The 69,997-nt window shown below is 44.7% G+C and overlaps 4 protein-coding genes across 10 annotated transcripts; 3 read left to right on the plus strand and 1 right to left on the minus strand.

Annotated features, from left to right (window-relative positions):
* Nucleotides 1-9,449: 9,449 nt before the first annotated feature.
* LOC133749557 (zinc finger protein 426-like) lies at nucleotides 9,450-33,203 on the minus strand. Of its 3 annotated transcripts, XM_062178772.1 has the most exons (7): nucleotides 33,040-33,203; nucleotides 16,208-16,347; nucleotides 15,637-15,725; nucleotides 14,164-14,290; nucleotides 13,147-13,227; nucleotides 11,470-11,552; nucleotides 9,450-11,013 (listed from the first exon to the last, which is right to left on the minus strand). In XM_062178772.1, exons 2-7 carry the CDS (start codon nucleotides 16,230-16,232, stop codon nucleotides 9,757-9,759), a joined length of 1,662 nt encoding a protein of 553 aa, XP_062034756.1. In that variant the 5' UTR covers nucleotides 16,233-16,347; nucleotides 33,040-33,203; the 3' UTR covers nucleotides 9,450-9,756. The 3 variants fall into 3 exon arrangements, with proteins under 3 accessions (XP_062034756.1, XP_062034757.1, XP_062034759.1); XM_062178773.1 differs by lacking the exon at nucleotides 15,637-15,725; XM_062178775.1 differs by lacking the exons at nucleotides 13,147-13,227; nucleotides 14,164-14,290; nucleotides 15,637-15,725; nucleotides 16,208-16,347; nucleotides 33,040-33,203 and adding an exon at nucleotides 11,808-11,919.
* A 3,657-nt stretch (nucleotides 33,204-36,860) lies between these two features.
* Nucleotides 36,861-45,900, plus strand: LOC133749559 (zinc finger protein 426-like). Of its 3 annotated transcripts, none has more exons than XM_062178777.1 (6): nucleotides 36,861-37,003; nucleotides 39,753-39,838; nucleotides 41,045-41,171; nucleotides 42,187-42,267; nucleotides 42,753-42,835; nucleotides 43,828-45,899. In XM_062178777.1, the coding sequence occupies exons 2-6, from the start codon at nucleotides 39,806-39,808 to the stop codon at nucleotides 45,085-45,087; spliced, it is 1,584 nt and encodes a 527-aa protein (XP_062034761.1). In that variant the 5' UTR covers nucleotides 36,861-37,003; nucleotides 39,753-39,805; the 3' UTR covers nucleotides 45,088-45,899. The 3 variants fall into 3 exon arrangements, with proteins under 3 accessions (XP_062034761.1, XP_062034762.1, XP_062034760.1); XM_062178778.1 differs by lacking the exon at nucleotides 36,861-37,003 and adding an exon at nucleotides 37,014-37,102 and having other exon boundaries at nucleotides 39,754-39,838; XM_062178776.1 differs by lacking the exons at nucleotides 36,861-37,003; nucleotides 41,045-41,171 and having other exon boundaries at nucleotides 37,819-39,838; nucleotides 43,828-45,900.
* A 4,003-nt stretch (nucleotides 45,901-49,903) lies between these two features.
* Nucleotides 49,904-57,959, plus strand: LOC133749492 (zinc finger protein 426-like). 3 transcript variants are annotated; one of them, XM_062178665.1, is made up of 5 exons: nucleotides 49,904-50,084; nucleotides 55,161-55,252; nucleotides 55,431-55,553; nucleotides 57,286-57,369; nucleotides 57,877-57,959. In XM_062178665.1, exons 1-4 carry the CDS (start codon nucleotides 50,024-50,026, stop codon nucleotides 57,310-57,312), a joined length of 303 nt encoding a protein of 100 aa, XP_062034649.1. In that variant the 5' UTR covers nucleotides 49,904-50,023; the 3' UTR covers nucleotides 57,313-57,369; nucleotides 57,877-57,959. The 3 variants fall into 3 exon arrangements, with proteins under 3 accessions (XP_062034649.1, XP_062034647.1, XP_062034648.1); XM_062178663.1 differs by lacking the exon at nucleotides 57,877-57,959 and adding an exon at nucleotides 56,606-56,782; XM_062178664.1 differs by lacking the exons at nucleotides 57,286-57,369; nucleotides 57,877-57,959 and adding an exon at nucleotides 56,606-56,780 and having other exon boundaries at nucleotides 55,431-55,557.
* Nucleotides 57,960-58,948: 989 nt separating this feature from the next.
* Nucleotides 58,949-60,490, plus strand: LOC133750041 (zinc finger protein 778-like). The gene is made up of 2 exons (XM_062179428.1): nucleotides 58,949-59,420; nucleotides 59,505-60,490. Exons 1-2 carry the CDS (start codon nucleotides 58,949-58,951, stop codon nucleotides 60,488-60,490), a joined length of 1,458 nt encoding a protein of 485 aa, XP_062035412.1.
* Nucleotides 60,491-69,997: the final 9,507 nt, after the last annotated feature.

Genomic DNA, 69,997 nt, shown 5'->3' on the forward strand with positions numbered 1-69,997 from the left:
TACCCATTTCCCTTTGGGGGAGAGACGTCCTGGCCGAAATGGATGTTGCTTTGGTCACCACTTCCCCTGCAGTACGATCTATGCTACAAAATATGGGTTACGTCCCAGGCAAGGGACTCGGTGTCCAGCTCCAGGGCCACCCTTCCCCCATTGAACCAAAACAAAGACCAAGTAAAGTTGGCCTGGGTTTTTCCTAGGGGTCACTGTTTCGCCTCCTAAACCAGTGGAGCCTTTACCCATCTCGTGGCTAACGGACGTACCCGTCTGGGTTCCACAGTGGCCCCTATCTCAGGAGAAACTGGAGGCAGTCAACACTCTGGTCTTGGAGCAGGTCAACGCTGGTCATTTGATCCCATCCACCTCTCCATGGAATACGCCTATTTTTGCCATCCGCAAAAAATTAGGTCAATGGAGACTCTTACATGATCTTAGGGCAGTCAACGCACAGATGCAGCCTATGGGCCCTGTGCAACGTGGTCTTCCTCTGCTTTCGGCACTTCCCAACCAATGGCCTGTTATTGTAATAGATCTTAAGGATTGTTTCTTTTCCATTCCATTGGACAAAAAGGATACCCCACGTTTTGCTTTTACTGTCCCCACCCAGAACCAGGAACAACCGGACAAGCGTTGGGAGTGGACAGTCTTGCCTCAGGGTATGACTAATAGCCCCACCATGTGTCAAGTCTATGTAGCCCAAGTACTAAAACCTCTTAGAGACCGATATTCCGACTGCAGGTGCCTACATTATATGGACGACCTACTGTGTGCAGCCCCCACAGCAGAGAGGCTCCTGGCCTTATACAGTACACTCCAACAAGTGCTGGAAGGGGCAGGGCTGCATATTGCACCTAATAAGGTGCAATTGTCGTCTGTAGTTTCTTATCTTGGGGCTATAGTCGCCCCTACTCAAATTAGACCTCAAAAAATTCAAATAAAAATCAATGCTATCTCCACTCTAAATGACTTACAAAAACTTTTAGGGGATATCAATTGGATTAGGCACTACCTTAACATTCCTAATGCTGCATTGCAGCCCCTCTTTAATATACTTAAAGGAGACCCGGATCTTGCTTCCCCCCGAACCTTCACCTCTGAGGCCAAACAAGCACTGTCAATTGTCAACGATGCCCTTAGTAAAGCTGCCCTAAAACGTTGGGACCCTGCGGGAGACCTTACTCTTTGGGTCCTCGACACCCTTAAACAGCCCACCGCGGTCCTATGGCAGGATGGGCCTCTCCTCTGGATCCATCCCTCAATGTCATCTACTAGATCTATTAGTTACTATCCCGTGGCAGTGGCGGAGATAACTCTCCTAGCCATTCAGAGGGCTATCCAACATTTTGGACGCGAACCATCCACCATTGTTGTCCCCTATTCCATGGAACAGGTACGTGTGCTAATCGCTTGTACTGATGCTTGGGCGGTTTTAGTCTGCTCCACTTCCGCAACTATTACAAACAGAACACCCTCTGATCCTTTGCTAACCTTTGTTCAGTCTCACCCAGTTATTTTTCCAAAGTCCACATCCCAAAAGCCCTTACAGGGAGCCCCAGTAGTGTATACCGACGGTTCTAAAACAAGAGTCGGTGCATATGTTGTTTCAGGATCTGTGCCAAAAACATTCCAATTCGCTACTAACTCCCCCCAGGTAACTGAACTTCTTATAGTTAACCAAGTCTTCTCTGATTTCCCCGGACCTGTCAATATTGTGTCTGATTCACGCTATGTGGTTAATTCTGTGTCTATCCTTGAGGCCGCAGGACTAGTCAATTCTTCATCCTCCGTAGCGACAGTTTTCCTCACCCTGCAAAAATCTATTTGGAATCGGTCTGCTCCTTTCTTTATTACTCATATTAGAGCTCATTCTTCCTTACCTGGACCCATGACCACAGGCAATGCTATAGCTGATCAAGCCACACGCCCCATTTGGATACTCCAATTTTCTTCCCCAGAAGAGCAGGCTATCCAGTTTCATTCAGAGTTCCATGTAAACGCAAAAACCCTTGCCGCCAAATTCGGTCTTTCTCGTGCTGCCGCTCGCGATATTGTTCGCCATTGTGCCGCATGCCCTACTTTAACCCCTGTGCCTTCGGTGGGGGTTAATCCCCGAGGATTACTACCAGGACATATCTGGCAGATGGATGTCACCCACATATCCGAGTTTGGGACCTTAAAGTATGTTCATGTGTCAGTTGACACCTGTTCCCAAGTAATTTTTGCTTCTCTGGAGACGGGTGAGCGTACCACCCATGTCATTAATCACTGCCTTGCTGCATGGGCAGCCTGGGGCAAACCAAAAACTTTAAAAACAGATAATGGTCCTGCATACACAAGTAAATCATTCCAAGATTTCTGCACCCGTATGCAGGTACAACATAAAACTGGAATCCCTTATAACCCTCAGGGACAGGCCATAATTGAAAGGGCTCATCGAACCCTCAAGGCTTTTCTCTTAAAACAAAAGGAGGGAATTGCCACGGGCAAAACCCCTCGAATGCGCCTCTCCCTTGCACTGTTTACTATAAACTTTTTGAATTTGACAGATCATTCTATGTCCCCCGCTGAGAGACACATGTTAAAGGAGCCATCTTCACGAGGCTATGTCCGTTGGAAAGATGTCCTCACGGGAAAGTGGTACGGCCCGGATCCGGTATTATGCTGGAACCGAGGCGCGGTCTGTGTCTTCCCACAGGAATCTGGAAGAGAACCTCTCTGGATACCGGAAAGATTGGTCAGAAAAACAGCCCCGCCGCCGCAAGATACACCTCTATCACCTACGGACGACATCTCCCCCGAGATAACCGAGATTACCACGCTCTCACAGGACGACAAATTGCAACAAAACAACGAGACGTGAGATGCACCCCTTCCGCTTCTTCATACTGGCAGCGGCTTTGCTCCCTGGCTCTTATGCGGGCTTTAACTCCAACCCCACTGCTTTACTGCAGAACGTAGGCAACCCTTGCGACTGCAAGGGGGGGACCAGCAACACCGTACTGCAGCGTACTCACATCGCCACAGCTGATTGTGGGGACAAAACTGCATATCTGCCCCTCCAGGGGATCCCCGGCCTACCACGCGGCTACATATGTGTGCCCAAACCCCGCGTTTCTGATCCCCATAGCAAAAACCACTCCTGTCCTTGCTTGACCTTTCAAGAATCCATGCACAGCTCTTGCGATTCCTCATACTTCCAATGCACTTCTGGCGGTCAGTCGTACTATGCCACCCAGTTACAAAGTACTCGCAGGTCCTCTAGTCCTGACCATTTGCCACAGGTAGTCCATTCATCCCCCTACCTCTCAGCCCCCTGTGTTGGTACGCCTGGACAGTGGGCGTGCTGGCGCACTACGGCACCCGTGCATATCTCTGATGGCGGAGGCCCACAGGACCAGCTCCGCCACCAACAGCTAACAAAGCGATTAAAACCCTCGTCCCCCCATCCCTACTCACGCCTCACATATGGACAATGCCTCCATCAGGCACACACCTTCCTCGAGTTGTCTTGTTCCCCCTCTCATTCATTGGGCTGTATCACCCATCCCTGACGGGGAGCGAAAACTGGGTATGCGAGACCAAAGGTACTGCAGCAGGAGTCCACCCGGGGGTTCCGGGGGTCCTGGGAGAGCATATGCATATGCATGCAGGTTCAATTCCCAGCCTGCCCCAGCAAAAGGGAATAAAAACTGATCCCTAACGGAGACATCAGGGGTTGTGGCCAGGCCCTTGAAGTTCCGTAACTAACGGATCACAAGCACGCTGGGTATGCACCTCTACTCTCTGCCTAGTAAATATTCTCCCGGCCCTCATGAGCCAGGGCCGTCGGGGATGTGATTTGTGCAAAAACAAAAGGAGGGAGATGTAGGGAACCAGACCGGAGGAACCGTGCCCCTAAGATGGCGCCGACTCCCTGCTTCCGGGTTCTTCCTCATCTCAGGGAGTTCCCGCTCTTGCTCGCTCCTTCCCGCCTTAGATTTCCCGCTCTAGCTCGCTCCTTCCCGCCTTGCCACGAGATTGTCCTATCCCCGCGCTTCTAGCCTATCACCTGATTTGTGACGTGTATTGTGCATATAAACCCTTGCTACGCGGGTGTAAGGGAAGTTCCTGCCCAGAAGAGATCGAAGCTGGATCTCCTGCTTGCCGAGCAATAAAGGAACCCCGTGCAAAGTGTTCGGTCTCTGTCTCTTGCTGGACGAGGACGGCGCCGAGCAATTACATTTTATGCTTTCAGTATAACTACAATCATTATTTTTACTTTGCTTTTTGGACCAGCTTTATTCAGATATAATTCATGTCACACAATTTGCCCTTTGAAACTATACAATTCAGTGTACAAGTATCAAAACACCACATGAGGGAGGGGGAGGGTATTGTGGCAAAGTGGGATAAGCCACCACTTGAGATGCCCACATCCCATATCGGAGTGGCAGTTCAAGTCCTGGCTCCTCCACATCTGATCCAGCTTCCTGCTAATACACCTGTTTTAGAATCCTTTTCTCCAAAGACCAGCTCTCAATCACTTGCTTCCCCATAACTGTGGTATTGCCTATTCTGGTTATTCTGATTAAAGATACCCCTGCCCTTCCTAAGCCATCTTCTCCATCTCCACCAGTAAGGCTTATCCACTGGAAGCATAATCCTTGGTATGGAAGGTGTTGCCTGTTGTAAAGTGAGATTGGCAAAGTGAACTATAAGTAATAGAGGCCAACCAGCAAATGCTCCAGGATCCAATCTCTCACATGACATAAGCACAGAAAGACCTTGACGTCTCACATCAAAGCTAGGGATTACCAGCTAACGTGGTTCTCAACAAACATTTAAACCTTGATTTCCTGCTGGCTGACCATGATAATATTTGTAATTGTAGAGACTTTCTGTGGAAGGTACATGAACAACATGCCAAATGCCCCAATCAGATAGGAATACGTTGCTATGATTAAGGGAGCTTTTCACATAATTATACTCTCCAGTTCTACCTTCACATTACTCCAGGCCCTGAACATTTCCAAATATGTCACTGATGTCATTGCTATCATGGCATCTAACCATCAAACTAGGAGCTTGTATATGTGCTCTGCTTTAAAAGGTTACAATCATTGTTCTAAGAACATACCCATGCTATGCTTTCCTTAAATGCTGTAGACGTATGTTAAATCAGATCTCACGTTTTCCTACAAGTGTATTCTTTTTTAACAGCTTCACTGAGGTATAATTGAAAAACAATGAACTACCTATGTTTCAATTGTAGAATGTGAGGTGGGTTTTGGCCTAGATGTTAAAACACCAGTTAGGCGGCCTACATACCATACTGGAGTGCCTTGGTTCAAGCCCTAGCTCCATTCCTGATTTTAGCTACTTATTGATGACACCCTGGAAGGTAGCAGGTAAGAGACAGCTCAAGGATTTGCTACCCATGCGGAGACACCTAGACTGAGTTACTGACTACTGGCTTCAGCCTGGCACAGCCCCATCTGTTGCAGACATTTGGGTAGTCAACCAACGGATGGAAATTTTCTCCACCTCCCCTCTTCTTCTCCCTCTCAATAAAATAAATAAATAAAATATACAGCATGATATAGGTTTTGGCATTTGTAGACATCTATGACCTATTAGCACACTCAGGATAATAAACTCATCTGTATTCCCCAAAGCGTCCTCTTGTGAGGCAAGTGTGTTTTAGAAATCCCTTAAATTGGCTGGTGCTGTGGCTCACTTGGCTAATCTTCCGCCTATGGCGCCGGCACCCCGGGTTCTAGTCCTGGTTGGGGCACCAGGTACTATTCCCGGTTGCTCCTCTTCCAGGCCAGCTCTCTGCTGTGGCCCGGGAGTGCAGTGGAGGATGGCCCAAGTCCTTGGGCCCTGCACCCACATGGGAGACCAGGAGGAAGTACCTGGCTCCTGGCTTCAGATTGGCGCAGTGCCGGCCATGGCAGCCATTTGGGGGGTGAGCCAACAGAATGAAGACCTTTCTGTCTTTCTCTCACTGTCTAACTCTGCCTGGGAAAAAAAAAGAAAGAAAAAGAAATCCCTTAAATTGTGCCGGTTCCTAAACAACATGATTTTGTGAATAAAGGTGGCTCCAGTAGCCATAGCAGGATTCAGTGAAATTTTTGTGGACTAAATAAATGCAGCTTCACAACCAGATGATGTTTGAAAGCTGTTCACAATCCTGGAAATAAATCTGAGGAATATGTACCTATTTGTAAGATTATGTGTAGATGATAATCTCCAGAAAACATGTAGCACATCTGAAGGCATAGTTTACAAAAGTCCTAGGCAAGAAAACACATTTGCACTAAAGATGGAGAACTTACACATTGGAAAATCCCAGCAGATGTGTCCATCATCCAAGCCCAGGGATCTGGACATCAGCAGTAACATAGCTCATGCCCAGCGGGGCCAGAAGGGTAGATCCAAGGAGACTCCCCATTTCAGAGGTCTGCAAGAATCCAAATGTGGGCCTGGGATAGTTCAAGATTGGAGAAGGACCTATCACTAACCTACAAATGTCTTCTGTAATACAGGCTCTCAATTACTCAAATCTTCTCTATAATCTCAACCCATACTCCAAATACATAGTACAAAGAGTGCTGTTAAAATGTAATAGGGACAACTTAATTAACTATACTTTAAACTTCTATAAACTGACATCTTTTTTAAAAAAATATTTTATTTATTTGAGAGGTAGTTACAGACAGAGAAGGAGAGACAGACAGAAAGGTCTTCCATCTGTTGGTTCACTCCCCAAATGGTTGCAACAGCCAAAGCTGGGCCGATCTGAAGCAAGAAGCCAAGCGCTTCCTCTGGGTCTCCCATGCATATGCAGGGGCCCATTTACTTAAGCCATAGCAGAGAGCTGGATCATAAGAGGAATACCTGGGGCTAGAACCAACACCCATATGGGATGTGGGCACTGCAGGCGGGGGCTTAGCCCACCACACCACAGCGCCAGCCCCAAAGTGATGTCTTAACGTCTACAAAATGGCCACTAACTATATCCAAGTAAAACTCTGGAGATTCAGGTATCCCCAAACCATATGCTCTAAAAGTTACACTGAAGATGACTCTTCTTTCAAACAGCTAGCCAATCCTAGGCCTGCTTGCCCTGCGCTGCCCCTTTCTTCCTGCAGAAAATGCAATTAGATGCTTGTCCATAAGTCCACACTTTCTCTGTGCTTCATGATGGGCCCAGGTACTTCCCTTGAATGGCCCTTCATGGAGGGTTGTATTCTGCACAGGGAATTTTAAGCATAGCAGTAATCTTTATGGTTTCTCTCTTTTTCTGTATGTAGTCACCTCATTCTTCATCCAAGGTGACAAAACTATTCTATTATAGCTTGTAGTAAGTTCTGAAACTGGGAAATACAAGTTACAAGTTTGTTCTGTTCCAAATACTTTTTGCTATACAGGGCCCCTTGCAATCCAATATGAACATGATTGGGTTTGCCATGTCTGCAAAAAAGATTTTAATTTTATAGAGATTAAGTTGAATCTGTAGATATCTTTGGCTAATAATAACATATCAATAATGCTGGGGCCAGTGCTGTGGTGTGGTAGGCCAAGCCTCCGCCTGTGGTGCTGGCATTCCATATGGATGCCAGTTCCAGTCCTGGCTGCCCCACTTCCAATCCAGCTCTCTGCCATGGGCTGGGAAAGCAGTGGAAGATGGCCCAAGTGCCTGGGCCCCTACACCCATGTGGGAGACTCACAGGAAGCTCCAGGCTCCTGGCTTTGGATCAGCGCAGCTCTGGCTATTGCAGCCATTTGGGGAGTGAACTGGCAGATGGAAGACCTCTCTTTCTCTCTGTCTCTGTAACTCTGTGTTCCAAATAAATAATAAAATAAATCATAAAAAAATTCTGTCTTTTTATCCATGAGCTTCCCTCTCCTCCCACCCCATTATTATTTTTTAAGTAAATGTGATTTAGTAAATCTCGATATTCTAGTAAAAGAAACCAAAATGTTTTACAATGACTAAAGATGGTTTGGATGAGAAAATTATTTCTTGACTTAAACAGAAAGCTGATGGAACTTTCTAGTTACATAAGGACACTGTGACTATATCCCTCTCTCAAATTCATCCAGGCATGTTTGACATTTTATTCCCTGACTACAAGTTCAACCCTAGTTTCCAAACTAATCCATCCCTTTATTAAAGGCCTGTTTACAGAAGTTCCTGTTGGGGCCGGCGCCATGGCACAATAGGTTAATTCTCCACCTGAGGCACCGGCATCCCATATAGACACCGATTCTAGTCCCAGTGCTCCTCTTCCTTTTTTTTATTTTTTATTTTTTTATTTTTTTTGACAGGCAGAGTGGACAGTGAGAGAGAGACAGAGAGAAAGGTCTTCCTTTTGCCGTTGGTTCACCCTCCAATGGCCACCACGGTAGGCACACTGCGGCCAGCGCACCGCGCTGATCCGATGGCAGGAGCCAGGTACTTATCCTGGTCTCCCATGGGGTGCAGGGCCCAAGCACTTGGGCCATCCTCCACTGCACTCCCTGGCCACAGCAGAGAGCTGGCCTGGAAGAGGGGCAACCGGGACAGGATCGGTGCCCCGACCGGGACTAGAACCCGGTGTGCCGGCGCCACAAGGCAGAGGATTAGCCTAGTAAGCCGCGGCGCCGGCCTGCTCTTCTTCCAATACAGCTCTCTGCTGTGGCCTGGGAAAGCAGTGGAGGATGGCCCAAGTGCTTGGGCCTCCACACCCACATGGGAGACCAGGAAGAAGCACCTGGCTCCTGGTTTCAGATAGGTGCAGCTTTGGCTGTTGCAGCCATTTGGGGAGTGAACCAATGGATGGAAGACCTTTCTCTCTGTCTCTCCCTCTCACTATCAGTAACTCTACCTCTCAAATAAATAAATAAAATCTTAAAAAAAGTCCCTGTTATCTGGGAAGTTGTGTACAGCTATCAAGGAACAATTACAAGGCATATTAAAAGGCAAAAATCAGTTTGAAGAGACAGAATCAAATGTGACATGAATGTTCAAACTGTCAGGCCAAGAATTTAAAAATATGTTAAGGGTTCTAGTGGGTGGACAAAGTAGACAGTATTAAGCAGCATAAAATACGATAGGCAGGTAAGCCAAGTGTTGAAAATTTTAAGAACCAAAAATACAGATGAAAAAACAGTGTACAGGAATGAAGTATGCCTTTGATAGGCTTATTATAAGACTGAAAACAACTGAATCAAGAGTTTCCAATATTCAGTACATATCAATAAACCTCCATTTGAAGAACTATCTTTCTGGTGTGATCACATGTTTGGAAAGGGCTGCAGACTCAGTAAAGGCTCTCCCATATTTCTCCAATTCATATGATTTCTATCCAGCGTGGCTTTGCATGATTATTAAGGCTTTTTGACAATCTTAGCATTTTTCAATTTTTCTTACCATATTCATTTGCTAGGGCTGCCATAACAGAATACCACAGACTAGGTGGCTTAAGCAACAGAAATTTATTTGCTCACAGTTCTGGAGACTCAAGTCAAAGATCAAGGTTCCAGGAGGGTTACTTTCCTCTGCCTTAATGGCAGGATCTAATCCAGTCCTCTTTGTATACAGGCATCCTTTGTTTCTCTACCATGTCCTTTTTCAATAGGGACACCAGTCATACTGTGTTAAGAGCTCTACCCTGACAGACTCATTTTACTTAAATAATTCTGACAGAATTTCTCTCTATAATTTCATGTTTTCAAAATGATTTGGGATACATGAAGGCTTTCCTGCATTGCATACACCAAAAGAGTTTCTCACTAGTGAGTTCTTTCATGTCTTCGAAGTGAACGGGGATGACTGTAAGCTTTTCCACATTGTTGACATTTATAGGGTTTTTTTTCAGTATGAGTTCTTTGGTGAATTCTGAAAGAGCTGGAACAAATGAAAGATTTGCCACACTCCTTACATTCATAGGGTTTCTCTCCAGTGTGAATTCTTTCATGAATCTGAAATGAACTAGAATGACTGAAGGCTTTCCCACACTGTTTACATTCATAGGGTTTTTCTCCAGTGTGGATTTGCATGTGAATTTTAAGGTGGGTAGAATAGTTAAAAGCCTTCTCACATTCCTTACATGAGTAGGACTTTTGGGCACTGTGTATTCGCATATGATTATTAAGACACGAGGGATACCAAAACACTTTCCCACATATCTTACACTCGCATGCCTTCTCTTCAGTGTGAGTTCTCAAATGTCCACTAAGATTCGAAGAAATGGCAAAGGCTTTCCCACATTTGACACATACGAAAGGCTTCCCTCCAGTGTGAGTTCTTATATGTTGAATAAGGCGTGAGGATGTAAGGAAGGCTTTCCCACACTCCTTACACTCATAGGGTTTGTCTCCACTGTGAGATCGTACATATATACTAAGGCCTGAGTATTGGGTGAAGGCTTTCCCACACTCCTTGCACACACAAGGTTTCTCTCCAGTATGAGTTCTCCCATGTATCTGAAAGGAATTGGAGTAATTAAAGGCTTTCCCACATTCTTTACATTCATAGGGTTTCTCCCCAGTGTGGATCCGCATATGAATATTAAGGTATGCAGGATATCTATAGCCTTTCCCACATTCCATACATCTATAGGGCTTTTTTGCATTGATGGTCTCTATAAGCACAGCAAGGCTTGTGGAATCTATAAAACCTCTTCCATGGTCCTTCCATTCATAGAGTTTCTCTCCATTGTGAATTCTCCTTTGTGCCTGAAGGTATGACTGATTAACAAAGGATCTCCTATAGTCACTGCATTCAAAGGACTTCTCCTGTATGCTAGTTCTCTGGCACGTAGTATTTGGTGTCATGCAGAAGATTTCTCTGCTCTGATTAAAATCAGAAAGTTTTTCATCACTAGAGGCTTTCTTTTGCAGAATATGGAAGTCTTTTCCATACTGATTACAGTCATAAGTGTTCTCTGTACTTTGCATTTTCATGTGAGTCTTCAGAAGTGAGTGTTCATGGAAGATATCTCCAGGTTGCTTCCAGTCATACAGTACCCTTCCATTGTGGCTCCCTGTCTGTTGATGAAAAGACTAATGATTATTAAAGGATTTTTTTGAAAAATATTAATAGAATCCATCTGAAAATGTTAATGTATGATTTTTGTAATTTTTATTTATTACATTACACAGTTCCTGCTCTGTGGACTTCTTTCAAGTGGTATGATTGAACACTTATTTCAGAATGCTATCCCATCTATTCTAATCTTAAAAATATCTCTGTAGTAACAAGAAATTATTTCAAAAACTAAATGCCTAGTTACATACTTGGAAATGGGCACTCCAGCAACAAGTCTTGCTGGAGGTTTGGGGTATCCCCAAATTCATCATATTCAGAGTACCTCTCCAGAGACATCATTCCCTCTTATGTGGATGAGATAACTCTCATATAAGTCTTTTTTTGCTGCTTTTTCTATTATAATTTATTATTTTCTTTGATGGTAAAAAATTAAAAATGTATTTTCTTATTCTTACTATTTGTATCCCATTGGATATGTTCTGCCTCAAAAAATCCTGCTCAAGTGATGACCAGTTGGCTTCACGTTGCATTTCCCATCCTGTAGTAAAAAAGAAGAACAAATATAAGGGTTTGGAGAAAGAAATAGAAGACTGAAGGAGGACAGCACCGTGGCTCAATAGGCTAATCCTCCACCTGCAGCGCCGGCACACCGGGTTCTAGTCCCGGTCGGGGCACCGGATTCTGTCCTGGTTGCCCCTCTTCCAGGCCAGCTCTCTGCTGTGGCCCGAGAGTGCAGTGGAGGATGGCCCAAGTCCTTGGATCCTGCACCCACATGGGAGACAAGGAGAAGCACCTGGCTCCTGACTTCGGATCAGTGCGATGCGCTGGCCGCAGCGTGCCAGCCACAGCGGCCATTGGAGGGTGAACCAATGGCAAAAGGAAGACCTTTCTCTCTGTCTCTCTCTCTCTCTCTCACTGTCCACTCTGCCTGTAAAAAAATAAATAAATAAATAAAATAAAAAATAAAAAAGACTGAAGGAGTTAAAAACTATAAGGCAGTGACCATATAAATAGTATCAAGTGTCTGCTAATAATAATAGATAGAATTAAAAAGCAGAGAATGTTCCAACATGAGGAGCAGACTCAGAGAATGGCAATCACTTTAAGTAACTTTCTGACCTCAGAATCAGCCCTTAAGGCTTCATGAGAGCATGAAGTCTTGGCGTGGAAAGCCAAGACACTGGGGCAAGAAATGTTCTACATGAAGGATCTTTGTGAATGAGATCCCAATGGAAAGAAGTGGACATCAAAGAAGGATGTACTTTTCTCTAAAGGGAGGAGAGAACTTCCACTTTGCTTATGGCCTTGTCCAAATACTGACGGAATTTGTGGACTCAAAAGGCTTCCACAGCCTAGGCAGCTTATGTCAAAGCCTCAGGTGATCACTGACATCATATATAATAGTGTTAATTGTTAAATTAACAACAGGAGTCACTGCACTAACTCCCCATGCAGGATCTCTGTCCTCAATGAGTTGTATTATGAGAGTTAACTGTAAAACTAGTTCTCAAATTGTGTGTGTGTGTGTGTACGCACAAATTGTTGAAATCTTTACTTAGTATAGAGGTGGTCTTCTGTTTATAAAGTTAATTGAAAATGAATCTTAATGGAGAATGGGACTGGAAAGAGGAAAGGGAGGAGGAGGAGGGGTGGGAGCGTGACTGGGAGGGCAGGTATTGTGGGAAGAATAACTATATACCTGAAGTTGTATTTATGAAATTTGTATTCCTTAAAAAATAAATTTAAAAAAACTATAAGGCACAATTGTATATGTTTTCAAATTAAACACAGTAAGGCAAAGATATATGGCCATGTCAAAAATTTGGTAAAGATAAGGACACTGGATCAAAACTTCAGTTCATGACAAACTGATTCTATGAAAATTACAGCAGATGACAAACAGAAAGAGAATATCATGAAAAGAAGAAGTATCCGCAAAAAGAGTACAACTGAAAACAATAAACTTAGAGACAAGTTCAAATATAAGTAACATAAAAGTATTTGAAGTTGAAGATTTCCTAACCTCTGAGAAAAATGGCCTCAATCTTCTGAAGCAAGTACATCTTCAAAAGATTCCTCATAGTTGCAAATATATCAATTTATCATTAGGGTTATTTTTCATGAATACTCACCTTGGAGCATATCTCTTTGCACTGTCTTCAACTCTTCTTGTTCCAACCAAGAGATCAAATCAGGTTTGATGAGCTGACATCCTATACACAGGGAAGTATACATTACTGGAAAAGCATTAAGCAGGAGATGACAAGGCTTCCTATATTCAGGAACTATATTCTAATGAAAGGAGTAAAATTATTTCCAAAGGGCTAAAAATGAAAAAATCAACTGTGTACCAGGAAAGGTTGGTTGTTTATGTCCCCTAAAACGCAAATTCAGTCTTATATACAAACATACAAATCACTAAAACTTTATTTTTATTCATATTGGAAATAAAGTACAAAAAAAGAGACTTCGTTCCCTAGGGAAATGACAACACTGGTGATTTTTAAACATTATTGTACATCAGAGTCATCTAGAAGACTTGTTGACTCACAGAAGACTGGGCTTTGACTCCAGGTTTCTGATTTAGTACATCAAGATAGAGACAAAATGTACATTTCTGGGGCTGATGCTGTGGTGTAGCAGGTAAAGCCACCACCTGCAGTGCCGGCATCCCATATGGGCACTGGTTTGAGTTCCGGCTGTTCTACTTCTGATCTAGCTCTCTGCTATGGTCTGGGAAAGCAGTAGAAGATGGACCAAGTCCTTGGGCCCTTGCACCCACATGGAAGATCTGGAAGAAGCTCCAGGCTCCTGGCTTTGGATCGGCCCAACTCCAGTTATTGCAGCCAATTGGATAGTGAACCAGTGGATGGAAGACCCCTCCTTTCCTCTTATCTGCCTCTCTGTAACTCTACCTTTCAAATAAAATAAATCTTTTTTTAAAATGTGCATTTCTAAGAGACTGACAGTGTTATTGATCTTGGACATTTTGAAAGCCAATACAGTAGACTAACACCTATTTAGGTGAGACTATGTCTTCTGCTATTTCCTGCTGTATTCAGAGTTGACACCACTGATCTTGCAATACAGTTGAGTTCATAACATAGATTAACTGTACAACAGGTTACAAGGAAAGATGGCAGCCTTACCTACTGTGGCCAGGTTCTTGTAGTTCTCTAGCATCACATCACTGTACAGGTTTCTCTGAGTCGGGTCCAGTAAAGTCCATTCTTCCTGAGTGAAGTCTACAGCCACATCATCAAAGCTCACCAACTCCTAAACCATCACACACATGCTAGTGTGAGCCATAGTGATGCCAACTCCACCAGTGTTCAGTAGAGAATGAAGACAGAGAATGCTAACACAGGGTTTCAAGGTCTCCAATTCTTTACACCAGGATTCAACTGCTCTAGCAACTCCTCTGTTTAAACTCATTCATTATCTTGTTGAGCCATATGGCACTTCCTGGATAAGAATTTACCTTAGTGTGACCAGATTAATATTTATTTCCCTTTGAGTTTACTGTTCAGCATGTTTCAGATACTTGACCAATGCTGCTACAAAAATAAATTCTTTGGGGAAAAAAAAAGTCACCTGCCACACCATGTGTCAGAGCAAGCAGCAAAATAAGAAACATGCAGTTGGCATCACGAGGATCAAAATTAATTACTAAGTACTAAAACACTGGGATGATTTCTCAAGTTAACAGTTCACCTATATTTGAGGCTTAATTCTCTGAGGAAATTCAACTAGAGACTCAGTCCTTGAGTGAGGCTTTATTTGCTTTAAGGAGGTCTGGAAATAAGTTTTTCTAGAAGGAAATATGTCTATAAGCCGGCGCCGCGGCTCAGTAGGCTAATCCTCCGCCTTGCGGCGCCGGCACACCGGGTTCTAGTCCCGGTCGGGGCACCGATCCTGTCCCGGTTGCCCCTCTTCCAGGCCAGCTCTCTGCTGTGGCCAGGGAGTGCAGTGGAGAATGGCCCAAGTGCTTGGGCCCTGCACCCCATGGGAGACCAGGATAAGCGCCTGGCTCCTGCCATCGGAACAGCACGGTGCGCCAGCCGCAGCGCGCCTACCACGGCGGCCATTGGAGAGTGAACCAACGGCAAAAAGGAAGACCTTTCTCTCTGTCTCTCTCTCACTGTCCACTCTGCCTGTCAAAAATAAAAAAAAAAAATTAAAAAAAAAGAAAAAAAAAAGGAAATATGTCTACCTAGTGGATTTAAATGTGTCCTTTAGGAAAGAATATACTTTCTTCTGGGGCCGGCTCAGTGGCGCAGTGGGTTAAAGCCCCAGCCTGCAGCGCCGACATTCCATATGGGCACCGGGTTCATGTCCCAGCTGCTCCACTTCCGATCCAGCTCTCTGGTATGGCCTGGGAAAGAAGTGGAAGATGGCCCAAGTCCTTGGGCCCCTACACCCGCGTGGGAGACTTGGAAGAAGCTCCTGGATCCTGCCTTCGGATCAGCTCAGCTCTGGCCATTGTGGTCATCTGGAGAGTGAACCACCAGATGGAAGACTTTCTCTCTCTCTCTCTCTCTCTCTCTCTCTCTCTCTGGCTCTACCTCTCTCTGTAACTCTGTATTTGAAATAATAAAAAAAAGAATATACTTTCTTCATACCTGATAGAAATCTGTCAGGCAGCCAGCCCCCATCCTTTCTGCCACTGTCTTTTCTTCCTCAAGAGAGACTGTGTCCCTGGACAGAAGACCTCATGGAGAAGAAAGAAAGCATAAGAACCTACAACTGATAATTCCCATAGTCACATTTGTAGATGTCATTCCACCCTAGTGTGAAATCACCGGTGATGCAGAATTATGAAGACATATACACATGCACACCAATGCCATACAATGCCAGCACAGTTCTATTTCACACAGAGCCAGAGAAAGGCATGGTGAGCCATGCTGCCCAACAGGAAAAGTGCAGTCGTTTAATTTGAAGGATCAGGAAACTTGTACCCAGAGAAATATGATTTTATCATGGCAATAAAACACATGAAGGACATCATGCAGTATTTTTCTCAAAGCACACATAGCAATGGGTTGAATTACAAACGAGGTCAGTCTAATTCTCTTCAACCCCTCCTGAATGAACAGCAGTGTGATTATCCATGCCCAAACCACCTGATCCTATATTGGTTAGGGGGAACCTAGAGTAGCATCTAACAAAAACAGCATCAGCAGGACTTACCACAGGATGCATCAATAGCTGCCATTCTGTAAAGTGAAAATGTGTCCTTTCACTGATGCCAACACCATTTCAGGGTAGCCTGTGAATCTGGGTGGACAGTGGCAATCTCCATTCCTCTTTATACAGGGTTATTGGGATTCCTGTTAACATCAAATCTTTCATCAACATGTGTCACTTAATTATGAGTCATCAAACATTGGCATGCTCTCTGTAGACAACAAATGTGAAAGCCACTATAAACCATGTACTCTATAACCTGAACATTAGTCACACAGAAGGCCATTTACTGGGGATGCTGTGTCAGAAATTGCACTTGGAGCTTTATAATGTATAAGGTCAATTATCACAACCAGAGTTCATACTAGATATCATCTCGATTTAATACTGAAAAGACCTAAAGTCAGACACTATTAGTAATAGATTAAAATCCTCTGATTCAGAAGTGGTGAACTAAGATGAAAGGCAGATAAGGTTTTTGAAAAAAAAAATATTGGAAAAATTTAAACAGTGGCCAGTCTGAACAAGGTCTTGGTTAGAAACACTGAAATCGATCAGATCTGCATTCTCGCTTCATAGTGACAAAGGGGTAAAGACAAACCAAATTGTGTTCAATACCGATCTACTTTAGGGGTCTTCTCAGAGAACCAGTTTCTTGTAATTTTTATCAGTTCTGTTCTTTTTATCAAAGTTTGCTTTTTAGCTGTTTTCATTTTGTTCCTATGCTTATATCAGGATTTCCTGTTATTTTTACCCTGTTGTATTATAAAAAAAATAACTTTTTTGATTAAGAAAAAGACAAACCAGGGTGGGCATTTCACCTAGCATTTAAGACACTGGTTGAGGGACTGGCACTGCGGTGTAGCAGGTGAAGCCACCGCCTGCAATGCCAGCATCCCATATGGGTTCCAGTTCGAATCCTGGCTGCTCCACTTCCACTCTATCTCCCTGCTCATGCACCTGGGAAAGCAGAAGAGGATGGCCCAAGCACTTGGGCCCCTGCACCTAAATGGGAGACCCAGAGGAAGCTCTAGGCTCCTAGCTTCAGACCAGCCAGGCTCTGGCCATTGAGGCCATTTGGGGAGTGAACCAGTAGATGGAAGATCAATCTCTCCCTCCCTCTGTAGCTCTGCTTTTCAAATAAATCAATCTTAAAAAAAAAAGACACCAGTTGAGATACTCATGCCCCATACTGGAATGCCTAGGTTCAATTCAATGCCCAGCTCTGGATCCTGATTCCAGCTTCTTGTCAATGCAGACCCTGGCAGGCAAAAGTAGCTGGTCCCTGTCACCCATGCAGGAGACTTTAGAGTTCCTGACTCCAAGCTTTGGCCTGGCCCAGGTCTGGCCACTGTGACTATTTAGGAAGTGAACCAGTGGGTGAGGGCTCTGTTGGCCTCTCAAATAAATTTTTAAAAATTAGTGACAATTGTTAATGAATCAATCAAAAATAGTTAATAGTTAATAAAACTAGCCCAAATTGCTAGTTACAAAAAAGTATTTGAATGATGACAGTCACAGTTCATTACCAATGAGCCAAATTTACTCTCATAAAAACCCTATATGGGCCACATTTCACAAATTATATTACAACTCTGAAAACATGTGTCTGGATTCCTAGTATACAGGGCCTAGTAGCAGGGGTCTTGAACTGGGGATAGACCCACAAATGTGTTCAGTTTGGTGGTACCTGCATAAATTGTGAGTTTTTTAAAATTAGATATAATTAATGTACATTCAAGTGCAAACATCTGAAGTTCACTGGAGGTTTTTTTTTTTTAAGATTTTTGACAGGCAGAGTGGACAGTGAGAGAGAGAGAGAGAGAAAGGTCTTCCTTTTGCCATTGGTTCACCCTCCAATGGCCGCCGCGGTAGGTGTGCTGCGGCCGGCACACCGCGCTGATCCGATGGCAGGAGCCAGGTACTTATCCTGGTCTCCCATGGGGTGCAGGGCCCAAGCACTTGGGCCATCCTCCACTGCACTCCCTGGCCACAGCAGAGAGCTGGCTTGGAAGAGGGGCAACCGGGACAGGATCGGTGCCCCGACTGGGACTAGAACCCGGTGTGCCGGCGCCGCAAGGCGGAGGATTAGCCTAGTGAGCCGTGGTGCCGGCCCACTGGAGATTTAAAAAAAAAAAACTATTTATTTGAAAGGCAGAGTGACAGAGAGAGAAGAATAGACAGAGAAAGAGAGGAGAGAGAACTTTATCTGTTGATTCACTTCCCAAATGCCTGCCAACAGCCAGGGCTGGGCCAGGTTGAAACAAGAAGCCAGGAATTCCATCTGGGACTCCTATGTGAGTGGCAGGGGATGAAGTACTTAGGCCATCATCTGCTGGGGCATTAGCAAGCTGAATCGGAAATGAAGTAGCAAGGATTCCAACCAGCACTATGATATGGGATGCGAGCATTCCAAGCAACAGGCTAACCGACCTGTGCTGGAAGAGTTCTGACAATTGGACACATTCTTGTAATAACCAGCCTAAATGAGGTAAAGAACTTAATCATTTCCCCAGAAGTTCCTCTGTCCCTTTATAGTCTCTTCCTTTACCATGAACCTCAAACACTTGGTGATTCCTTTTGGCTATCAGATACAATATTCTGCATAAAAAAAATTGACATATTGCCCATCACTTTCAAATGTATACACTCATTTTTTCCTCTACTGATAAAAGAAGCTATATGAAAGAAACACATTAAGACTTCCCACTGAATCATATACTTGTCTGTGAAACATCACTTTTTACATCTATAAAGAATATTATCAGGGAGTGCATTTGGCTCAGGATGCCTGCATCCCATATTGGAATGCCTGGGTTCAATATCCACCTCCAGCTCCTGATTCTGGTTTCCTGCTAATGCAGACACTGGGATATAGCAGTGGATGGCTCATAGAGTTGGGTTCCTGCCAACCATGGGAAGACCTGGCAAGGGTCCCAGTTCCCAGCTCTTGGATTTGGTCTCGGCCCAATCACAGCCATTGTGGGCATTTAGGGAGTAACCAGTGGATGACAGAACCCTCTCTCTGCCTCTTAAAATAACATTTAAAATTAAAACTAGAGGCCAGTGCTGTGGTGTAGTGAGTTAAGTTGCCGGCATCCCATATGGGCGCTAGTTCTAGTCCCAGCTGTTCCACTTCCAATCCAGCTCCCTGTTAATGCGCCTGGGAAAACAGTAGAAGATAGCCCAAGTTCTTGGGCCCACGTGCCCACATGGGAGAGCTAGAAGAAGCTCCTAGCTCCTGGCTTTGGATCTGCCCAGCTTCTGCCATTGGGGGAGTGAACAAACGGAGGGGGGATCTCTCTCTCTCCCTCTCTCTCTCTCTCTCTCTGTAGCTCTACCTTTTAAATAAATATTTTTAAAAAATTAAAATAAAGAATGTTATTGGGTATATATTGTTCAGATTATAGCATTTTTGGATAAACAAAATGCTTTTTTTAAGATTTATTTATTTCTTTGAAAGGTAGAGGCAGAGAGTGTTCTTCTACCCGCTGGTTCACTCCCCAATTGGCTACAACAGCTGGAGCTGGGCCGATCCAAAGCCAGAAGCTTCTTCTAGGTCTCTCATGTGGGTACAGGAGCCCAAGAACTTGGGCCATCTTCTATTGCTATCCCAGGCCGTAGCAGAGAGCTAGATCAGAAGTGGAGCAGCCGGGACTTGAACTGGAGCCCATATGGGATGCCGGCACTGCAGGAAGTAGCTTTACCCACTATGCCACAGTGCTGGCCCTCAAAATCTTTTATTTATTTTTTTTCTTTTTCCTTATTTATTTGAAAGACAGAGTTAGAGAGAGAGAGAGAGAGAGAGAGAGAAAGAGAGAGAGAGAGAGAAACAGAAGTTTTCCATCCACTGGTTCACTCCCCAAATGGCGCAATAGCCAAAGCTGAGCCGATCTGAAGCCAAGAGCTTCTTCCAGGTCTCCCACATGGGAGCAGGGGCCCAAGGACTTAGGCCATCCTCCACTACTTTCCCAGGTGCGTTAGCAGGGAGCTGGATCAGAAGTGTAGCAGCAAGAACTTAAACCAGCACTGATATGGGATGCCAGCGCTGCGGACTGGGGCTTTAAACCACTGTGCCACAGCACTGGCCCCTAAACAAAATCTTTTATCATAATTAACTCTATCTCTAGTAATGCTTTAGAACAACATGGGTAATATGGGGATATGGCTTTTCTTTGGAGAATTTCTGAATATCATTGTGCAATAATTTTACCTCCTTTGGATGCCAATGCTCCCCACTATTTGGCACAGAGCCTGTACCTCCATGAAAACACCCAAAGACTATTGTCTGACAACCAAGATTCTTCTCAGATTATATAATCAAGTACAACTAGATTACAAGTAAGTAGCTGTTCATAACACAATATAAATCTGAGTTTTCATGAAATATATTACTGAAGGAACCAAGAGTTCGAAGAATACAGTCCTCTACTGGGCACTCGTTCACCAGCCATCACTTGTGTGCACATGGTGGACCAGTTTCCATGGTCTCGTGATGCAGACACTTGGTATTCTCACTCCTATGCCTGTACTGGCATCCTCTGTCCCTGTCCCATAGCCAGGGCTTGCAGGCATTCCACAGTGCTTCTCAGTGCTTACGCAGTGACTGCTGACCAGCTCTGGCCCAGGCAACCCAGTGAACTTCACCATCTCACAGGCAGCAATGACACTCTCCAACAAGGTGTAAAGTCCATTTTGGGGGGAAAGGGACTTCCTACGTGATTACTTTCCTTAGGTACTCTGTCAAATACATGATGAAGTTAGAGTGTTCTCTACTTGTCTGCTGTCTTCTGACTAGAACTACACTTATACAGCAATAAGACAGTGATCTCCAAAGTTTGGAAAAATTAGATTTTGATATTGCTTTGGCCAAGCCTATAATTTTAAAAACTAAGTTTCTTGTCAATGGAAGACAGTCAGTGGCCTCATTTTTATCAAGGTATTGCCTATGGTTACTTGTGATGAAGTGCCCATTATAACACACTGGTCTTAGAACTCCACAGAATGATACACTTAAAAGTATTTCTGTAATAATGACTACAAGGCTAGCGGTAAGTGAGTTTCTTTTGAATGTACCTGCATGGAAAGTGACAAGCTCAGACCTTCTCACTTGCAAGACAACTTGATGTCTGAGAAAGGTTATGACAGCCCTTAAACATATTTCTTTCTTATCTCCACAGGCTGAAATTGTTAAAAGACAAAGTTAAATTTAACAGACTATAACAACAAAGTCACAGTATCAAGTAGTTTTTCAAGTGAAAACTAGTGTATTAATCAATGTGTTAATGAGGAAGTAATATTCCTTATGGGGTCTGTAAGGCTCAGTCCAATACAACCAAGGAAATCACACTAGGAGGGGCGTAGGGACTGATAGATTCTACGGGGAAGAATGGGATGCTAAACAGCAGTCCTGCTGGAAAAGCAGCAAGGTGAGCTTTACCTTAAGGACACAGGAACCAAGAGAAATGACCTACTAGTGTCTTTATTGGGAGTCAGAGTACTCAAGCAAAAGCCAGCAGGGGATTTCATTAACGCATCTGAGTGTCACTATATCACAGACATGGTAGGGACCAATGGGAATGTGGGACAGCAATCAATGCTATTCCATTGATATACATGGTCTCCAGAGTAGGGTGCTTACAGCCAGTTTGTGGAGACATTGAGACAACAGTAAAATATGAAGTGTTGAAAATTCATACGATACATTCTGCAATGATTCAACTTTTTAAAAACAACAATAGGGATTGATAACACTCGTTACCTCGGTTGTGGCAGTTTTAAAGTTAAGTAAGTGGGGGGCAGCATTGTGGTATAGTGAGTAAAGCCACCACCTGCATCCCCTATGGGTACCAGTTGGAGATCCAGCTGCTTCACTTCCAATCCAGCTCCCTACTAATGGCCTGGGAAAGCAGCAGAGGATTGCCCAAGTACTTGGGCCCCTGTATCCACGTGGGAAACCTGGAGGAAGCTCTGAACTCCTGGCATTCACATGGCCCAGCTGCAGCTGGTCACTGAGACCATTTGGGGAGTGAACCAGAGGATGGGAGATACCCCTCCTACCTCTCCCTGTAACTCTTTCAAATAAAGAAATAAATCTTTTTTTAAAAAAAAGTAGGACAGACTTTGTCACTGAAGGTAAATTTTCATTAAGGTGACCATTAGAAAAAGTCTTATCAAGCATATAATGAGGATTTGGAATCCAGTCAATCACAAGGCAACCTACTTTGCCAAGTTATCTCTGAATGGATGATATTATTCATGCTATGAAATATCTTGATCTATTCCTCATACTTTGTCCTATTAACTGTACAGAGTTAAGAATGTACAAACAGGCCGGCGCCGTGGTTCAACAGGCTAATCCTCCGCCTAGCGGCACCAGCACACCGGGTTCTAGTCCTGGTCGGGGCACCGGATTCTGTCCTGATTGCTCCTCTTCCAGGCCAGCTCTCTGCTGTGGCCAGGGAGTGCAGTGGCGGATGGCCCAAGTACTTGGGCCCTGCACCCCATGGGAGACCAGGAGAAGCACCTGGCTCCTGCCATCGGATCAGCGCGGTGCGCCAGCTGCAGCACGCCGGCCACGGCGGCCATTGGAGGGTGAACCAACGGCAAAGGAAGACCTTTCTCTCTCCCTCTCTCTCTCTCTGTCCACTCTGCCTGTCAAAAAATAAATTAAAAAAAAAAAGAATGTACAAACAACAGAAGTTGCCATGAAAGGCAAAACACCCTCCTTCCCTGGTGAATGAAGTAATCTGGAACCTATCTATTATTTATCCATTTGGATGAAAGACTCATAGGGTCACTACATAAAGGACAGTGTTTCATGCAGCCACTGAACATGATTTCCAAGGGCTACTGCAACAGGATGGCAGTTATGAATTGATTTTGTCTGAAAAAGCCTGCTGTACCAGTGCTAGTGGCTCCTGTGTTTATGGCAAGTCACATTAACACAGAAATAGTCTCCCATATCAGCAATTTACCTTTTCACAGCGTCAGTTACCCACAGTTGATCACTAACTGAAAATACTAAAAGTGGTTACAGGACAATAGGATACCTTGAGACACAGATTTACATAACTTTTATTACAGTATAAAAACTTTATTATTTATTGCTGTTAATCTCTGACTACGCCTACTTTATAAACTTATCATAGATATTGCACATATAGTTTGGCATATATTCAGCTTCAGGTATCCACGGGGGTGGGGGTGGGGTGGTTCTCAGAAAGTATCCCCTGCATTCAAATGGGGAACAATTGTACTGTCCATCTGCCCAGCAACTCCTAGCTGAAAGATGGAGTATGTAGTAAATAAAGAACTACAGGAATCCTCTAGTATAACCAATGCACCTCGCATGTATCACAGCATCTACACACAATAGGGACTTAGGGCAAGGAGTACCATGAAAATAAAAAAATTAGACAATCCTACATTTAATGTGAGGTGAATCCATTTTTCCTCCATTTTATTTTACTAATAAAAAGATTTATATACAAAAATTCAGAATGTCAACATAACAATTGCAACTTCTTTCTTGCAATTACAAAGTGGTATTCAATTAACAGAACAATTATTTTATATAAGCTGCAACAGAGACAACTAATGATGAAAACTCCTGTCCCCATACATAACTGATGTGTGCTGTGCATGTACACGAACTTGCTTTAAATTTCCACACCAATTTACAACCCCTATACTGTACCAGGCAGGGTTAGTGGCTATGGACAGGGCTATTTAAAGCCACTTTTGGTAGTGTGTTAACTATACAAAAAAGAACACTGTACAGTTTGAAAACAAATCTTTCACAGCTTTACATTTCAATTTTTTTCTTTAGAACGAGTTGTGTGTGGCAGTAGGGGGGGTGGTTAAATGCTTTATAGACAAGAAAAAAACTGCTTTAGAACCAACTATTCATCATCATCTTCATCTTCCTTGTCTTCTCCCTCTTCCTTCTTTTTCTTGCTCCTTTCAGCTTTAGCAACTCCCTCTTTTTTCCTGCACCAGGGTTTTCCTTTAGCTTGGTATGCAGTAATATCTTTTTCATATTTTTCCTTCAGTTTGGCAGTCTTCTCCTCATCAGGCTGCTTGTCATCTGTGGCAGTTATTCCACATCTCTCCAAGTTTCACTGTAACATCACCAAATGATAGGTGGGATATCCTCTTGTGAGTTTTGGGGTATTCTCAGAACAGAACAAGAAAAAGGCTGGAGGAGGCCTCTTTGGTGGCCTGGGGTCCTTGAACTTCTTTTTTGCTTCCTTTTTAGGAGGGATAGAGCTTTTCATTTCTCTTTCATAATGAGCCTTGCCTGCCTTTTCCATGCCTTCAAAATTTCTCTTCTCTCAGCAGACACTGTCTTCCCACTCCCCAAGCACTTCTTAGAAAACTGGGGGACAGCGCTGTGGCGCAGCAGGTAAAGCTGCCGTCTGTAGTGCTGGCATCCCATATGGGTGCTCATTCAAGTACCGGCTGCTCCACCTCTGATCCAGCTCTTGGCCTGTGTCCTGGAAAAGGAGCAGAAGATGGTCCCAGTCCTTGCATCCCTTGCAGGCCAGGGCTTTAACCCACCACACCACAGCATCGGCCCCTTAACTGGGTTTTTCAAAAATGTATTTGAGGGGCCAGTTCTGTGGCACAATGGATTAACACCCTGGCCTGAAGCGCCGGCATCCCATGTGGGCGCCGGTTCTAGTCCCGGCTGCTCCTCTTCCTATCCAGCTCTCTGCTATGGTCTGGGAAAGCAGTAGAAGATGGCCCAAGTCCTTGGGCCTCTGCACCCATGTGGGAGACCCAGAAGAAGCTCCTGGCTCCTGGCTTTGGATCGGCGTAGTTCCGGCCGTTGGGACCATCTGGGGAGTGAACCAGCGGATGAAAGACTTCTCTGCCTCTCCTATCTCTGTGTAACTCTTTCAAATAAATAAATAAATCTTAAAAAAATAATAGAAATAAAATATATTTGAGGGGTTGGAGCCGGCACCATGGTGCAGCAGGTTAATGCCCTGGCCTGAAGCACCAGCATCCGATGTGGGTGCCGGTTCGAGTCCCGGCAGCTCCTCTTCCAATCCAGCTCTCTGCTATGGCCTGGGAAAGCAGTAGAAGATGGCCCAAGTCCTTGGGCCTCTGCACCCACGGGGGAGACCTGGAGGAAGCTCCTGACTCCGGGCTTCGGAGCAGTGCAGCTCCGGCCGTTGCTGCCAATTGGGGAGTGAACCAGCAGATGGAAGACTTCTCTCTCTCTCTGCCTCTCCTCTCTCTGTGTAACTATTACTTTCAAATGAATAAATAAATCTTTAAAAAAAATTTTATTTGAGGGGCTAGCATTGTGGCATAGCAGGTTAAGCTTCTGCCTGCAACACTGGCTTCCCATATGGGAGCCAATTCGAGACCCGGCTGCTTTACTTCTGATCCAGCTCCCTGCTAATGTGCCTGGGAAAGCAGCAGAAGATGGCCCAAGTCATTGGGCCTGAGTAACCACATGGGAAACCTGGAAGAAGCTCCAGGGTCCTGGCTTCAGCCTGTCCCAGCCCTGGCCATTGTGACCATCTGGGAAATGAACCAGAAGATGGAAGGTCAGTGTCTCTCTCTCTCTCTCTCTCTCTCTCTCTCTCTCTCTCTCTCCTCTACTCTCTGTAACTCTGCTTTTCAAATTAAAAAAAATCTTTAAAAATAACTAAATAAATTAAAATGTATTTGAAAGGCACAGTGAGAGAGATCTTCCATCTGCTCATTTACGTAACTTAAATATCATGTAGTTCTGTAAATTATATTTTAAGAGTAGATTCATGTCTACTCTTTCTATGTTTATTTCCAAATATAGAAAATTACTCTAATGGGGGCTTGAGCTGTGGCATAACAGGTAAAGCTGCCATTTGCATTGCTGGCATCTCATATGGGCACTGGTTCAACTCCCAGCTGCTCCACTTCTGATCTGGCTCCCAGTTAACGTGCCTGGAAAAGCAATGGAAGATGTCCCAAGTGCTTGGACCCCTGCACCCACGTGGAAGACCCAGAAGAAGCTCCTGGCTTCTGAATTCGACCCAGCCCAGTTCCAATCATTGTGACCATTTGAGGAGTGAACCAGCAGATGGAAGATATCTCTGTCTCTTCTGCTCTCTCTCTCTCTCTCTCTAAACTTGCCTTTCAAATAAATAAATCTTTTAAAAAAAGAAAATGACTAATCTCAAACTAAAGAGTAATCCTTGATACATTCCCCTCTCTCTCCCTAGAAATGAAATCAACCAATTCAGGCTGCTTTTCCCACCCCATTCTCCCTTCCCTTTCATTTTTCTTTAAAAATGTATATATTTATTTTAGAGGCACAGTTACAGAGAGGCAGAGGCAGAGAGAGAAACAGAAGTCTTCCATCCATTGGCTCACTCCCCAAATGGCCACAACAGCCAGAGCTGGGCTGATCCAAAGCCAGGAGCCAGGAGCTTCTTCTGGGTCTCCCATGCTAATGCAGGGGACCAGGACTTGGGCCATCCTCTACTGCACTCCCAGGCCATAGCAGAGAGCTGGATCGGAAGTGGAGCAGCCGAGACTTGCACTGGTGCCCATATGGGATGCTGGCACCGCAGGTGGGGGCTTTACTGACCATGCCACAGCGCCGGCTCCACCTCCCTTCCCTTCTAGCATGGCTAACTCCTACACTTCTCATTTTGGTCTCAGCTTAAAAACCACTCTGTAAGGGTGAGTGTTGCAGAGCAGCAAGTTAAGCCAGTCTTAGGACACCCACAACCAATACTGGAGTTGCCAATTTCAGTCACAGCTTCTGATCCAGCTCACTGCTAATGTACCTTGGAAGCAGCAGATAACTGCTCAAGCACTCTTGGGAGACCTAGATGAAGTTCCTGGTTCTTGGCATTGGTCTTGGCATTGGCTGTTGTGGACATTTGGGGAACAAACCAGCATTACTCTACCTTTCAAATAAGTAAATCTTCAAAAAATAAATAAACCTTAAAAAAAATCAGTCTCTATTGTTACCTTCACTTAATTCCAAACAAATATACAGAAAGTTATACTGTCTTCTACTTCCAAATTCATCTTCAATTTTACTAACACATTTACACATTTATTTGCTTGGGTAGATATTAGCCTCCTCCACTAGTTTACAAGTTCCCTAAGAAGAGCTCTTGGTTGAACTTCTTGCTTTGCCTCAGCCAACAATTCAAGCAATTAAGACCACTACATCCTATAGTAAACCTACAGATGAAGAAATGACTGGGTTCTCTGCTATCTTGACCCATGCATTCAAATTAGGCCATCTATGGCCAGCGCCATGGCTCAACAGATTAATCCTCCGCTTTGCGGCGCTGGCACACCGGGTTCTAGACCCGGTCGGGGCACCGATCCTGTCCCGGTTGCCCCTCTTCCAGGCCAGCTCTCTGCTGTGGCCAGGGAGTGCGGTGGAGAATGGCCCAAGTGTTTGGGCTCTGCACCCCATGGGAGACCAGGATAAGCACCTGGCTCCTGCCATCGGAACAGCGTGGTGCACCGGCTGCAGCGCGCTACCGCGGCGGCCATTGGAGGGTGAACGAACGGCAAAAGGAAGACCTTTCTCTCTGTCTCTCTCTCTCTCACTGTCCACTCTGCCTGTCAAAAATAAAAAAAAAAATTAAAAAAAATTAGGCCATCTTTCCCGAATTCCATTCCCATACTAGAATTTAGTAAGTTCAACTTAAATTGGAAATAGATTCAAATCACTCCTCTGCTTAAAATATTTTTTGTAAGGCTTCCAAGGTCTTTGAGTATAATCTAAGGTATGTTATTCCCCTGGTCCTAACCCTATTCTTCAGTGTACCTCCATAACTCATTCACTCTTCAGTCAGCACCCTTTCCTTAGTTCAAGAAATACATTAAGGTCTCAGATACTCTGGAATTTTGCTCAGCAAGTCACCTTCACCTGAAATGTTCTCACCTACTCTATACCCCCTCTCAACCTAGCTCCAAGTCCTGACTAGTTAAATCCTATTCATACTTTCCTTCTCAATTTAAATCTCTCCCAATGGCTCAGTCCCTTTTTTAATGCATTCATTAAGTCTATACAACAAACTCGCTAGTATTCATTTAAAATCTGTCTTCAAAGGCAGACTATAAGTCCCGTGGGGGAAACCATATCTATTTGGATGGTCATTATTCCCTAGTTCCAGGAATAGCCTAGCAGTACACCACTGAATTTAAGGAATCAGTGATTATCTGTGGATTGTCAGAAAATAAAACCTTCCAGGGCTGGTGCTGTTAAGCCTCCACCGCTGATGCAAGCATCCCATATGGGTGTCGGTTTGAGTCGCTGCTCCACTTCCAATCAAGCTCCCTGCTAACGCATCTGGGAAAGCAGCAGATAATGGCCAAAGTGCTTGGGCCCCTGCACCCATGTGGGAGACCCGGAAGAGGCTCCAGGCTCCTGGCCATTTGGCGTTAACCAGCACATGGAAGGACTCTATCTCTCCTCTCTCTGTAACTCTGCCTTTCAAGTAAATAAAATTTAAAAAACTTTTCACACAAAAACATTACAATATAGCTAAGCATAAATACAAGGTAGAAGCAGAATTACAAAGAAAAAAATTAGAACTCATAAAACCACCCACAATACAACCTAAGCCAAAATACTATCCTTCTGAGTATTCTTATTCACTGTGAAAGTGGATAGGATATTTTTCTTTTTGAAAACAAGTGCCTTTAGTTAAAACTAAAATCTATTTGTTTTTCTATGTAAGTTTTTTTTTAATTAATTAATTTATTTGAAAGGCCGAGTTAAAGAGAGGCAAAGGCAGAGAGAGAAACAGAAGTCTTCCATCCACTGGTTCACTCCCCAAATGGCCACACGGCTAGAACTGGGCTGATCTGAAGCCAGGAGCTTCTTTCAGGTCTCCCACGTGGGTGCAGGGGCCCAAGGACTTGGGCCATCTTCCACTGCTTTCCTAGGCACATTATTAGCAGGGAGCTGGATTAGCCAGGACTCAAACGAGAATCCATATGGGATGCTGGCACTGCAGGCAGAAACTTTATCTGCTAAGCCACAGTGCTGGCACCCCTTTTTCTACATAAGTTTTCAACAAGCAGAAACTGCCAAATGGTGTAAGACCTGAAAAAATGGGAAAAAAATTTTTTTTAATTTTTTATTTATTTTTTTTATTTTTTGATAGGCAGAGTGGATAGTGAGAGAGAGACAGAGACAAAGGTCTTCCTTTGCCATTGGTTCACTCTCCAATGGCTGCCACGGCCGGTGCACCGCGCTGGTCCGAAGCCAGGAGCCAGGTGCTTCTCCTGGTCTCATATGGGGTGCAGGGCCACGTGGGCCATCCTCCACTGCACTCCCGGGCCACAGCAGAGAGCTGGCCTGGAAGAGGGGCAACCAGGACAGAATCCAGCGCCCCAACCGGGACTAGAACCTGGTGTGCCGGTGCCGCAAGGTGGAGGATTAGCCTATTGAGCCACGGTGCCGGCCTAAAAATGGAAAATTTTTAATGTGCAACAAAATTAAATGTACATTTCACCTGTAGGTAGCCAACCTTAAATGCTTACACTGAAAATGCACCTCTTTGGGACCAGTGCTGTGGCACAGTGGGATAAAGCTGCAGCCTGCAGGGCCGGCATCCCATATGGAAAACCGAGTCCCGTCTGCTCCACTTCCAATCCAGCTCCCTGCTAACATGCCTGGGAAAGCGGTGGAAGATGACCCAAGTCCTTGGACCCCTGCATCCATGTGGGAGACCCAGAAGCTCCAGACTCCTGGCTTCGAACTGGCTCAGCTCCAGCCATTGCAGCTATTTAGGGAGTGAACCAGCAGATGGAAGACCTCTCTCTCTGTCTCTACCTCTCTCTGTAACTCTCTTTCAAATAAATAAAATAAATCTTTTAAAAAATTTTAAAAAAGAAAATGCTCCTCCACAAATATAAACAAATAAACAAACAAGTTTATTCACAATTCATGGATGCTCAAAAAGAGTAGAAAGGTGGCTAGGGAGCAAGAATGTTCTAAATATCCAATATATTCAATATGCCAAATATATCAATAAATTACTCTCTTATTCAAAAGGGAAAGTCTTTCTTAAAAACAGAATACTGTGGGCATCACTGCCTGAAGCAAATATCAAACACAGCATCACTACCAGAGGGATGATATAAATCTCTGTCTTCCTAATAAAATGCAGTTGCAAACACATATCACCTCCAAAATATTTTGCAAATCATCTCTCAAAGTCTCTAAACTAGATGCTGGAAAAGTAAGCTCACAGACCTGTTTTTTCATAAAAATGGATTTAGGGGCCAGCACTGTGGTGCAGTAGGTTAACACCCTGGCCTGAAGTGCCGGCATCCCATATGGGCACCAGTTTGGGACCCGGCTACTCCACTTCCAATCCAGCTCTCTGCTATGGCCTGGGAAAGTGGTACAAGATGGCACAAGTCCTTCGGCCCCTGCACCCATGTGGGAGACCCAGAAGAAGCTCCTGGCTCCTGGCTTCGGATCGGCGTAGTTCTGGCCGTTGGGACCATCTGGGGAGTGAACCAGTGGATGGAAGACCTCTGCGTAACTGTGACTTTCAAATAAATAAATCTTTTTTTTAAAAAAAGGATTTAACCGAACTAAATCATGTTGCCTATTTACTATGGCTGCTTACTCAACCACAAAGGAGCCAATTAATCAGAGACCTTATGATGTAGAAAGAATTGGGCTTGGCCGGTGCCACGGCTCAATAGGCTACTCCTCCGCCTGCGGCGCTGGCACACCAGGTTCTAGTCCTGGTCAGGGCGCCGGATTCTGTCCTAGTCACCCCCCTCTTCCAGGCCAGCTCTCTGCTGTGGTCCAGGAGTACAGTGGAGGATGGCCCAAGTCCTTAGGCCCTGCACCCGCACGGGAAACCAGGAGAAGCGCCTGATTCCTGGCTTCGGATCAGCGCAGTGCGCCGGCCACAGCGCGCCAGCTGTAGCAGCCATTGGAGGGGTGAACCAACGGTAAAGGAAGATCTTTCTCTCTGTCTCTCTTTCTCACTGTCCACTCTGTCAAAAAGAAAAAAAAAAAAAGAAAAGAAAAGAAAGAACTGGGCTCAAGTTCCGAATCTCCTGCCCACTGCAGCTTGCTGGAGTGCACACTTTGCAAGTCAGCAGGTGATGGTTAAAACACTTGGGTCCCTGCCACCCATGTGGGAAACCTGGAATGAGTTAAGGGCTCACCACTTAGGTTTGGCCCAGTCCTAGATTTTATAAGCATTTGGGGAGTAAACCAGCAGATAAAAATGTTTGTTTCTATATCTCTTTCAGAGAAAATGAAAAACAAATACAATTTTTTTAATAAAAGAACTGCCACATAGAAATCTTGGGTGCATGTCATATCCAAAACATGCAAAAGTCTGTTTGTTTGTTTTTGACAGGCAGAGTGGATAGTGAGAGACAGACAGAGAGAAAGGTCTTCCTTTTTGCCATTGGTTCACCCTTCAATGGCCGCTGCAGCCGGCACATGGCACTGATCCGAAGCCAGGAGCCAGGTGCTTCTCCGGGTCTCCCATGCGGGTGCAGGGCCCAAGGACTTGGGCCATCCTCCACTGCCTTCCCGGGCCATAGCAGAGAGCTGGCCTGGAAGAGGGGCAACCGGAATAGAATCCGGCACCCCAACCAGGACTAGAACCGGGTGTGCCGGCGCCGCAAGGCGGAGGATTATCCTGTTAAGCCACAGTGCCGGCCAAAAGTCTGTTTTAAACCAAGTTGGAGAATTGCGTGCTTTTACAGAAGATAGTACACAATGTGTTTCATTTTCTTGGCTAAAATAACAGTATTTTACTTTTAGTATGACAATGTGCCTGTCTTTAGGATATTCATTAACAAACAGGGCATTTTAAAAAGTTTGTGGAAAACAGGATTAAAAGATAACTTTAACACAAAAGGTTTTAAAACCCTTACACATGAAGGGTCTTCAAATAACCTGATTTATGAAAAAATTATGCATCAACTTCAAAATTTCTTACACCAAGATAAACTTCTAATTCCATTTTCCACAAACTTTTTGAAGTATCCTCATATTTAAAGGCCAACTAGCATGTCTACTATTTATTATCTACTTACTATCAAATAATCCATCATAAAATGGATCCATCTATCCAAGGAGAGAACCCCAAAAAGCAAAATGCTAAAAACTGATGACTCCACCCCAATGGGCAGGCTATTCAAATTATCAGCATGTTTAAGATTTTTCAAGGGGCCTGCACTGTGGAGTAGGTGGGTAAAGCCACTGCCTGCAGCGCCGGTATCCCATATGGGTGCCGGTTCGAGTCCCAGCTGCTCCAGCTCTCTGCTATGGTCTGGGAAAGCAGTGGAAGATGGCCCAAGTGCTTGGGTCTCTGCACCTGCATGGGAGACCCGAAATAAGCTCCTGGCTCCTGGCTTCGGATTGGGGCAGCTCCGGCCACTGGGAACATCTGGGGAGTGAACCAGAGGATGGAAGACCTCTCTTTCCTCTCCTCTGCCTCTGCCTCTCTGTAACTCTACCTTTCAAATAAATGAATAAATCTTAAAAAAAAAAAAAAAAAGATTTTTCAAAAGGGAAATGTGGGGGGGAACCACACTTAGCCCAACAATCCTGTTCATGGTAAATTACACGATTCTTGTACAAGCCTCCATTCTTTCTACCCAGAGCCCCGGTTTCTACGCCCAGTGGGGCAGACAGACCTGGGGACCTCGGGGGAAGGAACAGCTGAGCACTGGGACAGCCACAAACTTCCACATTCACAGCCACACAGGCACACCCTAGCCACCTCTCCGCGCGCTCAGAACAAAACACGAGTCAACACCACGGGGTGGAACGCCCGCCCCTGTCACTCAAGGAAGAGGCCACTTCCAGCGCTCACCGGGACGCGGCGCAGGCCGGAGGACGCCAGGGCCGGCGTCAGAGACTGGGGAAAAGTGCACAGAGGTTCTCTGGAGGCTTCGGGGGAGGGCAGCAGCGTGGACGCCAACCTCCCGACCCGGCTCCCCGGACCGCGGGGACGGGCCCGGCCCCTCAGAGGAGGCGGCCCGGGGGCCCGGGACACCCTCGTCCGTCAGCAGCCCCGCCTCGGCCGCCGGACCACGCCCTCACAAAACCCGAAAGCCCGCCCTGCTGGGAAAGCGAAAACTACCTCAGGGCGCCGATCCCGCAGCGGGACGGGAGGGGGCGGGGCGGGCGACGTCACTTCCGCTCACAGCCAAGAGTGGGCGGGGCTCAGCTCTGCGGGGCGGGGCGGGGAGGCGGGGCTCGGGCCTGGGGTCCGAGGGCAGGTGCGTGGGACCTGGGGTGGGAAATTCCAGTGTCCTCGCCGGCGGATGCGGTGGGCCCTGGGGTGGGCTCGGAGCGCGGACTAAGGCCGAAAGAGGCCCTGAGGCCAAAGCTGAGTTAGAAAGTTAGAACCTGACTTGCAGGTGGAGATGGGCGGAAGGCGGAGCCCACCCGTGGGGGCGGGGCTAGGTGTGCAACCAATCCGATCGTGCGGCTTCTAAGGCCACAGAGACCAGCAGGCAGACCTGAGATGTACGTAATTTTTGTTTTTTGTTTTTAATCTTTATTTATCTGGAAGGCGGAGCGACAGAGAGAGATCTCTCCTCTGGTTCACTCCCCAGATGCCTGTAAGATCCAGGGCTGGGCCACGCTGAAGTCAGGAACCTGGGATTGCATCTGCGTCTCCTGGTGTCGCCACTGAGGCCAGGTTGCCGGCGGGGAAGGAATTCACCGAGCAGTCAGAGTGAGCAAAGTCTTCGTTTTTAAAGATTTATTCATTATTTGAAAGGCAGTTACAGAGAGAGGAAAAGACAGAGAGAGGTCTTCCACCTGCTGGTTCACTCCCCAAATGGCCGCAAGGACAGGAGCTGGATCCATCCAAAGCCAGGAGCCAGGAGCTTCTTCTGGATCTCCCACGCAGGTGCAGGGGCCCACGCACTTGGGCCATCTTTCAGTGCTTTCCCAGGCCATTAGCAAGGAGCTGGATTGGAAGTGGAGCAGCCAGAACACGAACCTGTGCCTTGTCACAGGTGGCAGATTAACCCCTCGAGCCACAACACCGGCCCCAGATTTAGGTTTATTAAATACACTGCAAAGGAGACCCTGGCAAGCAGGACAACCAGAGGCTGATTGTAAACCCAGGTGTATACTTGTAACTGCAGCGTCTTCTTAGGATGAGTTTTCCCATGACCCAAGAAGTACCTCCCCCTGTCATGATTTTGCATTTCTGGGTGGAGCTGAGGAGCCTGCACCGCCCTTAGCTTAGGGACTCTGCCAAGTACCCTGGGGTGACCCTCCACAGGTGGTGGAAGGGGCCTAAGCACCTGGAAGCTGAATCGGAAGTGGAGTAGCTGGGACTTGAACAGGCACTCCAATATTGGATGTGGGTTACTCAAGAAATGGCTTAACCCAATACCCACACAACACTCTCCCCACGTTTTCTTTCTTTCAAATAAAATCTTTAGAATGGCTTCTATTTATAGATAGCTATGAAAAGTTTTTTACTTGCCCTCTTTGAATGTGAACTTGACCAGTTCCAGTGGTCCCAAGTGGCTGCCGTTAACAGCAGTGACCTTTGGGGGCAGATGCTGTGGCCTGCAGCACTGGTATCCCGTATGGGCACCAGTTCGAGTTGAGTCCCGGTTGCTCTACGTCCAATCCAGTACCCTGCTAATACAGCAGAGGCTGGCCCAAGTACTTGGGTCCCTGCCACCCATGTGGGAGACCAGGATGGAGTTCCTGGCTCCTGGCTTTGGCCTGGCCCAGCCCCAGCTCTTGCAGCCCCAGACCTCATGAGGGTCAGGTGGCAAAAGGCTGTGGCAGCAAAGGCAGCAACGCTGACATCCCAGACCCTGTCAGCATCATTACCCATGAGCGGCTGTGGTCTCCTGGGGGGGGGTGGTGTGCCCCTTACCATCAAATCCAGCTTCACTCTCAACTGTTTCCTGCAAGTGTGCACGCTGGTACATACCAGGTGATGGCTCAGGTACCTGAGTTTTGCCCACACACAGGAGACCTGGACTGAGTTCCTGGCTCTGAGCTGCTGCCTTGCTAGCCCTGGCAGTTGTGGACATCTGGGGAGTGAACCAGGAGACAGGAGCTCTTCCCCACCACCTACTCTGCCCCCTCCCAGTAAATAATTTAAAAGAAAAAAAAAGTCCAAACAAACACAAACTCCTATGACTACAAAAAAAAATTATACTCCAAAAGTTGAAAACAGAAAAAGATACATTAGACAGTTGATAACAGGGCCCAGCGATGTGGTGTACAGGGTTAAACTGACGCCTATGATGCTGGTATCCCTTACAGACACCAGATCGAGTCCTGGCTACTCCACTTCCGATCCAGCTCCCTGCTAATGCACCTGGAAAAGCAGCGGAAGATGGCCCAAGGGCTTGGGCCCCTGCCACCCACAAGGCAGACCCAGATGAAGTCCTGGCTTTGGCTCAGTCCAGCTCCAGCCACTGGGGCCATTTGGAGAGTGAACCAGAGAATGGAAGATCTCTCTTTCTCTCCCTCTCTGTAATTTTGCCTTTCAAATAAGTAAAATACAACTTTAAGAAGAAAGTTTATAATGTACTTATTAGGTCCTGATAAAATGTGCTATTAAATTAAAAATTTAAATAAAAATTTACTTAATTCTCAATTGCCAGCCACTGAAAACTACAACAAACATGACTACTAGAGAATCTCTTTAATCATTCCTAAGTGAATGCCAACCAGCAGTGGTATTTTAAAAATATATATATTTATTTGAAATAAATACCTCTACAGAGAGGTAGGGAGAGACGTCTTCCATCCCCTGGCTCACTCCCTAGATTGCTGCAATGGCTGGAGCTGCACCGATCTGAAGCCAGGAGCCAGGAGCTTCTTTCGGGTCTCCCACTGGCTGCAGGGGCCCAAGGACTTGGGCCATCTTCCACTGCTTTCCCAGGCCACAGCAGAGAGCTGGATCGGAAGTGGAGCAGCCGGGACTCGACCCGGCGCCCACTACGCCACAGCACCAGCCGGCAGCGATATTTTACAACATTGGATGGCAGGCCCTGGATCACTGGATAAGATTCCCGCAAAACCCAGAAATAGTTGTTTGGGTTTAAAGAAAAAAAAAAATTCATGAGCTACAAAAAAATATCAACACCCTGAAAACGCACAGGAACCCACGGTTAGAGTTTAGCGTGCTATCCCGAGAAATAAATACGTGCAAGAGGTCTACAAACGAGGTTGAAAGGGAGGAGGTGACCTGCCCTTTGCCGTGGGACATTCCTGTCAAGGGCGCCGGGCACGCGAGCGGAGGCCAGCACCCAGCGTGCGGTGAGCACTGCGGGGTGCGTCCCCGCCCACAGCCTCCGGGGTGCAGGTTCAGGCGCCGTCCACTTCAACCGCGACCTCGGCCTCCAGCCCCAGCGCCGAGCCCCCTCAGGGACCCCCCAGCGCTCGGCGCCAGGGCCACCGGAAGCTCCGCGGAGCCCCGCCCCGTCGCCCGGAGGCGGAAGTGGCGTCACAGTCCGGCCGTGTCCCCTGTCCCGGGTTCGGGAAATCTCCAAAGCTGCTGCGTTTTTGTTCCTCCTCGAGTTGGTTCCTTCTTGGAGACGCTCGCGTGGAGAGGAGGCCCTGAGTGTGGCAGGGAGGCGACGAAGGGCACGCGTGGCTTCCTGAGGGAGGCCCGGGCCTTCCGGAGCCGCGAGTCCTCGCGGGGCCCGAGCGGCCGCTCCGCGCGCGGGGGCGCCGGACGAGCCCGGGCCGGAAGCGTGCGACAGCGCGGCCGGGGACGGTGCCTCCTCTGAGGTCGGGCCTCGGGAGACCTCCGGGGACGCCGGGATCGGGACCCGGCGCGGCCCGGGGAGCTCCGAGCGAGAGCGGGTGCGCAGCGGGCCTCCGTCCTCGTCCTGGAGCAGCGGCAGGTCGGCCCGCGAGTCGGGCCTGGTCGGCGCGGCCCGGTGAGGCGGGAAGAGGAGGGCGCTCCCGGAGCCCGGGCAGAGGTGACGGGAGGGCGACAGCTCGTGCTGCGGAGGGGCAGCTCGGACGCCCAGCGCCTCCACGAGCCTGGGCCCGGGCGTCTCAGAGCTTCCGATCCGTAGTGACGCGAGGCTGGAAACACGCCGAATTTACTGTTAACAGAGTGATAGACTAAATCTACCTAGGACAGTGCACACCCATTGTAATGGATTCCTCTGTGTTCAGCATGTGCCGTGTTTTTTCTCTCTTCAGATAAGCGAACATTTTATGGTTAAAATTATGTGAGAGTGCATTGAAAATAAATTACAGACATGATGCCTCCACGTTAGCTGCAGGTGTGATGTCTCCGTTGTTAAATATTTGATGATGCATCTCAAAGATGAAAGACATTGGATTATTAAATACTATTATTTCAATGTGGAGGATTGTCACCTAGTATCAGCCCTTTTTAGTAAAAGCCAGAATTCTCCACAGTGTTCCAAATTTGGCTTTTGTGTGGTTAAGGACATTTGGATAGTGAACCTGAGGATGGACGATCTGTGTCTCCCTCCCTTCTGTCATTCTGCATTTGAAATAAGTAATTAAATCTTTTTAAGAAAAAAAGAATGCTTTAAAAAATGAAATTTTATTATATAAACCTAAAAAAGGTATGATTTTGTTTTTAAAAACACTCTTTTTTGCATTTTTTAAAAAACTTATTTATTTGAAATGCAGACAGAGAAAGGCATCTTCCATCTGCTTGTTCACTCCCCAGATGATGGCAATGGCCCAGACTGGGCCAGGCTGAAACCAGGAGCCCAGGCTTATGTTGGTCTCCCACATAGATCGCAAGGGCCCACTTTTGAGCCATATTCTGCTGCTTTCCCTAGGTACATAAGCAGAGAGCTGCACCAGAAGCAGATCAGGGGCAGGCGTTGTGGCGTGGCAGGTAAAGCAGTGCCGGCATCCCATACGGGTGCTGGCTCGAGTCCTGGCTGCTCTACTTCTGATCCAGCTCTCTGCTATGGCCTGGGAAAGCAGTAGAAGATGGCCCAAGTCCTTGGGCCCTCCCCCACGTGGGAGACCCAGAAGAGGCTCCTGGCTTTGAATCAGTATAAGCTCCGGCTGTTGCAGCCATCTGGGGATTGACCAGTGGATGGAAGACCTCTCTCTCTCTCTCTTTCTCTCTCTCTCTCTCTCTCTCTCTGCCTCTGCAACTCTGCCTTTCAAATAAGTAAATAAATCTTAAAAAACAAAAACAGAAAAAGAAAAAGCAGATTAGCCAGTTCTCAGTGTGCTGATATGTGATTCTAGCATTGCAGGCAGTGGCTTAATCCACTGAGCTATTATGCCAGCCCCATGATTTTCTATTTAATAATTTCATTTTGCCTGTGCTTAAAACTGGAAGAAAAATGAATAAATCTATAAATTACCCCTGCCCCCCACTGTGGTGGATTACTACAGTCTTAATGCTGTGGTTCCATCCCTTAGAGTCTCCATACACAATATCCAGTATTATTGAAGTACAGATTCCAATTAATAATCTGCAAATATTTGACTCCTATAGGTTTGGCTAATATGTTCTCTTCAGTTCCGATTTCAGATGCATTTTGTTTGCACCTCCAAGGAGACACAACATACCTTTTCCAGAGTACCATGGGATACCTCTCCATCTTTGTTGTCACATATAATATTACAGACAAGATCTTAACTTACCCACTTTTCTCTAGGGACATAGGTATAACATTACATTGATGATATCCTGTTGCAAAGGCATTTTTTTAAAAATTATTTTTAAGGTTTATTTATTTAAAAAGCAGAGAGAAAGGGAGAAACAGAGAAATATTCCATATGCTGGTTCACCCCCCAAATGCCCACAAGCCCCATCTTGTTTTGCTCTTTTTCAGAGATTCTGTTTCAGGTGCTCCCTGCACAGAAATATGTTTCAGTGGTCTGGGCCTGAGCACCCACCTCCTAGCTCATGTTAGGGACTTAGAAGTAGACCAGAGTTGCCAGCGCTGTGGGATTGGTTCATGTCTCAGCTGCTCCTTTTCTGATCTAGCTCTCTGCTTATGGCCTGGGAAGGCATTGGAAGATGGCCCAAGTGCTTGGGCCCCGGCACCCACATGGGAGACCTGGATGGAGCTCCTGGCTCTGGCTTCACAGCGGCCCAGCTCTGGCTGTTACAGCCATTTGGGGAGTGAACCATCAGATAAACCTCTCTCTCTCTCTCTCTCCCTCTCTCTGTAATTCTGCCTCTCAAATAAATAAATATTTAAAAAAAAAAAAAAGAAGAAGAAGAAGAAGTGAACCAGAGAATACTATTGCTGTGTGTGCACTGGGAAAAGTTGTATTATCTCCTTCATGAGATTATCACCATGGGCAAGTAAGAGAGTCATATTTATTTGGACAGAAGTTTCCTTTAAAATGAAGCTGTCATAATTTTCCTGATGAGTAATATGGTTCATAATCCCTTTTTCTGGGTGTAGGTGAGATAGGACTACTCTAGCATTTAGTAGAGTATATGTGAGTTTTCATAAACATGCAAGATTACATGGGCATTTCATACTAGGACAGATGGAGTTTTTAGGCATCTGAGTGTGTGAATTATGGTCAGCTCTGGATTCTTACGCTTTCTTTCCTACCTGTGAAGTTATTGTAGGAACCCAGTCTGCCTTCATGAAGAAAAGATAGAGGTATCAAGGATGTTGACTGACTGCTCGACTGATTGTTACCAGGTATGCAGAAACTTTCTACAACATGACATGTTTGCCTCCACCAAGTACACGCATTATCTTCTAGGTAGACATGTTTCCACAGATTTTTTTTTTTTTTTAAGATTTATTTATTTGAAAGGCGGAATTACAGAGAGGCAGAGGCAGAGAGAGAGAGGGGTGGGGAGAGAGAAAGCTTCCATCCATCTGCTAGTTCATTCCCCAAATGGCTGCAACAGCCAGAGCTGGGCCAATCTGAAGCCAGGAGCCAGAAGCTTCCTCCGGGTCTCCCATGCAGGTGCAGGGGCCCAAAGATTTGGGCCATCTTCTACTGCTTTCCTAGGCCATAGCAGAGAGCTGGATTGGAACCGGAAGTGGAACAGCCAGGTCTCTAATTGGTGCCCATATGGGATGCCGGTAGTGCAGGTGCCAGCCCATCCACAGCTTTTTTAACAGGTTTTTTTTTTTTTTAAAGGCAGAGAGACAGATATAGAGAAGATAGAATCCTTCCATCTGCTGGTTCGCTCCCCAAATGCTAGGGCTGGGCCAGGCTGAAGTCAGGAGCCTGCTACTCATCCCAGGTCTCCCACATAGGAAGTGGGGACCCAGGTACTTGAGCCATCACCTGACGCCTCCTAGGGTGCACGTTAGAATGAAATTGGAATCACGAGTGGAGCTGGGACTTGAACCCTGGCACTCCAACGTGGGATGGAATGATCTTAAGCAGGGTCTTCACGGCTATGCCAAAAGCCCACCTTTCCACAGTTTCTTATAGCAAATAAAGCCTTACTAAAGGACTGAGTCCACAGTTGAATTTCCCCAGCTTCTCATTTGGTAAAGTTATATCTTGAAAATTATCCCAGATTTCAGTAATGACTGATTAATCATGGCACATTTGCTATGTTGCTCAGTATTGTGACAGATATTAAGTGTCCCTTTTTCAAAGAGTATTCATTCATCAAACCAATATAGTTTCCTAGGGAATGTTCTTTAATAGAAGGAAATAGGAGAAGAGCACTTAGGGTGGTTGTGGTGAGATTAGTTCATGGAGCAGAAGGACCATGGAAGTCACATGACTGGAGGGAGTGGGTGTGGGTAGAGGGAAGCCCACTGAATCCTGGAGTAGACAGTGGAAGCCCTGAGGACCTGGTATAGGTACTGATCTCATTTCCTCATTCTCTGCGTTGGTGGAGATGTTATGTTACTCAAGCTGTCATGTGTATGATTTAGGACTTGGTGACCTTTGATGATGTGGCTTTGGGCTTCACCAAGGATGAGTGGCTTTTATTGGATCAAACTCAGAGAAACCTCTATAGAGATGTGATGCTGGAGAACTACAAGAACCTGGCCTCAGTAGGTAAGACTGCCATCAATCCTTATAGCCTCTTAGGCTGTGTTGCAGGGTTAGTGATCTGAATTCTGAATACAATGGGAAATAAGTCACATAGTCCCTGCCCTAATACCTTTTAATATAGTCCTCAAAAAATGCTCAAGATTAAAATCACATCCACCACTGTCATAGAAATGTACATTCTTGGGGCCAGCAATGTGGTATAGTGGGGTAAGCTGCTGCCTACGATGCCAGCATCCCTTGTGGGCGCTGGTTCATGTCCTGGCTAAAGTTCATGTCTGATCCAGCTCCCAGCTAATGCACCTAGGAAAGCAGCAAAAGATGGCCCAAGTGTTTGAACCCCTGACCCACATGGAGATGCAGATGAAGCTCCTAGCTACTGGCTTCAGTAAGCCCAGCCCCAGCCGTTGTGGCCATTTGAGGAGTGAACCAGTGGATGGAAGATCTCTGTCTCTCTTTCTCTCTGTAACTCTGCCTTTCAAAAAAAATAAATAAAACTTTAAAATAAAGTACATTTTTAAATTCCATGTTTGACATGTTGAATTGAATTATTGAATTTCTACTTTATTTTTTATATTTATTTTTATATAAATTATTCTAATTTATTATTATTCTAATTTCTAAATTATTCAATTTCTAACTGAATTAGAAATCATATTGGATCCATGTCTTGTGTTTTAACAAGTCCTCCAGATGAAGCTAATACCCCATAACGATGAAGAATGTTGTTGTTTTTTTCCCCCATAAATATGAAGGTCTCTGTTTCACTTTATTTCCTCAGTGATTAAAGGTGCTACTGATTTGCAAATGTGTCCATAAATATTGATTTGGGTTTAGAGGCCAGAGGGTTTTTGTGTGTGTGTATGTATATAGGGGGTACAATAAAAGGTGATATTTCCATGCTGAGCTCTTTTGAAATAATTTCATTGTTTTCAGTATAAACAAAATGCCTGTTTTATATGAAAATTTATCATCTCTTGCGTGAACTTCTTCCATTAATGTTTCTTTTCTCTGTGTTCAGGATGTCAGCTCATCAAACCTAGTCTGATCTCTTGGTTGGAACAAGAAGAGTATTTGAGTACAGTGCCGAGAGGAGTTCTAGGTGAGTAAAACAGGACAGCCCTGACCAAGGAGAAGTCCAGTGTTTGGAAGTATATAAAGAAAACTTTTCAAGATGTACTTTATCTTTTGAGTACATTTATCTCAGAAGTTGGGCTATCGTCAGCTTCCCATAATGTGTTACTTTTCTGTGTAATCAGACTTTCTGTCCATCTTGCAAAAGGACCCTTTCTGTTTCTTCATGAAGTTTGTCACTGAGTTATAAGGTCTTTGTCCAGAACTTTGCTCCCTTGCATCCCTGATAATCTTCCTATTCACAGTCAGCTTGTAATAAACTTTGTTTAAAAATGTGATGCTCATCTCCATAATACTGCCAGATTGTAGACTTAGCCAGAGTTCTCAAAGTCTACATTTTTTAAAAGCAGGCTTAATTTGGAAATCAACACAAATGAACAATATGTTTTTTCAACTCCTGCAATCTGCCATTTATTTTTTCATACTCTAATTTGTTTTCCTCTTTATCTTCAGAATGGGAAATGCAACTCAAAACCAAAGGGTCAACACTTCAGCAGAACTTTTTCAGGGAACAAACCTCTAACGGGAAACACATGGTAAGCTTAACAAAGGCTATCTGGTATTTTCTACATTCAGCAAAGATTATAGATTCCATTTTAGAAAATCAGTCTAAATGAGAGATATTTGAGAGAAGTACCATTCACACAGAAGAGAATGGTGTGTCTGAAAGATTCCAAGCCTATCATGAATCTTGTTGCTTCAGAATTTGCAGAAGTAAACAATCTCATGTATATAACTAGACTTTGAGGTTTTTTTGTTTGTTTGTTTGTTTGTTTGACAGGCAGAGTGGATAGTGAGAGAGAGAGACAGAGAGAAAGGTCTTCCTTTTTGCCGTTGGTTCACCCTCCAATGGCCGCTGCAGCCGGCACATCGTTCTGATCCAAAGCCAGGAGCCAGGCTCTTCTCCCGGTCTCCCATGCGGGTGCAGAGCCCAAGGACTTGGGCCATCATCCACTGCCTTTCCAGGCCATAGCAGAGAGCTGGCCTGGAAGAGGGGCAACTGGGATAGAATCCAGCGCCCCAACCTGGACTAGAACCCGGTGTGCTGGCGCCGCAAGGCGGAGGATTAGCCTGTTAAGCCATGGCACCGGCCCGACTTTGAGGTTTTAAAACAATTTTATAAAGATCTTAGTGTTTGTTTTTTTAAAAAAAGATTTATTTGAAAGTCAGCTACACAGAGAGAGGATTTCCCATTTAGGTGGTAGGGGCCCAAGCACTTGAGCCATCTTCCACTGCTTTCCCAGGCACATTAACAGGGAGCAGGATTGGAAGCGGAACAGCCAGGTTTTGAACTGATGCCCATATAAGATGCCAGTGTCACAGGTGGTGGCTTTACTGGCTGTGTCACAATGCCAGCCCCAAAATCTTAGTCTTTTAATGTAGAGCAGATGTCACGAGAATCTGATAGTATTTTTTCTACTATTCAATTAGAAAGATAACATGACAGGAACTGTATTAATGTAATAAAAATGGTGAAAATCATAATCATTAAGATTATGTTGATCAGCATTCATCTGTTCATCCACAGAGAACAAGCAACAGTGTTGGTGAACTCTGTGAGTGTAGCCAGTGTGGAGATGTTTGTAGTGAACACTCGTGTTTAAAGACACAGACGAGAACTCAGAATACAGGGAACCGTCATGAGTATGATCAGCATGGAAAAGATTTCCTTACTCTGCATGCAAAAACCTCTGTTGGAGAGCAGCTTTCTGAATTTGAGTGTGGAAAAACCCTCAGCATGACTCCAAATGTAAATGAGAGAACATGCGTGGGAGGAAAACCTTTTGAGTGCAGTGACTATGAGAAAGCCTTTGTTAATCAGTCGTACCTCCAAGCTTTTATGAGAACTTACAATGGAGAAAAACTCTATGAATGGAACGAATATGGAAACAGTTTTATTTTCCCCACAAATCTTCCTATGCATATAGAAACTCTTAATGCAAAAAATCCCTACAAATGTAAGGAATGTGGAAAAGGTTTTAGATATCCTGCTTATCTTAGTAAGCACATCCGAACCCACACTGGAGAGAAACCCTATAAATGTACAGAATGTGGAAAAGCTTTTGCTCAGTTTTGGGGTCTTTCTCAACATGTACGAATTCATAGTGAAGAAAAGCCCTATGAATGTAAGGAATGTGGAAAAGCCTTCAGTGTTTCTTCATACCTAACTAAACATGCAAGAATTCATACTGGAGAGAAACCCTTTGAATGCAAGGAATGTAGAAAATGCTTTGGAAATTCTTCATACCTTAAGAAGCACATTCAAGTTCACACTGGAATAAAACCCTATAAATGTAAAGAATGTGGAAAAGCCTTCACTCAGTCCTCAGGCCTTACCAAACACGTACGAAGTCACAGCGGAGAGAAGCCCTATGAATGCAAGGAATGTGGGAAAGCCTTCACTACTTCCACTTGCCTGATTGCACATATAAGGACTCACACTGGAGAGAGGCCTTTTGTTTGTAAGCAATGTGGGAAGGCCTTCGCTAGGTCCTTTTGTCTCATTGAACATATAAGAACTCACGCTGGAGAAAAACCCTATAAATGTGAAGAATGTGGGAAAGCCTACACTGCGTCTTCAGACCTGACTAGGCACGTAAGGATTCATACAGGAGAGAATCCCTATAAATGTAAGGAATGTGGGAAAGCCTTTGCTCACTACTCAAACCTTTCTGTACATCAAAGAACTCACACTGGAGAGAAGCCTTATGAATGTAAGATATGTGGGAAAGTATTTACATATTCCTCAAGTCGTAACAGTCACATACGAACTCACAAAGCCCAATAACCATAGACGTTTAAGAAATATGTGAATGTTAAAAGTTTCCACAAACCGGCCGGCACCGCAGCTCACTAGGCTAATCCTCCGCCTTGCGGCGCCAGCACACCGGGTTCTAGTCCCGGTCGGGGTGCCGGATCCTGTCCCGGTTGCCCCTCTTCCAGGCCAGCTCTCTGCTGTGGCCAGGGAGTGCAGTGGAGGATGGCTCAGTGCTTGGGCCCTGCACCCCATGGGAGACCAGGAGAAGCACCTGGCTCCTGTCATCGGATCAGCGCGGTGCGCCGGCCGCAGCGCACTACCGTGGCGGCCATTGGAGGGTGAACCAACGGCAAAAAGGAAGACCTTTCTCTCTCTCTCTCTCTCTCTCTCACTGTCCACTCTGCCTGTCAAAAATTTTAAAAAAAAAAAAGTTTCCACAAACCTTAATATTCGTGTGCTATTCTACACTGGTGCAAAACTATAAATGTAAGCAATGTGACCAATCCTTCATTTATTTCAGTTCACTTGAAATACATGAAAGATGTCACAGTGGAGAGAAACCTACTGAATATAAGGTGTGTGATAGAACTAACTCCAGTTTTAGCGAATTTAAGAGAATTTGTAAAATACTTTATAGCTGATGTGTACTTGCAATAAATTTTTAAGAAGACATTCCTCTGTTAGTGGTTTAATACCTGCTTAAGGTTGTGGTCTTCACACTATTTTTTATTGGCTCTCTTTTGAATATGAAAGTAATTTGTGGGTTGTTGAGATTTTGTCATTCAGAACACCTTATTCCCTGGCATCCTTTCTTTCCTATGATAAGAGCATTCATGAGTAAGTACCCTGAAAGGAATAAAGTTCTCTGTTTTTCACATTTGTAGTATAATTTTAGGGTGAGCCTTTAAGGTTAGACGTCTATATCAAAGCATAAATAGATTTAATTTTGCTGTACATCAAATTTTTGCCTTTCCTCCTTCTTAACAGTTTGTGAATCAACTTTCTAAAAACTTGGTTAAAGATTGTTTTGTAGAGAAAGGACAAGTTTTAGTCTCAACTACAGGGCACTTGTTTAAAAAAGGAAAATCATCCTATTTACTTTCATCCTAAATAATATTCCTAAAATGATTAACAGATTTAGGCATTACTTACATTTACAAAGTCCCTTCATATTTTTCAATTTTCTTGTATAGAAACAAGTCATACATCTTACATACACTCAAGGGGAGGTGATCACTACCAGAAGGTTGTGGTCTGTTGGCCACAGTGTACTTATAGCCAATTGAAGGGGTGGAAGTTTCCTAAGTTGCTGTAGACCTGAACTGGTCTGCAATCGTCAGTAAAGCATACAGCAGTGCTCAAAGGTAGAGGGTGCTTTAGTTGGTGCTGTGGTGTGCAAAGGGATTTTGGGATTATGCTATATGCAGGAAACCTTGAATGCTTGGGTGTTCATGTTAGGAGAGGTGTGACAAACTAATGAGGCACACACAGGCGTGGCGGGTACATGGGCAATTTGATACTGTAATTGTAAGGCCTGGGACCCTCAGTGTCCACATCTAGAGGGTTGAGGGCAACACGCCTTGGACATACCCCTATTGTGGGTGGGTACATAGTGTGTGGGGCTGGCATGCCATTTGGATCCTGGGATGCACTGCCTGTGTCATAAGGAACATTGGAAACAAACAAGCCATCAAAAGGTTGGCACATGTATACCCAGCGGGAGCCCTTTGAGCCTTAAACGGCCTTGTTAGGAAGGTGATGGGAATTTGACACCTGGACCAGATGGTCAGAACTTCTCATAGACTGTGTTCTGGGCATGTAACATGGGCAGAGCCAAAAGATGCCTTTAACCATATGTTGCTGATAAACAATTAGAACCAGATCCAGAAAGAGAATTCCCTTTTGCAACATTCCTCCCATGTTACCTATACTGACACAGTTTAATTTGCTTAGCAAGAAAGAATTAACTATACACTTCTACCTATATTTTTTTTTATTTGAAAGAGTTACACAGAGAGGAGAGGCAGAGAGAGTTCTTCCATCTGCTGGTTCATTCCCTAATTGGGCACAATGGCTGCAGTTGCGCCAATCTGGAGCCAGGAGCTTCTTCCAGGTCTCCCATGTGGGGCCCAAGGACTTGGGCCATCTTCCACTGCTTTCCCAGGCCATAGCAGAGAGCTGGATCTGAAGAGGAGCAGCCGGGACTAGAATACAGCGCCCATATGGGATGCCAGAGCTTCAGACCAGGGTGTTAACCCGCTGTGCCACAGTGCCGGCCCTAGTCACATTCTCAATGAGCACATTCTCACTAAATCATATATTTAAATTCAAGAAAATGAATGTAAAGTAACAATGAGGGGGGCCGGCACCGTGGCTTACTTGGTTAATCCTCCGCCTGCTGTGCCAGCATCCCATATGGGCGCTGGGTTCTAGTCCCAGCTCCTCCTCTTCCAGTCCAGCTCTCTGCTGTGGCCTGGGAGTGCAGTGGAGGATGGCCCAAGTGCTTGGGCCCCTGCACTTGCATGGGAGACCAGGTGGAAGCACCTGGCTCCTGGCTTCAGATCAGCACAGTGCTGGCCACAGCGGCCACTGGGGAGTGAACTAACGGAAGGAAGACCTTTCTCTCTCTCTCTCTCTCTCTCTCTCTCTCTCTCTCTCTCTCTCTCACTGTCTAACTCTATCTGTCAAATAAATAAATAAATTTTTTTTAAAAAAGTAACAATGGGAAGGAGATGGAAGGGAATGCAAGCTTACATGAATGGATGCATGTATATAAGCCAGCACATGTGTGAAGCTTTTTGTTACAATTAAGGATCTGACACAGCTTACTTATGCAGGAAGGAGGTTTATTTTTGCCTGTGGTTTTAGAGATTTCAGTTCAAGATCAGCCATGCCCATTGGTTTGGCCCTCTGGTGAGACTGGCGGATGCCAATGGCAGAGAACTGCTGAGGGAGGATCATGAAGAAAAATCCTTGGCAAGCTAGGAAGTAGAGAGTGGCTAGGCCATGTGGCTTTTATAGCCAACCTCTGGCAAGGAACTGCCTTCCAAGTGCATGCCACCCACTGTGCCCACCTCCTAGACACTATAATTGAATAAATTTTCATGCCCTTAGTGCCATCAACTTATTATGTCTTTGAGATTTAACCACCTGTATGAGTTAGGGAGACACTCCTGTGTTTAAAACTAGCAACACGTGGAAAAAACAGAAACTATGCAAGACCACTACCGTCCCTGTTTTTTACTGAGTCTCAGGGTCTGCACTGGTAAACCTGTTGCTATGGCCTGGGTGTTGTCCCCTCCAAAACTTTTGTTGAAATGTAATCTCCAAAGTCAGGTTAATGCTGTTTGGAAGTGGGAGCTTTGGGAGGTAAGCAGCATTCAATGGGGTCACAATGTTGGGGCTACCTTGCCTAAATTATTTTTAAAATAATTTTTAGCCGGCGCCGTGGCTCAACAGGCTAATCCTCTGCCTTGCGGCGCCGGCACACCGGGTTCTAGTCCCGGTCGGGGCACCGATCCTGTCCCGGTTGCCCCTCTTCCAGGCCAGCCCTCTGCTGTGGCCAGGGAGTGCAGTGGAGGATGGCCCAAGTGCTTGGGTCCTGCACCCCATGGGAGACCAGGATAAGCACCTGGCTCCTGCCATCGGAACAGCGTGGTGCGCCGGCCGCAGCGTGCTACCGCGGCGGCCATTAGAGGGTGAACCAACGGCAAAAGGAAGACCTTTCTCTCTGTCTCTCTCTCTCTCTCACTGTCCACTCTGCCTGTCAAAAATAAAAAAAAATAATAATAATAATAATTTTTATTATTTTTTTTTAGATTTTATTTATTTGAGAGAGTTACAGAGAGAGAGAGGGAGTGACAGAATTCTTCCATCTGCTGGTTCACTCCCCAATTGCCTGCAACTGCCCCAAGTGGGCCAGGCCAAACTCAGGAACCAGGAGCCTCCCCCTGGGTCTCCCCCGTGGGTGAAGAAGGCCAAGCACTTGGGCCATCTTCCACTCCTATCCCAGGCCACAAGCAGAGAGCCGGATTGGAAGAGGAGCAGCTGGGACTGGAACCAGCGTCCACATGGAATGCCAGGGCCGCAGGCGGAGGCTTAGCCCACTATGCCACATCGCCAGCCCCATGTTGAGTAAATTCATCATGAAAACATACACACTTTAAAAAAAATAAGTAACATTGCAGACGCAAAGGAATCCAATTGTAGAGTTCACTATAGTGCTCAAATAAATAAAAAGAAATAGGGGTATAAACGCCTAAGAATTGGTTGCATGGAAACTGAAGGCCAGTTCGTGGATTGGCAGACTCATCACCATCACGCAGTCAGCACAGAAACCCAGAGAACGGGGAAGGGCACGTGTATCCCAATCAACAGGAGGAACTGGAGCAGCACTGGAGTGAGATGAGCCACAGACCGGGGTTGGAAGCGCAGTCATTTCACGGACTGACAGATGACTCCACTCTGAACACTGTGCCGCTCCGTGGGGGAGGCAGGCAGAGCGCGAAGCCCATCCCCCAGTCTGCCCCCACCCCACCGCCAGCCCTCCCGCACGAGACCCCGCCCACCGCGCCTCCGCTCCCACGCCGGGCAATCGGAAGGGCGCAGCCGCGCGGCCCCGCCCGGCCCGGGCGCTGAGGCGGAAGTGACGTCCCCGGCCGGCCGCGCTCCGCAGGCGCAGGCTGCGCGCGACCCGGGTCGTCGCCTTCCTGGTGGCGGGGCCGGCCCTGGGGTGGTAGTGAGAGCGGACTGAAGCGCTCCTTACAGGACTGCGTGGCCCGAGCCACCGGGGAGCCTCCCTGGAGGGGCCTGGCCCGCGGGGGCCGCGCGTCGGGTCAGCCGCGGGGAGCCCCAGGACGCACCCTGGGGCGCCTGCCTCCGCCGCGCCTCCCTCGGCACTGGCCTCCGGCGGACCTTTCCGATTTTGTTTTTTTCCAGAAGGAAAAGAATTTCCGCTGTGCGAATCATGTTGACTCCGGCCCCCGCGTCCTCCTACCTCACGGACCTGGCCGCTGCGGGGTGTTCCGGTGAGCACTGGGAGACAGTTGGCCCAGGAGGGCCTTTTCTTACGCGGACGAGTGTTTCCTTGGCCCGGTCATTACGTCCATTGCAGAGTGAGACCCTGCAGTGCCTCGCGGTTGCATGTTTCTGCGTGGAGATAGAAACGCTGGTAGACTTTTTTCTTCCTAACAAAAGCAGGAATGAGCAGGTCTGCGCTAGGTGAACTTCCTGGGCTTGCACAGCCCCCCGGAGTGTCACAGCCAGGGCCGCCGGGGAGCAAGGACGCAGGCTTTATGGTACTAGGACTAGAATAAGCGGATTTACCATTGAAAGGATGGAAAAGTCTTAGGCGACTTCCTGGCCATGTGGACATCCGATACAGTGGGTGTACACCTTGTAGTAAATGCACTTATTTTTAGTGTTTTACTTATTTGCTCTCTTCCCAAAAAAGAGATAAATATTGTGGTAAAATCTGAGTAGACAAGACACATGACTTTTAATGACTTAGTATTGTATCTCTAAAAGATAAGGACACTGTCTCAATAAATCCACAATGTTATTCAGCTGAGAAAGTAACACTAGTATCATTTAAAACCAATTCTGTATGAAATTTGTAAAGCAAATTCTCCACATTGTCCCAAAATAGGCTTTTGAGTGTTTCTGGATCTAAGATCCACTCAAGGTTTCTGCAGTACATCTGTTACATCATTAACTCTCTTTGAACTTACATTAGCCCATGTTTCTCCATTATATTGGCTTTTTAAACAAAAGATTCATTTATTTGAAAGGCAGAGTAACAAAAAAAATATATCTATCCATGGGTTCACTTCCCAAATGCCTGCAATGCCCAGGCTAGCCCAGGCCAAAGCCAGGAGTCAAAAACTCCATCAGGGTCTCCCACACGGGTGGCAGGAACTCGAGTACTTGGCCATCATCCTCTACCTCACAGCTGTATGAGCAGGAAGTTGGACTGGAAGTCTGGAGTAGCAAGGATTCATACCAGACACTCCAATGTGTGATGCCACCATCCCAAATGGCAACTTACCTACTGCACCAAATGCTCACCCTGAAACAACTTTTTTTTAAACTTGTTTAAAAATTATTCCACAGGAAAGTAAGAAATTTTATTTTTAACTATAATGCACCTGTTTTCCAAAGGAATCAGTCTGTGGGGCTGGCTCTGCATTGCAGTGAGTTATACCACCAAAACCTACCTGCTCGGCTTCCGATCCTCCTTGTAATCTACTTGGGAAGACAGCACGAGATGGTCCAAGGACTGGGGCCCTGCCATGCATGTGGGAAGCCAGGATGGTGTTTCTGGTTCCTGGCTTCAGCCTGGCCCAGCCCTGGCTGGTGCAACCATTTGGGGAGTGAATCAGCAAATAGAAGATCTCTCTTGCTGTCACTATCCCTTTCAAATAAATAATACATAATTTTTTTTAAAAAGGGAATCAGTCTCTTGTGAGTTTCATCATGAAACTCATAAAATTGTATATATGTATCAGAAGTAAAGTGATTTTATTTTGTATTTTGAACAATTTTTTATAGTACTCCCAATCTTTGTGTTACTTTATAATTTTTTTTTAAAGATTTTATTTAATTTGAAAGGCAGAGTTACTGAGAGAGGGAGAGAGAGAGAGAAAGGTCTTCCATCCACTGGGTCACTCCCCCAATGGCAACAACGGCTGGAGCTGGGCCAATCCGAAGCCAGGAGCTTCTTCTGAGTCTCCCACATGGGTGCAGGGGCCCAAGGACTTGGGCCATCTTCTACTGCTTTCCCAGGTCATAGCAGAGAGCTGGATAGGAAGAGGAGCAGCCAGGACTCGAACTGGCACCCATATGGGATGCCAGCACTGCAGATGGAGGTTTAACCCACAAAGACGTAGCACCAGCTCCCAGTATTCCCAATTTTTTAATTAAAATGTTATTTCTGTGTGCCTACTATTTGTGCTTAGCTATACTGTTACATTTTTGTGTTAAATGGCAGCTGATTCAAAATGTACAATGACCATTCAGTTCCTATAAAAGCTAGGCTGTCTCCAAGAAACAGGGAGAGAAGGACCATCAGATCAGACAGTGATAAAACAATGAAATTTACAATGTACCAGTGAAGGCAGGTTTAAGTGAATTGTGGCAAGTGTGTTATATGGAGTTAAAAATGCATTAATAAGGGGTAGGCATTGTGGCACAGAGTTTCTTTTAGGTCAGCTACTTCTCAGTGACAGGTATGTGGTGAGACCAGGTAATTGCAGGGGTATATTCCCACTGTTGAACTTTGTGTGAATGCCGTGACTGTGGAGAAAGCAATGTATGAGAACAAGGATGGTGGTGCCAACAGAACCATAAATAGGAGAATGGCCTTGTGCTAGTCACTTGATTTCTGCCTCCTCTGAGTTCTGATCATTTCCCATTGAACTCAGGGAATTCATATCAAAGACTGTATCAGCTCTGAGCCTAGGCACATAAATAATAATCACAATTTTTAAATTATGCTGATTGTAAGAAATTGGGCAGATCTGCCTGGTACTAAATGTACATCATTAAAGTAAGAAATGACTGGCTTCCTCCTGGGCTGTCCTTGAAACGGAAGTTCCACAGACCCTGAGCCTGTGACCCTTACCCAACTGCCCAAGTTCCCTGAGGAGTCACAGTTACTCAGTACCTGTGGCACTGCTGTAGAGGCCTTCCTAATGCAGTGTGAAAATAAGCCTGGGCTACAGAGAAGGAGAGGCAGGAGAGCGAGCGAGCGAGAGAACACGCACACTTCCGTTTGCTGGTTCACTCTCCAAATGGCCTGTCATAAGTCTGCCTTTCAAATAAATAAATAAATCTTTTTTTAAAAAATTGCACACAGATTAGCTTCTATTTGCCCAATTACCAGAAACATCATAGGATATATTTTAAAAACTCATTGTTTACTCCATTTTATTTTACTTATTTTTGTGTGTGTCTGAACATACCAGAAGCTAATTTAGCTTGTTTCTTGGTAGTATTTAAAAACTGTAAAGACTGGCCAGCACTGCAGCTCACTAGGTTAATCCTCCGCCTGCGGCGCCGTCACCCTAGGTTCTAGTCCTGATGGGGTGTTGGATTCTGTCCCGGTTGCTCCTCTTCCAGGCCAGCTCTCTGCTATGGCCCGGGAGTGCAGTGGAGGATGGCCCAGGTCCTTGGACCCTGCACCCGCACGGGAGACCAGGAGAAGCACCTGGCTCCTGGCTTCGGATCTGCGCAGCACACTGGCTGTGGCAACCATTTGGGGGTAAACCAATGGAAGGAAGACCTTTCTCTCTGTCTCTCTCTCTGTCTTAAACTCTGCCTGTCAAAACAAAACAAAACAAAAACTGTGAAGACTTTTCTGAAGTTGTATAAACAACTTATGGTGAGAAGTGCTGCGCTCAAATTTTACATTTAGTGTTTTAATACTTTCTTACTTTGAAAATCCTGTCATTCTATTGAATGATCAAATCTAGCAAAGAGCATTTTTTTAGAAAAGGGAAAATTTTCTGAAATAATGGACCAGGTCAATACTAGGAAAAGATGGTTCTCTGAGAAGATCCATAATCAGACAGTATCTCTGCCAGTGTTGGCGGGGTGGGTGGGTGGGGGGGGGGCAGGGCAGAGCTGTTTGAGTTGTGTTTTCAACTAGGACTTTGTTGAGGTCGTCCAGTACTTGCAATGTATTCAGTGTTTCTTGGAAAAATATTTTCAGTTCTTATAATGTTTTTGGGTCATTGGTAGAATAACAATGGTTATTTCGCTTTTCTGCTATAATCTTATTTCAGAACTGATTCAGAATATTTGTGCTTTCAGGGTGTGTATGTACAGTCCCTGTTTTCTGTCTTTATTTTACATAGTACTTAGGAATGATATTTGAAGATTGTGACTTATCTTCTTGCAAAGGAAAGTTGGGTCTTTAAGCCTCTGATATTTTCCGTATAATTTGTTGTCCTCTGTTCAGTAGCTGGCAGAAGGACAGAACTTCTTAATTATTTGTTAATAAAGGAAAAAGCCAGAACTAAGAAGTCCAAAGTCAGCACAAAACTACTGGTTGCCCACGCTTTACCAAATGCAGTACAGGATTATCAGTAGAAATTTGATTACTCATAATGTTCAGGAGTACTCTGGACCAGTGCTGACCAGTGGAAATATAACGTATAGGCTAAATCTAAAAACTTTTACAGCCGGCGCCGCGGCTTAACAGGCTAATCCTCCACCTTGCGGCGCCGGCACACCGGGTTCTAGTCTCGGTTGGGGCGCCGGATTCTATCCCGGTTGCCCCTCTTCCAGGCCAGCTCTCTGCTATGGCCCGGGAAGGCAGTGGAGGATGGCCCAAGTCCTTGGGCCCTGCACCCGTATGGGAGACCAGGAGAAGCACCTGGCTCCTGGCTTCGGATCAGCGAGATGCGCCGGCCGCAGCAGCCATTGGAGGGTGAACCAACGGCAAAAAGGAAGACCTTTCTCTCTGTCTCTCTCACTGTCCACTCTGCCTGTCAAAAAAAAAAAAACAAAAACAAAAACACTTTTACAATCCAAAGCAAGCTGAGAAGACATAAGAGTACTGTGCTTTACCATGCTCTCAGTATCACCTTCAGCATCATAGATGGCAGCCACTGAATTGGCCCATGGCCAGTCCCACTGATGCTCATCTTTACAGAATCTTCTTTTGGTGCCACCTGCGCCATATAGACGCCAGTGATCTGGACCTGAGTACTCACCCTCCCTACTAATCCATTCTGGGGGTACAGAAGTAGGTTAGAGAACACTGTTCTAAGTCAGCCCCTGCTGAGTGTGCTTTGAGAAAAGTTGGTGTATAATTTCTTCCACGAGATTTATCACCATGAACAAATGGACAACATTTCTTTGGGAGAGAGTTTCTTTATCTGTAAAATGAAACTTTAGTTTTGATAGGAAGCATGGCTCACCATCCTGTTTTTTACTTTAGGTGACCCAGGAGTATTCTGGCATTGTATAGCAGTAGTATATGAATTTTCATGAGTATGCAGGCTTACATGGAAATTTCATATTAGGATGGATTGATGTCTAGGCAGGCAAGTGTGGACTTATGAGCAGCTCCGGGTTCTCATGCTTTCTCTCTTTTCCAGGAGCCCTTCTTTCTAAGGACCAAATCTGCCTTCCTGAAGAAAATATAAAGTCAGAAAGGGTGTTGGCTAACTGTCTGACAACTTGTTACCAGGTACACAGAAACTATATATTTCAACAGAATGACATACTTGTGTCCACTGGGTAGACAGTCTCCTTTTAGGCAGACTTGTCTCTACAGTTTGGTTTAACTTGCTCATTCTCTAGTGACGTGAATGGCGATGTTACTACTGGTACTTGTTGCCCAGGCTGATTTGTGTGTTATAATTTAGGACTTGGTGACCTTTGATGATGTGGTTTTGGACTTCACCCAAGATGAGTGGATTCTGTTGGATCAAACTCAGAGAAACCTCTATAGAGATGTCATGCTGGAGAACTACAAGAACTTGGCCTCAGTAGGTAAGACTGCCATCATTCCTGGTGGCCTGTTAGGGAAGGATTGTATGTTAGATGCTTTCTGTGTTGCAGGATTGGTGATCTCACTCTCAATTCAGTGGGAAGTAGAAGAGGTATAGTTCCTCCCTTATCCAACTGTTATCCATGGAGATGTGTTCCAGACCCTCCCAGTGGATGCCCTAAAGAGGGATATACCCATACTGAGTCCTGTGTATAGTTTCACTAATGCTCTGAGGTGCAACAGAAAAACTAGCATGAATTTCTTTCTTTTCTTTCACAATTTCATGAAGTTCTGTTCGTATTGTAGATATCTGTGACTTCAGCATACAATTTGTTTTCTTTATTAAATCAAGAATTTTCACAGAAAGGAAGGATTTATATCTTTTCTTTGGCTGATGTGAATTTCTAGCCTCACTACTCTTGTGCTTTGGAGCCATTAGTAAGTAAAAATAAATGGGACTTGAACCCTGGCACCACAATACTGTGAGCCTGTCTGATAGATGACAGCTGCTGAGTGACTAAGGAACAAGTAGTATGTATAAGTTACGTCAATAAGTTTGTGAGAAATGGAATTAAAAGTATGAGTTTATTTTGGTGCAGAAAATTTTTTTAGATCATGCGTAGTCTTTTCCATTGTACACATTTTCCATGCATTATGAAAAGAACTTTTTTGTTCCAAATGAAACTCATATTTTAAAAAGTTTTTTATTTATTTGAAAGCCAAAAAGACACACAGAGACAGGAAGAGATCTTCTGTTCAGTGGGTCACTCTCCAAATACCTGCAACAGCTGGGGCTGGGCCAGACTGAAACCAGGAGCTAAGAACTTAACCTGGCTCTTCCACATGGGTGGCAGGGACCCAACTGCTTTAGGTATCACCTGCTACCTCCACAGGCGCACATTAATAGGAAGCTGAAGTCAGTAGATCCAGGACTTGAACCCAGGCACTCCAATATGGGGTGTGGACATCCCAAGCAGCATTTTAATTGCTAGAGCAAATACCTACCACAAACTCATGCTTTAATTCCATTTTTCCACCAACTTTTTGAAGTATCTTTGTACAGTGAGAATATGCTGGACAAAGGGTTGGTTCATGGGACAGAGCAGGATGTGCAAGCTTTCATCATGCTCCTCAAATGGTGTGGACTTTGAAACTTACAAATTGATGGTTTGGAACTTTGTATATAACACATCTGGCTGGATTTGATGGCAGTTAACTGAAACCAAGGCAAGTAAAACCATGGATAAGGGGAAACTAAGTTTTAATCTGATGTTCTGGATTTCAAAATGTGGCCCAAGATCACCTCATCACCACCACCTTGTTAGCAATGAAAATATCAGTCTCCTCCTTTGTCAGTATACTGAGTCAGAAACACATGTTGGATCTGTGTCATGTATATTTTAACAAGTCGTCCAGATGACTCTCATGCACTTTAATGTGTGGGGATCACTTAACTGCCTTAAGAAACAGTTAATGTCTTTGCTTCACTTACTTTATTTTGTTTGATTTACAGTGTTCACGTTAATATGTTGTTAATGTGTACATAAGCATTAATTTGTGGTTCTGCTGTCAGAGATAAACTTTCTGAAGCACAGCTAGTTGATTATTTGCATGCTTAGCCCTTTCAAAATAATTTCACTGCTTTCAGTAGGAACATAGTCCCTAATTTATACTATGTTTTAAGATTTCTTGTGTATGTGTCTGCCACTAATTTGTCTTCCCTTGTACAGGATGCCAGCTCATCAAACCTGACTTGATCTCTTGGTTAGAACAAGAAGAGGTTTTGAAGACAGTAGATAGAGGAATTCTCCAACGTGAGTATTGGTGAGGAACAAGGAGATGTTCAGAGTGTTTGGAAATATAATGAAGAAGCCTTCTACGATATAATTTCTCTCAAAAAAAAAAAAAAAAAAAAAAAAAAAAACAGGTGCAGCCACTTATCAGAAGTAAGATACCTTCAAATTCTCATATTTATGAGACCTTCTTATGATCTCACAAAATGACCTAATCTCTCTCTTTTTTAAGCTTATTGTTTTGTTTTATGCTCCTTGTCTACATCTTTGCCACTTTTCATTCCTGATCATATTCTTCTGTTTACCTTCAGTTTTAATTTTCAAAGAATCAGTGTGTAATAAACCTAAAATTTTGATCTACATCCTTACCATTGCCAAATTTGTGACTTAGCTAAAATGCTCAATCTTTGCTCCTATTTTTAAAACCAGGTTTAATTTGAAAACAAATAAAGAAGCCATATCATTTTTAACTTCAGAAATCTATCATTTCTTTCTTCAAACCTTTTTTGTTTTTCTGTTTATATTCAGAATGGGAAATGGAAATTATCACCCAAGAGTCAAGACTTCATCAGGACTTCTTGGGGAAACAAACCTCCAGTGAGCTACAAATGGTAAGATAAATGGATATTTGATGTTTTCCACACTTAGAGAAGACTGCAAATTCCATTACAGAAAATGAGCCCAAATGAGGGACACATGACAGAAATAGCATTCACCCAGGAGGGAGCAATAAAGATTCTCTGAATATAATGAATTTTTTTTGATGCCTCAGACCTATTGTGAAACCTGTTTACACAAGTACACATTCTTTTATAACTAGACTTAGAGGTTTTAAAGTACTTTATGAAAGTCTAAACAGTCTTTTCAAGATTAGAGCTGATGGCACAGGAATCTGGCAGTTTTATCCCATCATTCAATTAGAAAGAAAACAATTGCAGAAACTGTATGAATACAGTGAAAATGTTAAAAATTATGATTGTCATCTAAATAATGTACTTTAATCATTATTCCACTATCAGAAGAAGCAAATGTATTGATCAATTATAAAATTACTAAGATAGCATTGGTAATTCCCTTATAGAAAATCAAAGAAGATTTTGGAGAGAAGTACTGTTTGCCCCAATGAAAGTAATGTCTTTAGAGATAACTCTGAATATAAAGAATTTAGTATATCCTAATTCTACAAGTACACATTATACAAGGGCACTTCAGAAGGTTTATGGGAAAGTCACATTATCTTTTAATTGCATTTTTACATGAAACTTTTGAGACCCCCTCAGATGTAACTGGGTACTGAAATTCTTAAAACAATTCTATAAAATTGAATCATTCCAAGATTAGAGCAGATGGCATAGCATACTTGGAGTAGCTTTCCTTCATTCAGCTTGAAGGGATCAACAGCTGGAACTGTATGCACATAATGAAAATAGCAAATGTCCTAATGATGAAGTTCCTCATCAGATGGGTGATGTCTATTAGTCTAAACATCTTTTAACCATCATTCATCCCTTAACAGGCAAGAAGCCACCGCAGAAGGCAACTCTACAGTCATAGGCAACGAGGAGATATCTTCAGTGAACACTCATATTTTAAAACATATATGAGAACTCAAAATACAAAAACGACCTGTGACTGTAATGAGTATAGAAAACACTTCCCAACTCTACAGAAGAAAGCTTGTAGTGCACAGAAACTTTCCATGTTGAATCAGTGTGAAAGAGCTCTCAGCCTGAGTCTAAATGTTGTTTATCAGAGAACATGCATGCTAGACCCATCTTTTGAAGGCAATAACTACGGGAAAGTCTTCCTTAATCAGTCATACTTTCAGGGACACATGGAGAATCAGAATGGAGAAAAATTCTATGAATGCAATCAGTGTGTGGGAGCTTCTGCTCACTCCACAAGCAATGCTGTGCCAGTTCAAATGCCTCCTGTTAAAAAATCCTATGAATGTAAGACTTGTGGGAAACTCTTTAGAAATTCTTCATGCCTTAATAATCACATTCGAACCCACACTGGGGAGAAACCGTATGAATGTAAAGAATGTGGAAAAGCCTTCACTACATCGTCAAGTTTAACTGAACATTTCAGAATTCATACTGGAGAGAAACCCTATAAATGTAAAGAATGTGGAAAAGCCTTCACTAAACGCTCAGGCCTCACTACACATGTACTAACACACACTGGAGAGAAGCCCTATGAATGTCGGGAATGTGGGAAAGCCTTCACTTCATCCTCATGCCTTACTCTGCATGTAAGGACTCACACTGGAGAGAGACCCTATATATGTAAGGAGTGTGGGAAAGCCTTCCATGCTTCCTCATACCTACGTAAACATGTAAGAATTCACACAGGAGAGAAACCCTATGAATGTAAGGAGTGTGGGAAAGCCTACAAAAGGTGTTATCTGCTAACTGAACATTTGAAAACACACACAACAGAGAAGCCCTTTCAGTGTAAGCTGTGTGGAAAATTCTTTAGAAGTTCTGCATGCCGTAATAAACACATTCGAATTCACACTGGAATAAAACCCTATAAATGTCAGTACTGTGCAAAAGCCTTCACTGTTTCTTCAAGCCTAACTGAGCATATAAGAACTCACACAGGAGAGAGGCCCTATGAGTGTAAAGAATGTGGGAAATCATTCACTACATCCTCGAGCCTTATTGTACATAAAAGAACTCACACTGGAGAAAAACCCTATGAATGTAAGGAATGTGGGAAATCATATAAAAGGTGTTATCTGCTAACTGAACATTTGAAAACTCACACAGGGGAGAAGCCATTTCAGTGTAAAGTATGTGGAAAATACTTTCGAAGTTCTTTATGCCTCAGTAAGCACATTCGTGTTCACACTGGAGTAAAGCCCTACAAATGTAAAGACTGTGGGAAAGCTTTCACTGTTTCTTCAAGCCTGTCTCAGCATGTAAGAACTCACACTGGAGAGAAGCCCTACGAATGTAAGGAATGTGGGAAATCCTTCACTACATCCTCAAACCTTTACCATCATGAAAGAATTCACACAAGGGAGAAACCCTATAAATGTCAGGAATGTGGGAAAGCCTACAATAGATTTTATCTACTAACTGAACATTTAATAACTCATGCAGAAGAGAAAGGCTTTGAATGGAAAGAATGCTAAAGATCTTTTAGGAATTCCTTCTGCCTTAATCAAACTTGAAATTGTTCTGGTAAGAACCCTTAGTGTAAAGAATTGAGATCTCACTTGTGCCAGTTCAAAGATGAAAGAAGGCATTCTCTCAGGATTTCCCATGGATTTAAGGAAATGTTGGAGAACCACTGGAATCTGATCTCAGATTCTAGAACTCACCCGAGAGCTATACAGTGTAAGAAACAAAATCATTCACTGTTATGGGGGACTTATTACGTATCTTAGGTCTTGCAATGGTGAGAAATACTGCTGATGTAACATAGGTGGAAAAGTTGTAGTTCTGTTAAAAACTTTGATGTTTACTTGTACTCATAATGGAGAAAGATTTTATAAAGGCAATAAAGGTTAGCAAGTCATTAATATTCATCCTTCAGTAAATATGATTCACACAAGAGCAACTGAATGTCTGGAATATAAGGATGTGTCCTAAAGTCTTTTATGTTGATAGAAATATCGCTTTCTAGGTGGTTTTGTGGGTTTATTTTGAACATCTGTGATGTATCTCCTTTAGAGCAACACCACTCCAGTCAGTTGTTCCAACTTCAGTTTGCAATCCTGCCAAAGTTGAGCTGTCAGGACTCAAACTTACTCCTACTGGAGATTCTGTGGTTGCTTCGTCATTTTCTTAAATGTTTCCCACCTATGGTGGGTGGCTCACACATTGTTATTCTCAGTGTTGTTAAAAACCCTTAAACCTCTATGAAAGTAAGTGTGCAGGAGAGGGTGAGCCAAGAAAGGATAGGTTGATAGCTGGTAGCATGAAACTGATTTCATGACCATAAGCTGAACCATGATCCCAGAACCTGGCAAGAATGGGAATCACTGTAACATCACACAGTGAAGGGAGTACAGGAAGGTGTCTGGCCTCTAGATCCACCATCCAGCTTGGTGGAGCAGTCATATGCCTGAATCAAGCAACAGTTGGGACTGGCAATAAGACTTAGGTTTGTCTTTCCATGAAGTATACGAACATGGCTGGTCATCATGGTCCCTTGTGCTGGAATCCATCATTGGAAGTTCCTGAATGTTATCCTTGGACATATACACAATGAACAGCAGGACCAGGTTTTAATCTAAGTGAAAACAAATATATATATATCCTTCTGACACTTAAGCAATCTTAGAGTATCATCCATGACCATTGAGGCTGCTGCCGCCTGATGAGTACAAGACATAGGTGCATCCCAAGACCTCGGCATTGAAGATAACTTTACCAAGTCACCAGCACCTCTGCTATAGCAAGGCCCATGGATTGGTGCTCCTTAGGCACAGATTTCACAAAACATTTTTGTGCCTGTTCCTTTGATATTTGGGGTTCTATTATGTGTCTAGTCTTGCTGTCATCTTAGCCCATGATCTGGGAATGATATCAGCAAAACAGCTTTATACCCAATGCCTATAGGAAAAACTAATGGGATATTATTATCTGTAATTACTATGAAATTGATTTATTTTAAAATTGGTACCCCTAGGAGGCAACTGTTGCATCTCAATCAACCTATTAATGCTGAAAGGCCTTCTGCTAATCCGTTATGACTTTCCAGGTTGATCTAACTCCATCCCTTTGGTTTCAGTGAAAACCAGTACACTACATGTGTTTTGTTTTGTTTTATTATTGATTTATTTGAAAGTCAAGTTACACAGAGAAGGAGAGGTTGGGGGGAGGGGCATTGATTGACTCATCTGCTGGTTCACTCCCCAGTTGGCTACAACGGCCGGAGCTGTGCCGGTCCGAAGCCAGGAGCCAGGAGGTTCTTCCAGGTCTGCCGTGTGGGTGTAGGGGCCTAAGGACTTGGGCCACCTTCTGCTTTCCCAGGTCATAGTAGAGAGCTGGATAGGCAGTGGATTAGCCGAGACTCGAACCAGCACCCATATGGGATTGCTGGCATGGCAGCTGGCAGCTTCACCCACTACACCACAGTGCTGGCCCTTAAAGCATTATTATTGCCCTTACAAAATTTCAAATGTTTTCCAGAGCAATGTATACATACATATCAGAAAACTTACATTGCTTATAGTTGTAACAATATTTCTTATTTTTATTTTAATAAAATGTTTTGTGTGCTATTTTTTATTTATTTTTTTTTGACAGGTAGAGTTATAGACAGTGAGAGACAGTTGTGTGCTATTTAGGGCAGTGTGTGCCCTGCTGTTTGAAAAGCTCAACTCTCATCATCTCAAAGTTACTTAGCGTGATGTCAAACCATCAGAGGACCAATTAGTCACACATTCTGTTTTCTCAATATTAGAATATGTTGCCATCCTGTGATTCTTGCTGGCTAAGGAGAGACTGTTTCTCTTAAGCCTTTGAGTATTTCAGATGCTAGCCAAGCAATCCAAAGCGCACATCCCCAGTCACTTCCATAATCTAACACACTATGCCAGTATCTCTTATGCCCTAAACCAGCCCAGGGCAAGGCACTAACAAACCGGGAAATCCACTGTGTTGTTGAACCCATCAGAATTATTCAAACTTGTGGGTTCTAAGCTTTTTCTGACCTGTCTCACTTTTCAGGTGGAAATTCCAGTACATGCAGTGGCCTATGCTTACCTCTTGCTCATACTTTTGCCTCCTAACCACTTCTGTTGCTACCTATGCAGGCCATAGTGTGCTGTGCTGTGTTCCATCCTTTTCCAACTTTTTGTTCTGTGGTTCAAACCTCTGTGTAGTCAGCCACCTTTATGAAATCACATATAGGCTAGAATCAGCCACTGCTTTGCTTCACAGATTATTGCCTATGTACACGTCCCGCAACAAGGTGTTGCTTCTTTTGATAAGTTGTGAACTGCCTATGAAAGCTGCCATTTTGACTTGACACCTGCAATTTGATTCTTACCCTTTCCCTCTGTACGTGTTACACGTTATTAGGTAGTAATAATGTCTAAACTGGTTGTGAAATGATGGCTCACTCGGGTCCCAATTGCCATTTCCCTGAGGATATGATAAGCTTTCACTTATTTTGGCTTCTTGTCTTCCTTTTTTTATAAAACTCCTATTCACATCTTTTCCTAATTTTTCTAATACTAGGTGTTTTAAAAATATTTTAAGGCTCTTGCAAGGTATTGTGGTATGTGTCATTTTTGAAAAGATTATTTATTTGAAAAGCAGAATGAGAGGTTTTATATCTGCTGCTGGTTCACTCCCCAAATGGCCACAACAGCCAAGGCTGGGCCAGGCCAAAGTCATGAGCCTCAAACTCCATCCGGCTCTCCCCTATGAGCAGTAGGGGCTCAAGTACTTGAGCCATGATCCACTGCTTTCCCAGGCACATGTGCAGGGAGCTGGATCCTAAGAGGAGCAGTTGAGACTCGAACTTGTGCCCCAATATGGGATGCTGGCATCACAAGCTGCAGCTTAACCCACTGTGCCACAATACCAGTTGCTGCGTCATTTTTTTAATTAAAAGATTGGAAGGGTGTATATTTTATGTGTTTTCATTTTTATAGTACTATCTTAAAGAATTAAAAGGCTTTAATTTTGGCATACTCACATTTATGCAGCCATTCTATCTTGTTTCAGGAATTTACTTTGAGGTCTACAATATGTTGTTACCTTGCCTGCTTTTTGTACTTTATTTTCAAATGTATGATTCTAGATTTCAAAATTTACTATAGAATTTTCATAGGCTAATGAAACAAAATTGAGAGTCCAGAAATTAGTCCTCAAAAAATGGCCAACTGACTTCCTATAATGGTGCTAGGAAAATATAATGAGAAAGAAAAGAATATTTTCAATAAATGGTGCTGGGCAGTGGGATATCCAAATGCAAAAGAATGATGTTGGGTACTTAACTTATACCACAGACAGTACTGATCAGAGATCTAAGTGCTGGGCCTAAAACTATACAATTCCTAGAAGAAAACAGGAAAAGTAATAAAAAGGGATTTGTCCATGTAGGTGAGATACAAAAAGCATCTTGTAACCAAAGAAGAAATACATAGATTATGGGGCCATCGCCGTAGCACACTAGGTTAATCTGCCTGCGGCACCGGCATCCCATATGGACGCTGGTTCTAGTCCCAGTTGCTCCTCCTCCAGTCCAGCTCTCTGCTGTGGCCCGGGAAGGCAGTGGAGGATGGCCCAAATGCTTGGGCCCCTGCACCCGCATGGGAAACTGGGAGGAAGCTCATGGCTCCTGGTTTCAGATCAGCGCAGCTCCGGCCATTGTGGCCATTTGGGGAGTGAACACTAACAGAAGGAAGACCTTTCTCTCTGTCTCTCTCACTGTCTATAACTCTGCCTGTCAAATAAATAAAAATCTTTTTTTTAAAAAGAAATACATAGATCAGACTTCATAAAAATTATAAACTTTTATAATTCAAATAATCTAGCATGGATTTAAAAATATTTTGCACCAAAATAAATTTAATCTTTTATTCTACTCTTGCATGAACTTTTGAAGTACCCTCAATATGAAGACAACTTAGAACACAACAATGATAAATTATCCCTGCCAGTGCCGTGGCTCATTTGGCTAATCTTCCACCTGCAGCGTCGGCACCCTGGGTTCTAGTCCCGGTTGGGGCACTGGGTACTAGTCCCAGTTGCTCCTCTTCCAGTCCAGCTCTCTGCTGTGGCCCAGGAAGGCAGTGGAAGATGGCCCAAATGCCTGGGCCCTGCACCCACATGGGAGACCAGGAGGAAGCACCTGGCTCCTGGGCGCCGGCCGTAGCAGCCATTTGGGGAGTGAACCAATGGAAGGAAGACTTCCTCTCTCTCTCTCTCTGTCTAACTCTGCTTGTCAATAAATAAGTAAAAATTTAAAAGATAAATAATTATCCCATTTTTAAAGGAAAATGGAATTACAAAAGGAACTTCTCCAAAGAATAAACATAGATACCATAATGACATGAAAAGGAATTCAGTCTCACAAATCATTAAGGAAAATTAAAGTGAAAATCATAATGTCACTTTATACGTCTAAGATTACTAAAATGAAAAAGATGAAACTAAGTGTTAAGGATATGGAGAAATTGGATCCCTCATGCATTTCTGGTGGGAATGTTACACTGTGCTACTCCAGAAAACTGGTATTTCTTCAAAATGTTAACCATATAGTTATTAAATGAGAAATTCCATTTCTTGGTATATACCCAAGAGGTCTATATACACAAAACGATAAGTGTAAATTTTTCTAGTACCATTACTCATAATACCCCCAAAGTGGAATTAAACCAAATGTACATTAACCGATGAACAAATAAGTAAAATGTAGTATACCAGACAATGGAATGTCATCCAGCAATAAAATAGAGTGGTAAGAATGTGCTACATCACAAATGAACCTTTAAAAACATTGTGTGGAAATAGCTATTCATGGGGCTGGTGCTGTGGCATAGTGGGTAAAGCCACTGCCTGCAGTGCCAGCATCCCATGTGGGCACTGGTTCGAGTCCTGGCTGCTCCACTTCCTATCCAGCTCTCTGCTACGGCCTTGGAAAGCAGCACAGGATGGCCCAAGTCTTTCAGTCCCTGAACCCTTATGAGAGACCCTAAAGAAGTTCCTGGCTCCTGGCTTCAGAAAAGCGCAGCTCTGGCCATTGCGGCCATCTGGGGAGTGAACCAGAGGATAGAAGACCTCTCTGTCTTTCTCTCTCTCTGCTTCTGCCTCTCTGTAAATCTGCCTTTCAAATAAATAAATAAATCTTAAAAATAAATAAAAAGAGACAAAGTTCTCTTTAAAAAAAAAAGTTATTCCAAAAGTCAAGGAGAAAATGATAGTTCCAGTCTAATGATGACCATACAAAATTTAATGACTATGATCTACATAGTGCAGTAATAGGAAACAAACATTACTTACCATATTTTTACTCTTAAATATGAGAATGATATCAAATCCTTGGACTCAAAGGTATATGATGTTGATACTGGCAAAGAAGTATCTAGACTGACAGATATATGTGAATTAAGTTTTTAAAGGTAGAATATCAAATCATTAGGTCAGGAAAGTTATTCAGAAAGTGGTATTACAATAATTAGCCATCTTTCTGGAGGAAAAATACTAGATATACTACTCAATTCCAAGTGCCAAAATACATTGCATTAAAATACACAAATTGTTTTAAAGTCATAAATTTCAAAAGAAAATCTGGAAATCTGTATCTAATGTAGTGTGGGGCCTGCGATGTGGTGTACTAGGTAAAGCTGCTTGCAATGCTGGCTGGCATTCCACATAGGTGCCAAGCTGGAGTCCTAGCTGCTCCTCTTCTGATCCAGCTCACTGCTAATGTGCCTGGGAAAGCAGTGGAAGATGGCCCAAGTGCTTGAGCCCCTTCACCCACTTGGGAGACCTGCAAGAAGCTCCTGGCTCCTGGCTTCAGCCTGGCATTACCCTAGCCATTGCATCTATTTGGGGAGTGAACTAGCAGATGGAAAGTCTCTATTTCTCCCTTTCTCCCTCTAACTCTGCCTTTCAAATAAATAAAATTAAATCTTAAAAATAATATATAATATTTTATATAAAATATATATAGTTTGAGAGTTTAAGCAAAGCACATTCAGAAATTATTACAAAAAACATTCTCCTGGGGGCTGGTGCTGTGGCACAGTAGGCTAGGCCTCTGCCTGCAGCACCAGCATCCTATCTGAGTACCAGTTCAAGTCCCAGCTGCTCCTCTTCCGATTCAGCTCTTTGCTGTGGCCTGGAAAAGCAGCAAAAGATGGCCTGAGTGCTTCAGCCCCTGCATCTGCCTGGAAGACCTGGAAGAAGCTCCTGGCTCCTGGCTCCTGGCTTTGGATCAGCTCAGCTCTGGCCATTGTGGCCATTTGGAGAGTGAACCAGCAGATGGACGACCTTTCCGTCTCTGCCTCTCTCTGTAACTCTACCTCATAAATAAATAAATAAAATATTAAAAACAGCGGCCAGTGCTGTGGCGTAGCGGGTAAAGCCGCCGCCTGCAGTGCCAGCATCCTATATGGGCACCAGTTTGAGACCCGGCTGCTCCACTTCCGATCCAGCTCTCTGCTATGGCCTGGGAAAGCAGTGGAGGATGGCCCAAGTCCTTGGGCCCCTGCACCCGTGTGGGAGACCTGGAGGAAGCTCCTGGCTTCTGGCTTTGGATTGGCACAACTCCAGCCATTGTGGCCAACTGGAGAGTGAACCAGCAAATGGAAGACCTCTCTCTCTCTCTCTCTCTCTCTCTCTCTGCCTCTCCTTCTCTCTCTGTGTAACTCTGACGTTCAAATAATTAAATCTTAAAAAAATAAAATAGGGGCCGGCATTGTAGCGTAGTGGGTTAACGCCCTAGCCTGAAGTGCCGGCATCTCATATAGGTGCCGGTTCTAGTCCCAGCTGCTCCTCTTCTGATCCAGCTCTCTGCTATGGCCTGGGAAAGCAGTGGAAGATGGCCCAAGTCCTTGGGCCCCTGCACCCATGTGGAGACCCAGAAGAAGCTCCTGGTTCCTGGCTTTGGATCAGCAAAGCTCTGGCTGTTGTGGCCAATTGGGGAGTAAACCAGTGGATGAAAGACTCTCTCTCTCTCTCTCTCTCTCTCTCTCTCTCTCTCTCTCTCTCTCTCTCCCTCCCTCCCTCCCTCCCTCCCTCTTTTCTCTCTGTGTAACTCTGACTTTCAAATAAAATAAAACATTAAAAACAAAAAAAAATTATCCTTTGGCCATGCAGAAATCACATATTTTAGACAGGGTTTTAAAGTAACTTCCCAGTTGTTCCACTCCTGGTCCAGCTCTCTATTAATGACCTGGAAAAAGCAGCAGAAGATGCCCCAAGTGTTTGGTCTCTTGCCATCCACATGGGAGACCCAGATGGAGCTCCTGGCTCCTGGCTCAGGCCTAACCCAGTCCTGGCCATTGTGACCACCTGCGGAGTGAACCAGCAAATGGAAGATCTCTTTGTGTGTCTCTTCCTCTCTCCTTCTAACTCTTGACTTTCAAATAAATGAATAAATCTTTTTTAAAAAATTTAACAGTATGGCCGGTGCCGTGGCTCAATAGACTAATCCTCTACCTGCGGCGCCAGCACCCCAGGTTCTAGTCCTAGTCGGGGTGCCGGATTCTGTCCCAGATGCTCCTCTTCCAGTCCAGCTTTCTGCTGTGGCCCGGGAGTACAGTGGAGGATGGCTCAAGTCCTTAGACCCTTGCACCCACATGGGAGACCAGGAGAAGCACCTGGCTCCTGGCTTCGGATCAGCACAGTGCACTGGCCACAACGTGCTGGCTGCAGCAGCCACTGGGGGGTGAACCAATGGCAAAGGAAGACCTTTCTCTCTGTCTCTCTCTCTCACTGTCCACTCTGCCTGTCAAAAAAAAAAAAAAAAACTTTAACTGTATGAACTCCACAAAAGTTACCAACTGAAAACTACAGCATCTGGAATTGTTGGAGAAACTTTAGAATCTGTACTGAATAAGAGAAGAATGCCTGATATAAGTGGTATTTTATAATATGGTATGGGAGGCCCTGGATTATTTGGTAAGGATAGAAGAAGTGAAAAAGTAAAAACAATTATGTATTCTGAAGAATACAAGATACAAGATTTCTTAAAATGTACATCAAGGGGCTGGTGTTTGTGGGGAAATTAGTTACATGATGGTGCCCAAAGGAAGTAAGGTGGGCGGAATCCAAAGTTGTTTACCACTAAAACTAATTGGCTGTGCAACATCAGGGGAGGTAACAAAACTAGTAACAAGTGTATAGACATATGGCTAGTCCTATAGAAATCCCCCCGGAAAATGACTGTTTAAGTGATTGGTTGGTCCTTAGCCCTGCCCCAATGACTCTGCAGTTCTGTGCTATAAAAGGTTCTGTTACGCAGGAAGTAAATGAGTCCTTGCTAGACTTGGCTCCCCGCTGCGTCTGATTGTCTCCGGGATCCGGAGGCTGGGGAACGGGCGAGCGGCGCACTCACCTTTCCTTGGACCCGGTCCATCCTGAACGGGTGGACTAAGACCCAGCAGGTGTTTAGTGCAGCATTTGAGAGGCGCTTGGGACACCTGTTGCTCAGGACACTAGCATCCTATATGGGAGTGCTTGGGTTCAAGTCCCTGCTCCACTGTCCCTCCCAACTTCCTGATAATGCACCTGCTAGAAAACGGTGGTGAAGGCACCTGCCATCCGAGAGAGATCCACACTGGATTTCTGACCCAGCCCTGGTTGGTGCAGGCATTTGAACCAGTGGGTGAGAGAGACATTCAGTGCCTTTCAAATAAAAATGTAACACCCCCCCCACACACACACACATACAGAGAGAATTAAAATGCCATGGAATCACCAGTAGAATTCAGCAAGATGTCATAATAAAGGAAATTAAGAGTTCAAGGTCGAGTGAGTGAGTGGAGACATCATTTCAAGGATTAGCAGACTTGCCAACATGGGAGACTTACTGTGGAGAATTTTAGGAACGTGAGCATCCCACAGGATGGGGCGCCATTCCCATCCTTGCTTTCAGGTTCCTCTGGCCCTCCAAATCTACTTCTGGGCTTGGTGCCATTTCCAGCCGCACCCTCTGGCCTAAACCTTGCCCA

Source organism: Lepus europaeus, chromosome 20, assembly GCF_033115175.1.
Source record: "Lepus europaeus isolate LE1 chromosome 20, mLepTim1.pri, whole genome shotgun sequence".
NCBI classification, from domain to species: domain Eukaryota; kingdom Metazoa; phylum Chordata; class Mammalia; order Lagomorpha; family Leporidae; genus Lepus; species Lepus europaeus.

Coding starts and splice junctions, on each gene's coding strand:
- LOC133749557 (XM_062178772.1), bottom strand. CDS start 16,232: ATGGCAGCTATTGATGCATCCTGTG. Junction 15,726..16,207: donor AGCTATTGATGCATCCTGTG/GTAAGTCCTGCT, acceptor CTTCTCCATGAG/GTCTTCTGTCCAGGGACACA. Junction 11,014..11,469: donor TATCCAATGGGATACAAATA/GTAAGAATAAGA, acceptor TTTCATCAACAG/ACAGGGAGCCACAATGGAAG.
- LOC133749559 (XM_062178777.1), top strand. CDS start 39,806: ATGTTGACTGACTGCTCGACTGATTGTTACCAG. Junction 41,172..42,186: donor CAAGAACCTGGCCTCAGTAG/GTAAGACTGCCA, acceptor CTCTGTGTTCAG/GATGTCAGCTCATCAAACCT. Junction 42,836..43,827: donor CCTCTAACGGGAAACACATG/GTAAGCTTAACA, acceptor GTTCATCCACAG/AGAACAAGCAACAGTGTTGG.
- LOC133749492 (XM_062178663.1), top strand. CDS start 50,024: ATGTTGACTCCGGCCCCCGCGTCCTCCTACCTCACGGACCTGGCCGCT. Junction 50,085..55,160: donor GGCCGCTGCGGGGTGTTCCG/GTGAGCACTGGG, acceptor TCTCTTTTCCAG/GAGCCCTTCTTTCTAAGGAC. Junction 55,253..55,430: donor GTCTGACAACTTGTTACCAG/GTACACAGAAAC, acceptor GTTATAATTTAG/GACTTGGTGACCTTTGATGA.
- LOC133750041 (XM_062179428.1), top strand. CDS start 58,949: ATGAGAACTCAAAATACAAAAACGACCTGTGACTGTAATGAGTATAGA. Junction 59,421..59,504: donor AGCCTTCACTACATCGTCAA/GTTTAACTGAAC, acceptor CTAAACGCTCAG/GCCTCACTACACATGTACTA.